The following is a 71,426-nucleotide window of genomic DNA, read 5'->3' as shown; positions in this document are numbered from 1 at the left end:
CTGGACGTTCAGCAGGTGATAAGCAGCCTGTGTTCATGTAGCTGGGCACATCCCAACAGCCTGCTTACGGACATTTTATTTGAAACGTCAGAAATACATGTAAGCGACCCCACATCTCCGCCTTAATGTGAGTCATAATTGCCTTTGTCTACATGACTTTGAAACTCGATTTTAGTGCTTAGAAATCCAGATATAAGCGGAAAAACCAAGCAGTGCTGGTAAGAACTGCAGGCGACGGGGCATCCAGGGCCAAAGTGAGAAGACCTAGGAGTGTGCAGAGTCTGGTAGTGCGGTCTGCAACGAAGTTCATTGCTGCTTTGAAAAAGAGGAAATGTTTGTTACGGGGTCCAGGCCTCAGAAAAGAAGTCTGGAAAATCCCAAGAGTTTTCCAATATCTATTCTGATGACTTTGACAGAAGGAAAATGAAGGGAGCCTCTTACCATTCTTGGTTCTGGTTTAGAGGAGGTAAGGAGCACCTGCAACAAACCATGGGTGAAACCACACGAATGACAGCTATTTCAGAGCTGGTGGAAAAGGACAGTGTTTCACCTGCACAAAAAGAGACAAAAGCTTTCTGTTCTGGTCAGGAGCCCCACCGGCACTAACAGCATGCTGACTACCGGCACTTGGGCTAACACAGCTTTCCACAGGGCTCCAACGGGCGGTGCTGAGCCTGCACACATTTCCTTCATCTTCTTTTCGTGTGTGGCAGTATGTAAATAAAGCATTTCCATTGCTAGGAAATAAAGGATTTACAAGCTCTGTTCATCTCTTGATACATCAATCGGTGCCACTTATACTCTCATTTTCTCACTTTCCTTGCTAACAAAATATATTCCTCAGCATTTTTCAGGCTAAATGCTGAGACATTTGATTTTTTCATCAGGCGAAACTACCACTGAAGGGAAAGTCACCATGACCCCATGGTGACACTTTGGCTGGACTTAAATCGCCCCAAATCTCCTTTTTGGAGAATGGGCATCCAGAAAATAGCAGTTGTGCCAGGATTAAGGTCAGGACACCAGGGGCTGGATCTGCAAGCCCAGGGCAGAAGATGCCGTGGCCAAGCCCATCTGCTCTTAAGCAAAGCAGAAACAGGTTGAACCCAAGCTACTGCCCAACAACATGTCCAGAAACCAGAGCATGATGTGGTTACCCACCCCACCCCGCTCCGTCACTTCTACACCCTGCGGTACAGATGTAAAATCTGCAAAATCTGGTGTCAGAGGGATTTCCTAACAGCCCGGAAGAGCCCATGTCGACACTGCAGACTTCAGGGCCAAGTACACAAAATGGCATTTATCTTGCCGGGACTAAAGGAGGAAGGAAGATACGGGTAATGGAGGGAGTGCCTGTGTTTAAGCTCGGTGGCACCACGGTCATGCTGCAGCACAGCCCTGGGCTAGGGCTGGCGGTGGCTCAGGCAGGCAACACAGCCGGTGGCTTCAGAAATGTCAGATGGCTTCAGGAGCTGGGAATGCCACTGCTAAAAAGGAAAGGGCCAAAACATGCAGCTACCTGCCAGCATTCACATAGTCCCCTCCATCCAGCGGGGATGCAGGAACCAGTACAGAAGTGCCCACACCAGTACAGTTCACGGTTCATTCTGCTCTGGGAAGCAAGGGGCTCAGGAGCAGGACGTGTGTTAATATTGCTGTGCTGGCAAAACCACAGCTTGGCAGGAAAACAATCCTTGCCTTCATAAAACCCCTCTGCGTGCCCAGTCCGGAGAGGGAAGCCCAGCCAGCTGGGAGGAGAGCTGCGGGCACAAAGCTCACACAAGAATTAGAAACACAACTGTTTCTGCTAAAGCAGAGCACGTCTGAGCTGCAGCAGAAGAACCAAGCCCAGTGCAGCGTGTTCCACGTGCGAGAAATAGCATCCATTGGAGGGAACCCTCGTGGCCAATTCGTGGTGCCCGTGACTTCACACTGCCTGACTCTGTCAGTCCCGATGGATCTTCTTGGACAAGCGCTGCCCAGCTGTGAATGAACAGCAGAGGATGCTAGGCGGTGGTAACACAATTTACGTCTGATCTTCTTCTGTCCAAATCAGGGTGAAACCAGAAAGAAGTCACTAATGTGGTCATTGAATAAATTCTTCCCTGTTCCCATAAGAGGTAAGTAAACTGAAGGAGTCGTGGAGGCTGTGAGACTTAGGCTGCAGGCTCACTTCCTGCAAGAGCCAGGAGTCCAAGTGCCAGAAATAAAATTTCAAAGTTCGTCTTTACCAGATTCAGAAGTTCACGCTAAATTCCACACTTTTAATCCAAACGACAGATATCTGTGTCAGCTCTCACTTGCTATATATACATTGCCATACTCACTCCTATGTTGTGTTTTGGTAGAGGTAAGAAAAGCCCTTATTTAATTCCAAAAAGGAAAAAGAAAACCAACCCACAGAGTTTTTTTCAGAACCCTGGGATAAAGCTAGCATGGGGACGGCTGGGCTTGAATTGTCAGTTCTTGTGTCAAATAAACGTTTCCCAGCGAGGGCAATGGCTGGACCCATAGCTAACAGCGGTGCCACCAGGGCGACGGGACCCGCGGGATGAGCCCCGGGTAGCTCCCCAATAACCCAGGAATAGCGCTGAATTTTCGGGACACACCACAGCGAACTCCACGGACGACTTGTATTTATTAAAAATGCTCCTTCCCGACACTAAGGGGAGCTCAAGGGCCGCCACCCGCTCGGCGGCCGTCGCACCGGAGCGGATCGATGGGATCCGATCGGAGGGTCCCAGTGATGGGGCCGAAGGGTCCCGGTGATGCCCCACCTGTGTCACGGAAAAGGACAAAACCGTGGCTGATTCTGCTCAATGGACCGATGGCACACGCAGCGAGAGCCGAAACCCAAGAGCAGGGCGCTCGGTCTAAGGGGGTGAGGCAGGTTGTGGTGGTTTCCCAGTTCTTCGGTGGGTCCAGCTGCAGTCAACCAATCCTCCCAGAAAGGGATTTTGAAAAATGAGAGTGGAAAATACCTTTGTGATTCACTCTCTTGTGCCTGATGGTTTGTGAGAGACTGCCAGGCGGTCAGGACAGTTTTACACACTTTTCACTCTTAATAGCTAGAAAAATAACTATTTTTAAGGCAACCCCCCAGATTTCGCCAGTATATCAGAGGTGTCCCCTCAGAGGGACAGAGGGACAGCTGTACAGCTCACCCCCAGCCCCACCGCTGTGAGGGCAGGACACAAGTCACAGCAGTGGCACTTGGAGCCTGACACCCAGCACCACGACCCAAGGGCAGCAGGTTTGGAGGGTACTTGTGCCCCACGCGTCCCCTTCTCCGGTCCAAGGGAAGCTCCACTGGGGCAGGAAGAGTGCCACGAGTCACCGCAGGAGAGTCGGTGAGCAACAAAAATGCCTCTTGCATCTACAAAAATGGGTAACCCTGAGATGTAGAGGCTGGCTTGCGTGCCCACACCACCTCTCTCCCCAAATACCCAGTCCGGTGCTCTTCGACCCCAGCTTTTAAGTCTCCCAACTAACTGTCCTGTGCTGCCCTAAAATAGCTATCTGTAATAGCTAATAAAGGATTGTACAGCTTTGCTTATCATTCACTCCCAGCACCAATTAAAAAGATTTAGTTTAGCAAAATGCAATTACACTCTCATGGATAAAAGGGATACAATTAATTAAAAAGGAATACTTTGCCTTAGGAATGCAGTTATTTCCAGATGTTCCCACCCCTGTCCCTGACCATTCCTCGTGACCTGAAGAGATTTGGGGTGGGGAGAATTGGGGGCAGTTCGTGTAGTTCATCTCCCCATTTTGCTGACTCAGATGTATTTCTGAGGGAACTTAGCAAGATCCTTGAGGACACAAATCTTCTCCAGAGGCCTAAAACGTAATTTCCAACGTATCTGACACTGTTCTCCCTGCTTTTCCAAGGAGGTGAACATTTCATAGAAGTTGTCTGGCACCAAGATGGGACTTCTCTCCTTTCGGGGGGAAAACTGGGCTTTCTGTCGACTGTGAAGGAACGGGGAGCAGCCAGAGACTGCGAGATACATGCTGTGGCTGTAAGGATGTACCAAAATCCTCAGGGAAGCAGCTGAAGTGAAGTTTTCCATCTGGTGTCCCTTGGGAAGGGAGGAGACACGTGTCACCCCTCCCAGGCTGTTGGTTCCCCAGCCTCGTGGTGAGGAGACACTTGGTCCCAGCCAACACCTCTTCCACGGACCGTCAGAGTTGGAAAACTCTGCAGCGAGGCGCAGATTTCCCAGCCCCAGATCATGGAGGATCCTGCTGAGACTGTGTGTTAATAAATAAAGAGCATTTATCTAATCATTGCCACGTCTCGGTATTGGCATTACTGTCAAACCCCAGAAAAACAACACGGCGCCAAAGGCTGCAGGGTGCCCGTGGAGGCTGATGAGAGGCTGGATGCAATTTTCATCGCCTCAACAGGAGCCACGCACAATTCGAAGCACCACCCCGGCACACAGAGGTGCTGAAGAGCAAAATGTTTACTAGCTAAAAGCCGGTTTGCCTGGTTTCCAAAGCCTGAAGTTTGTGTTGAATGCATTCATAGCACGCCTTAGCAAAATTATTGATGATTCCAGTTACAAATGTAAAAAAGGCAATTTCATTTGGCTCACAGCTAAGAATTTGTTCTGTCTGAGGGTTGTTGTTCTTTAAAGTACATTAAAGCCGTCACATTAAATGTCAACTGTAATAAAGGAATGACTTCTCTGCTCACATTACAGACAGGTAAAAATTTTAATATGCATGCTGGCCGTATCTAAAGATTAAACTCATCATGTAATATATGGGTCGCTAATTGTATTTTCACCCCTCTCTTCTGAAGTCTTCTGTTGTTCGCAGAGTGAGATCACATCACCACGAATCTGCTGATACATGTCTTAGCTTTTTCTGCTAAACAACACGATGGACGGCAGCGTCTGGCCTCAAAACCCTCAGATCTATTTTTCTGTTTCACTTGGTGTCAGAACCGGTCATGCTTTGCTCGGTTAACTCTCTTCCCACTGGCATGGTCCGGCAAAGGTCCAACCAACCGTCCAGTGCAGCGCACAAGCCCCAGCTACGAGTGTTTCTGATCGCAGCAAAGGGACCAGTTTGGCTCTCGCTGGCACCGGTACGAAGCTGGAGCATGCGCCGATGCAGGCGGCTGCTCTGCTGTGACACAGAGCTGAATTTAACCCAAAGGATTTAAACAAACTGTTAGTGGTAGCTCCAAATGATTATCCGTTTATTTCAGTATTTGTCTTTTTCAAAAGTGACCCAAAATCTATAAGTAATTAGTTATTGTACTGGCTACAGTATTGCAAAAGGCTTCCCTTCATTTTTTATTCAGACTCTGAGCTGTAACTCCAAAATCATTCTAGTCACAGCAGCCTTCAAAGGTCTAAATGGGGAGGAAGGGGGGCTAACGCCTTAATATCTTCAAGATTTGCAAGAATATTTGAGGATTTTCTAGGGATTCGGTGTGAGATGAAAAAAAAAGGGTTTGCAGGCAAATAGAGAACTTGTGCCTCCAGTTCAAAAGCGAAGACACATCCAAATGGAGAAAGATTTAAATGTTAAAGTGCTAAATAAACATTGCTATTCAACAGCGCTCTTTGTCTTTTGAGTCCTAGGTTAAAACTACTTCACAGGGACTATAAAAGCTCGTTACTCTCCTTTGCTGAAGCTAAATGAATTTTAACAGTACAAGTTCCAGAGTGAAGAAGAATTGCCACCGAAAACTCCTCCCAAGTCATCTAGGTGCCACAGAGGGGAAGGCAACAGAGGACTTTCGGAGTTGTTAAATAAGGATGCCACGTGAATAAGAAAGTAGTAAACAAACGGCATTTGTTCTGGGGCCACTTTGTGATGTTTTGTGTAAATCCCAACAAACGAGTGGCGCTGTGAAGGTGCGGGTTCCACGCCAGCAGGGTACCAGCAGCACAACAGAGCACGGCTCTGCAATGACCTTGTACCTCGCTGCCTTCGGAAATCGCACCAGAGTCAATGGATTCAGAGGGCTTTCAGGCTCAGGCCGTAAATCATTCACGATATGAATTACTGCCTTATTAGAGCAGCTTCATAACTGTAATTCCAGATAAATGCACAATTAGTCTGATCTCTTCTGATAACATGCCAACAGGAAAAAAAAAAAAACACTTCATCTCCTACTAAGCTGGGTAGTTATTCAAAGGAACTGCAGCAAAGTTTCACAGATGTTAAGGCCAGCAGGACCATTATAATAATCTCATCTGACCTTCTGCGTGGCGCAGGGCAGACAAACTCACCCAGGAGATTCTGCATCAGTCTGAAACTGTGGCTTGTTTTCCAGGATAGTGCCTCATCTTGAAGATTTCTGAAAGCAAAGATAGCATCGTGTTCCTGAAAATCCACCACGATCTTGCCACGTTAATTATCCTGCCAGCTTTCTCCTGGTAACTCCACTCTTAACCCATGCTGGGACATGGGGAGCCAGCTGAGGTCCTAGAGCCACCGAGTGCTGTTGCCTTAAATTTGTTCAGACCAAGTTCAAGAAAGAAAATAAGTTTTCCTTAACACAGTAAACTCCACCTGGAAGGGACAAGCCCACAACCAGGTTTTGGAAGAGCTACTGTACCGGGCAAGCAGCACACCTATAAAGAGATGCTAACGCCCTTGCTGGAGTTAAGGGAGAAGAGGAATGCGCTGCTTAGTGCCAAGATCAAACCAGAGGTGACCTTGGTGGTTTTACTCCTTTTCAGCATCTGAAAGGGAATTTCTGGAAGGTTTTTGCCGGGGTAGCTGGGGCTCACACAGGCACTGGGACTCTGCCATTGCTCTGATTGTGCAGTCACTCTGATTTTAAAGGAGATGCTTTGACTTCACAGAGTAGATGGAGAAGCTCGGTGGGGGTGGAAAGCTCTCAACACACTTCTGAGGCCCTCAAATCCTTTTTCTGGGTGGAAATGAGATCAAACTAAACTTAAGTGGCACTGTTTGCATGAGAAACTGTTAATCCTGATTACCCAGGGCTGCGAGATGAGGATCCCAGGGCTAAAAGAACAAGGGTGGTTTTTTCCACGGGTAAAGACTGTTGACTCAACTTGCACGGCTATAAAATTTCTCCAGTAACAAGCAGGGACAGAGTCCTACAGCAATGCTGGAGGGAAGGGAAATACCCTGTCTCTGAGAATCGAGTTATTTCAATCAGCCTGGAAGAGCTGCACAACACTGTAAACGGAGCTGGCTGCAGTTAAGGGATGGATGGGCGGAGGATGAACGCCCTTCGCTTTTCCTGTGTTTATACTCCAAAATGGCAAGATTAAGAGTGGGGAAGTCCCCTGCTCCTGGTTTATTTGCTTTAGAGGCCCTTTTGAGGACCCTGTACAAGCTGGCGTGGGGAGGGCAGAAGAAGGGAGAGAAGCACCTCTCTTTTCCAAGGGCTGTGGTGACCACGGTGCTCTGGGACAATCTGACTTTCCATGTCTTGGATTAGGAAATGCAGAAAAAACGTCACTTTTTCAACATTTTCCTTTTGTTGCTCTCCGATGCACGGTGCCACTTCCAATTACAGGCCAGCGTGTCAGCTGTGACCTGCTCCGGTGCGACGCGCTGTGACCCCGTGGGGCAGACACAGCGCACTGGGGATGTGAGGATAAAATGTACATCTTTGGTAAACATGTGGGGCCACGCTTGGTGAGGGGGCCCTGGCTGATGAGACTTCAGTAGAAGGCCTCCAAGCATCACCCAGCGCGGGAGAAGAAGCAGAGAGTTGTGACCTGGGTCACGTCTGCAGCTGGTATAAATCAACATTGCTCCGTTGATATCTGGGGAGCTAGACAAATTTGCTGCTACTACAAATTCAGCTCTTTTTTGGTTTATTTTTGTTTTGCCCAGCTCTTTTGAATGCTGCTTAGCTCCCATAAAAGCTGTTATAATAATATGTTATATGCGCTCCAGTGGTTAAGACATTTTATAAGTGCCAGTCCACTCTTTTTCTCCAGTATCTTCTATAACACACCTACAAAAACTGTTTCTGTGGACTGAGGCCACTTCTCCAACGGTGATGTGATTCCTATGCATGGGTTTGGGTGTAGGTGTACCCTAGCAATGGCCACAGACACACTGACAGCAACCAAAAGGTTCATGCAATGAGCTGCCGAGGCTCACACAGGGCAGCGATGAGAGGAACATGTCCAGCTGCTGCAGGTTTCCAGTCTCCAAAATATCCTAGAGGAGTTCGGTATATGCAATCCCCATTGTGTGCACTTTTGTGACCTCCCTTTGGCATGTCAGCACACGGTTACTCCTGGCCCACCAAACAGCAAAAAGCCTGTAAATACTCATAGAGGGAAGGCTGACCCCTTTCCTTTTACAGCAAAGCTTGGCATATAGACCAAAAGACAGCCTTTGCGTGGTACATCAGAAGATAGAAACTCACACTCTATATATGACTCAGGACAAATCAGACAAACAGTTGTGCAAAGGAAGAGGCTCTAGAACAAACATCCCTTGAGAGATTCACAAAGTTTCCTCATCTAGAGATGGATGACACCAGAAAATTAAGGGGTAAAATGGATTTTAGCATCCTCCCATGCTCATTAGACTAGGTGAGCATGTCTTTAGGCTACGTTTGCTTTATTTCAGAAAGTCCAGGTGAAAATCCCACCAGGATGTGCCTTTCCAACTAGCTCTATGCATGTAACAGGGAGAACAGCATAAAGGATAGGGGTGTTTTAGAGAAAAGTTCATCAACTTCGTACCCATGATCCTCATAGAGACACTTTTGTGGGTGTTCTGCCAAATGAGGCATCTTCTGGCTGGGATGAAAAGACACAAACAGCTTCTATGTTGAATTTCACCCAGTCCTAGAAATCTGAGATAAGCGGAAGAAAGAGGAATGACTGTAGGAAGGCCCCGTGAACACGATATCTGTGCTGGTCTGCAGGTGTTTCATGGGATCTGGATAATAAAATGACGACTGCAGTTTTATTAATCCAGGATGGATCTCTGCCAGACCCAGGATTGCTGTTGTTTCAGACACAGATTTCAGAGCACCTTCTGTAAACTCGAATTCCCCTTCCAGGATCCCAAGTGGGAGCTCCAAAAGCCTGGAGCAACTTTCCTTTGCTCCTAAACTAGAGCTGGGCTGTGCGCTGCCCCTCACCTCCCTCAACACCGGAGAAAGGGGGGAAAAATTAAAAGAAACTTTTAAAGAAACATCATCTTGTGCAGTCTCTCTGCAGGACACATGGGATAAGCTCTGAAGGTGGCAACACATGAGGCCATTGTGCGAGGGTGAGATGGAGCTCTGTCTTGGCTGATGAGGTGCACGTTTCCCCCACGTACCTGCAGAAGGGAGGCAATGCAGGGGTTGTTTGTTTTCTTCAAGGAACTCATTTAGCACTTCTGATGCCAGAAGAAGTGGCACTGAACTGGCTGGTTCCTTCCCTGACATTTACTCCGTCAAATTTGGAGCTTCCCTTAGAGGGTCTTTCTGGAGTTTAGCCCAGCAATGTGTCAGAGGCTAAGTGCCTCCCAGAGACAGTCTTTTCTGCTCCTTTGAGTCCCTCTCAGCAGTTACTTCACTCCTAAAAGAAATCCCATTCCAGTTCTTTACCTCCCCTCGCAAACACAGAGACCGCCCAGGGACACATGCCTCCCGTCCGTCACTCAGCGCAGCTCCCATCGGCTTTATCAGCTGCTTATAGCCCAGAAGCGGCAGCCACGGCTGGACATTGCCAAGGGACTTTCTGGAGTCTGTGTGACATTTATAAATCCTTCGCTACCTCCTTTTCCCAGCCAGTCGTAACCCTTTGGCATGATTTCCTGGTGTGGGGCTCATGGAGAAGCCCACCCAGTCCCCGTTTCCCAACCCGCTCCCCATATAGACCCATCCGAAAGCAGATCTGAACTCCCCAACCAGGTGCCTCCTAAATCCCGAGGGTGAAGATTCAGGGTGAGACAGGAGCTAACAAAAGGTGCAAGAAATAACGTCACCCTCTGGAAAACAGGTGGTACTACCCAAAGCAGAGAGGACTTGACTCAGGACTGAGAAAACCTCAAGGCAGATGGATTAACTAACAAGGCGTGGGATGCTTCAGGAGTCAGGAGTCACAACCTCGGGCACGTTTTTCCTGGTTTCCCAGGCATTTGAGGAGGGACTGACTGTTCCCGCTGTGTGCAAACCTGGGGGTCGGGTCTCTCGCCTTCCTCTCAGGCTGCCGGCAGCACACAGAGCCCATCCGCAAGCCCAGCAGCGGACTCACCCACCAGCTTTCTAACGCAGAAAACAGCAGGGATTCTCCCAAAATGGTTATTTAAGCAGGTTTTTTTAAATTGAGCTGCTCCAATTATTAGAAAGCGCAGTAATTTTCAGTCTCGTGGCACAGAGGCACTATAAAACTGCGATGAACACCACTTCTTCAACGCCTCGAGTTCCAGCTTTCTCCCACCTTGATACTCCTGCAGTTTAACCCTCGTTATTGCCGTTTATCTGTTCACCCCGTTACGATGGATGCAGTCCCAAGGCGTCCTTCGGCTCTGTGCTTTACAGCATCAAAGGATCCAAGCCCTTCTCTTCGTATCAGCGCATCTAGTGATGAAATGGGTTCTGACCCAGCACAGAGCAACACAGGGACAAAAAGTTAGAAAACTGCCCGAAAAGTGTGGAAGCATAAGCATAGAAGAGAGCTGCGTGGAGTTTTCATCCAAATTTCTTTAAAAAGACACATTTGGACGGGAGAAACTCCTACCGCAGCATAGAAGGGCTTATTCCCCAGCTTACTTCAAGTCCCACAGCTAAGCCTATCTAATAAGGTATTTGTGGATCCTTTCCCCTATCTTTAGGGTTTTTTTCCTCCTATTCATTTGTACATCTTCTGCTCGTTAGCTGTAAACTGCTCCAAGATGTACACATGATATGAATTTATAAACCAGATGATAGCTATCATTTTCACTCTAAGGAGGCAAACTCATGTACTGTTTCTAAGGCTTTAACTCTTCATCTTTGTTTTCAGAGCCGTATGTACTGCTCTATTGATATTTCTGACCTTTAGTTTCCAAATATTCAATCTCTTTCAAATGAGATCATGGTAGCTGGCAGTATCTGAAAACACTGATACTGCTAATCAGCAAGTCTTGCTGGATTGAAAAACACCACCTGGTCTGTCTTGCATGACAAAAGACTAATGCTAAGTTAGCCCCAGCCCACACGATCAAGTGTGGAACAGAGAGCAGGCCTTTAAGGTTCGTTAAGACAGAAAATATTTTAGTCACAGCTGAGAAAGGAAGAGATCAATGTCAGGTTTGCATAGGCTCAGGCAGCTCCTCAGCTGGTGTAAATAAACTCAGCTCTGTTGAGGTCAAAATGATTTACACCCACAGTTATTTTTCCTCCATAAGGTGAACATGTAAAACCCCTTATCGAGTCATTTTCAGCAAGCTTGAGCAGGTCAATTCTCACTCAAATCAAGAGGAATTAGCAGCCTGAGAGAGGACCGCCCAAGTTATTGCAGGCTATCGGTAGGTTTCAAGGGAAAAAGGGCTGTAAATCGAAGAACGCAAGTTCTTCCCCATTAAAGGCACGGGTTAAGTATATAGCTGAAAGGAGCTCAAGCCTTTCCTTTCTGCATTTGACACAGCAGCAGAGTGTTTGTTCTGGCAGCAGCGTTTCAGGTAGGCTGGGAAAAGTCAAGTATGTAAATACTCGGGCTGAAGCATCCCATCCGTCACTTTGAGGGTGGCTAAGAGGGTTACCTGGCAGGCGATAGGACCAGTACCTGGATGGAAAAGTGGAGAAGTACAAAGGTGAGGAGAACATCCAACTTTCAAAATGGACAGAGGAAAAGAAAATCCACACTGACTCCATAGGAAAGAGTAGAAATATAGGGAACCTTCAACAGACCATCAGAAATGTCCATTATATGAAAGCAACAGGATATTTTCAGGGAGTCTGGGGTCAGAAATTAGACTCTGGATTTCGGAAGTAATCATACCACAATCAAGTCAAATTTGAGAAAATGAAGAAAGCTCACACCAAGTCTAAAAAGTCTTGGCACTGCAGGTATGAGAACTGGAGCAGCAAGAGGCTCTTCTCTTCTATGGCAAGGTAAAAAAAAAATCAAAAACAAACCTTGAGACTGAGCCAAAGTGCTAGTTTCTCTGTTTTCTTGCCAAAACTAAAAGCAAAAATATTTCAGTTTTTAGGGGAAGTGAGTGTTAAAGATCTCAGAAAGTTTGCGTACCATTTAAGTCAATCCGCACTTTAGAGGTGGTCCCAACAGCACGGAGAGCGTCCTTGTGCACACCAGGCAAAGGTGGCCAAAAAGACAAGTTAAGCCCACCCAGCTCAGTGTTTATTCGTGCCACATTAACACCGATTTAATCCTGGTGTCCCTGTACCCACGCTGCCAGTAAGGACTTCTCAGCTACTTTCTAGAAACTTTGTCAGTGGCAGCCATCTGTCACTGGGAAAACACGAGAAGGGGGATTAGTAACAGACTGGCAGGGAATACTGGAAAACTGGCAATATATTTTACGGAGGACAGATGTAAACACAATGAGGATATTGTTTAGAAATTAAGGGAAGAGCAGGAAATTTCACAGCATTCTCCTGAGGTTGGGTTTTTTTTTTTCTTTGCCACACCAGTGGAAAAAAAAGCTGGCAAGCGAGAAGACTAATTATAGGGCATAAATCTACCATTTTGGGGAATCTCCCCTCGGGTCTGCTCCTCCTCCGTTACTGTTCAGTTGCCACCATTACTGCATGTGAGATGCATGTATCCGCTGCTGCTAAATGTCACAGATGCATCTCTATTATCCTTGGAAGCATAAACTACTTTTTCTAACAATCAATTGCCCAATTCAGAAACAACTCTAACAAGCTCATTCTGCCTTATTTGTTGGAATCCAGCACCATTTCTGCTGGGACTAAGATAAAAGGGAAAGCACGCAGAAACCGCTTAGAAAAGCTAAGTGGGGAACTTAATTACTTCAGTAATTTGGCTTCCCAAATTAAAGGAAAAAATGTTTCACAGATGAGAAGATTTTCAAAGTGTTTTAATCCCAGTGAGAGAGATTTCTGTTTAAAACGCTGATGGTCGAAACATCTCCAAGGCCGTGTTCATAGCAGAAGGGGAAAATATTCAGAAAACTGCCAAAAATGTCATCCAGGGAGGGAATCTCTCCCCGGATCTTGTCTGCACTAATAAGAGTTTGCTGGCATTTTTGAAGGCAGATGTATCTTCTGCCGGCAAAAGCCTTTCCTGTTCCCTCACTGAAGGAAGAACACACTCTTCGGCTGGCGTAAATCCGTATATTGCCGCTCCTGCTAACATCAAGATGTCATTAAAAATCGCAGCCCGAGAGGCATTAGTGTGGCAGGAGAAGTCTCCAGCACGGGGTAGGCTTTGGCTGGGGGCTGCTGCTCGGGAAGGGGTCCTTGTCACTGCTGAGGCAGACGTAGGGACCAGCGAGTCCCCCGGAGGTGGGGGGAAAGCATGAAGACTCATTAACCAGCCAAACCTGCAATTAGCAGGGTAATGTTAGGCGAGGAGCGTGATCCATAGAAGCGGTGGCTGGCTGAGATCGCTCCTGTCCTGCTCCACTCCCCCCTCTTTTCATCAGGTCTCCTGTGGCTTAGCCCGAAGCTAAACGAAGTGATGGAAATACTTCACCAATTTTGACAGAGTTTGGATCTGGCTTTTCATGACATTTTATCCTCTGGTATTGCTCCAAAAGGCCCTACACGATGACCATGCGACTGAGATTTTCAAGTCTACTCCCATCACTTTCAACAGAGACTTTTCTTCCACCTGCCGAGACAACCCTGAGCCACGCGCATTAATAATTAAATAAGAGCCGAGCACCAGGGGAGGGGAAGTGACAAAGCTGCCAAAATCCTTCCGAGATATTTTGACATTCCACAGCCTGAAAAGATTGTAAATGAGGGTCTGGCCCCTTGCTACACTCCCACTTTCTCCTGCGTATCTTTAAACATCACATGGATTACGCATCATCCATCCTGGAGATGCATTTTGATGTCACAACAATAGATCCGACGCCAGAGCACACAACACCGAGCTGCAGGCAACGTGATTAACAACCGCTTTTGCCACTGTACCTTCTGGGCTCCCATCATAGTAAAATTTGTCTCAATTAATCAAATCCAAGCGTTTTTTGCTGCAACATTCGTTTGTATTGAGAAGATCTCGAACGTTCATCCCGGATGCCGTGCGCGGCTGCTAACCTTTCGGTGGAGTCCTCTGGGAGCTGCTGCTCATTTGTATACAAAGCGCAGCGGATAAAAGGGCAACTAAACATAATTTACCTGGAAGTGAGGTTAAAAGTGGTTTACCAGCTTGATGGCGCTTGGCTTGCGAAACAAGACATTAATTAACACCTACCCATTGATTAATATTGATCAGCTTTTTTGCCTTCTGCAAGTTTTAAGTGGGCGATTTTTAAATTTGCTTTTAGCTATATTTTCCCCTTACCAAGAATATTTTGACATAACTTTGGCGAAACGTGAGCCTACTTCTGGTCTGGCTGCCTGATACGGAGAAGACCTGAACCTCCACTGAGGACTGCAAGCGCTGCTGCTCCGAGAGGTCCTCCTGCCCCAGGACATCCTGATCCAGCACCACTGACGCTAACAAGCCTTGTCACTGCCTCCAAAGAGCCTGCGTCCAAACCCGCACAGTCAAATCCTGCTGCCCACAAGGCTGGGACTTGCTGACGTGCCCTCCGTGCCTTGGGAGCCACGTGCCTAATTTCGCTGTAGGCGTGTTAGAGAAACCCAGCGGAAAGACCCAAATCCTTGGTCTCTTTGAAAGACGTTGTAGTGGGTTTGCAGTAGAATCCTCCTGGTGTAATTGCAGCTGTGACACATGGTGTTCGTATGCCCCGAGCACCCCGAGTGCCCCATTGATCCCACATACAGAAGTTGGGTTTTTTCACCCCAAATAAGAGCAAAGATCTGCCCCACGCTTTGCTGCTGTCCCTGGACATTTGTGACGTGGGTGAAAATGTCCCTATAGCCAGGGCACTCCTCATGGAACAGGAACACGGTCTCAATTCATCCTCTGAGAGTGCTGCTTTTACCACTTCTTGCCCACCCATGACACATTTAATTTGGCAACACTTTTGACGTTAAAGGCAGCTATTCGCCTACCTGAGATGGGAGGAAGCCTGGGTTCCCGCAGCTAACAGACATCGCAAGCGGTGAAACTGGCTTCCACATGAATCTTTAAAAAAAAAAAAAGAAGCATGAGACTCAAAATTCACCTATAGCCAGGACCTCTCAGGTCCCAGGAGAGCCCATTTCAAACAGGGATGTATTTCGGGGGCCGTGGTGGGGATGTTAGCACATAAGCCTGATCTTCCTCCAGAAATTGTCCTTCAGGCTGGCCAAAGCCCGTGGAAGTGACTTCTGCAGAAACCAGAGCAAGTGGGAAAAGCCTTCAGGGAGCAAAGGCAAAGCCTTAGAGCTGTATCTGCCTTGGCAAGCCTCGAAACAGAGCCTTTTCCTTGGATTTTTTTTTCAATAGCTCTTTTACTAGTGTTTATTAAAAAGTGACCACTTTTGAAACTTAAAAGATCTCTTTCCAAATGCCGTAATTTTTCTCATCCTCCAAAAATCTGTGTTTGCCTCTCAAATTGAATTTTCCATAAATAAAAGACCCTCTGCAACTTTGAAAACTACTTTGATTCAAAGTTTTAATAAAAAACGTTTGAGGCATCTTATTGTCCTTGCCTAGAGGGGAGAATGCTTGTTTGTTTGTTGGCAGGGTGGGAAATACTGACAGTAACGGCAGCTTCAGGAAAAATTAATTTTTGGGTAATGAGCATTTTTTTTTGTCTTGGCATTTTCCAAACGCTTGTATATAGGGGTCTCTACCTTCAACTATACAAACACTAAAGCAAGTGTTTGTTTAGATTTAAGCTATTAAAAGATTTCAATGCACTGAAGCATCAGCCTCTTCATTTTCTGTTCTCACCTCCCATTTCAAACCGGGACGACTTTGCACTCCGGCGCGATGCTTTTCATTTCGAAGTTGACCTGACTTTTACAGGACAGGTGAAACGATCCCAGCTGCAATGTGATTTGAATCAAACCAAACATTCTGAAAACATTTCAAATACTTCAAATCACTTTTTCTTTTTTTTTTTTTTCCTTTTGTAAAAGAAAAAAAATGCCCATTTCAATTTGATTAAAGCCAAATTTCCCCTTGGCTTGCTTAACTGACAAGAAAAAAAGTACTTTGCCTAAATCTGACTAGGAACAGAAGATGCGCAGAGCAGCTTGTTGGTGAAAGACCATTAGAGCATGCCCTGACTCCCTCCAGCGAGCCTGGCTAACCACTGCTGATGGGCACCATTTGGTGAGTTTGTTTTCATCTGGTTCATTGGGTAGTTGGGGTGTTTTTAAGAACAGATCAAAATAACACACCTTGCCCGTCACAGAACAGTAACCCAACGTAGCCTTGGCCTGTGTCCTACCCTCCAGCCTCCTAACCACCAAACGAGATCGAGCGCTCTAGGAGTCCGAAACCAGCCCTGGCCCAAGAAATACGCGGTGTACAGAGATCTCACTCCGGGCCACTTTGCAGAAGTGCATTTTGTTCTCTGTGCTCCAGACCCCCCTCAAAAGCACCTTTAAAATCATCCCTCCAAGTATCCTGCAGCTTAAACTTAAATGCTGGCCACAAAAGAGGCAGCTTCAGCCTTCAGGAGCTGCTTCAGGGCTGGAGCTGTCCCAGCATTCCCATTATCTGCCAAGGGCTTGGGATTTGTTCACATTTATGGCCATCCCCTAGGGAGAGCTGGTCTTCTAGTGCTCAGATGAGAGATGAGGAGTATCCCTAATCTGTACAGGTAAAGAGAAGGATGAAAATTGTTTAGATCTGTGGTTTAATGGGAAGAAGTCGTTTCCTTGCGATCGAAGCCTGGCCTCCCCAAAAGGGAGGGAAGGCTGAATTTGCTGCATCCCTTTCAGAGCGGCTCTGCGCATCAGGCTGCAGCCACTACTTGACTGACACAGATTTAGGAAACTCTGTGAGTGATGAGTCACATCCCTGTGGGAGCCTCCCTCTGCCCCAGCGTGGGCACGGGGCACCCAGTCTCTCCTCCAGATGGATGTACAGTCATACTCATCGCGTGATCAAACTCCAGCTATCCAAGGCTCATAACTCAGCCAAATCAGTCCCGGTTTTCAGGGGAGCGCCTGGCTGCACTCATCAAGGAGACCCATTCTCCTGCGAGCATTCATTTGCCTACTCCCAGCTGCTTTGTCCATACAGATGTTAAGAATGAAGTTGCGATGACCGCTTGCTACAGGAAAAAATACAATTTTTGCACTCTCGTATTGCAGACTGAGCAGGCCAGGTCTGCTAGCAACCCCACATTCTCCCCTAGCTATCTCACTCCCACCCATGTAAAAAAAATAAATGAAAAAGCGAGAGATCAGCTAGCCCTTTTGTCTAGAGAGAGGCCAAAGTTTGAAATCAATGCTCTGGAAGGCAAATGCAGAAAGCCTCTTTAATCACCAAGAGACCCAGACACCTCTTTAACTAGTCCTCAGCCAGGGCAGGGGGGCAAACGCCCTGTTGAACCCCGGTCCCAGGTGCCCTTGGAGGATACCTGCCAAGACCAAGCATCTTTGGCCCCCGCCAAAAAACTTACTTTTCTGTCACTTGTTTTTTACGAACTCCTACAAGCTGCCAAGAAAGAGATTTTCTTGCATGGAGAATCGACTAAGACAGTAGGAAGACAAGAAAAATGCCCCTTCTCCCCCCACTTTCTCATTCATCACTAAATTAATGAGAAGCCTTTGCAAAGGACACAGGCGACCCAGCCCACGCTGAACGCCGGGCTCCCCACTCCCACGTAACCCCACAGGTAAGCAGCATCACCAAGGGCTGGCTTTGTGACAAAAGGCGCCCACCATGGCCAGAGCTGCAAGTCTTTAAGAACTAGTCTTCAATTAAATTAAAAACATTTCTTGCAATAGTGTAATTCAGAGCCTGGGGCTTAAGGGAGGATTTCTGAATGCCAAATAATCCATTTATTAAAAATAAAAAAACCTCACCCTTACTTTATCACCTGCTATTCTGAGGTGAGAGACATACCAAACCTCTGCAGAATGCAACGGTATTGACTACAAATGGGATTACTCACAGGAGCTTTTCATTTATAAGTTTTCTGTAGAGCTTGAAGGTCACGCGTTAAAAAGGGCTACAACCTCCTTCAAAAACAGCGAGGGAGAATGCATTACCTTTGCTGCTGCTGCTGCTTATGCAAGGAAACAATAAATGTCTTTCTTAAATGGCATAAATTGAGCTGTGCTGATATTTCACGAAGACACAAATTGCTTATCTTATTTAAGCGTCAGGTTTTTTGCTCTGGGATGAGATCCATGCCACTCTGCCACGACAGACAAGATTAACTCAACAGCTCTGAAGTGGGAAGGGCCAGGTCAGAGCGCCCAGCACAGCTCGTCTGGCCAGTTAAAGGATATCCCGCAGGGGGAAGTCACTCTATCACACACATGCATTACTTTACCATTTATAGCCCAATGATCTGCTTCTCTGGAGGTTGAGCTTTAACATGGTCAAGCCAGAAGAACCTTTGGTCCCTTCAAGGGTCACTCTCGAGACCCCAAGGTTTGGAGAAGCCGCCACGTGTTTTCTGTGCCCAACCAAAGCGCGGCAAGGTGGGCAGCCATGTCTTCCTGCTGGCCCCAGATCCCCCAGGCCCTGCTTAAGGGCTGCAGGCAGCCTCATGGGGGTGACACAGGTCATAGAATGGCTTAGATTGGAAGGGATCTTAAAGATCATCTAGTTCCACCTCCCCTGCCATGAGCAGGGACACCTCCCACTAGACCAGGCTGCTCAAAGCCCCATCCAGCCTGGCCTTGAACACCTCCAGGGATGGGGCAGGCACAACTTCTCCAGGCAACCTGTGCCAGTGTCCCACCACCCTCAGAATAAAGAATTTCTTCCTGATATCTAATCTAAATCTACCCTCTTTCTGGTTAAAACCGTTACCCCTCGTCCTATCACTACACTCTCCGATAAAAAGTCCCTCACCTTCTTTCCCTTTTATGTACTCGAAGGGGCTTTAATGTCACCCTGGAGCCTTCTCTTCCCCAGGCTGAGCAACCCCAACTCTCAGCCTGTCCTCAAAGGAGAGGTGCTCCAGTCCCCTGATCATCTTTGTGGCCCCCCTCTGGACTCACTCCAACAGGGCCATGTCCTTCTCATGTCAGCTGTCTACCTTGTTCCTGCTGGCAACAGCTCCAAACTTCTCGCAGCCGCGCAAGTGCTGCAAAGCCAAGGCGACGTGCTTTCCCGGCTTCCTTCCCCAGCCCCGGGATGCACACCACGTGCCGGTGGACTCCCCGCTCTCAGCGGGGACACGGTGGAGCTCGTTTAGGAGCAAAATGAACTCACCTCGGTCTTGCCTCTGGTCTCCATAGTAATTAGTTGTGGCTCGGAGGACCTCTGTGCCAAAAATGACACATCTGAAGAGATCCTTTTATTTTGAATTAATTTTCAGATTTTTTAATTGTCTCCTTCAGCACATTTCAGTGACATCTATCTTTCAAAAATGTCTTAATTAGCTGCCAGATTTTCAGAACTTTGAAGGATAGCAGTGGAAGTGTCATGGGCAGATGTACAGACCCTTACCCCACCAGGCACCAGGGGGGTTGATGATTTTTTCTTTTTAAGAAAAGCAGTTGAATTATCTGGTCTTCAAAATGTCTGCTTCTACCAATTTTTGAAATCCTTGCTATCTAAAATTTTAGTAATGCAGCTCTAGCCCAATGTAGAAATTGTGTATATGAAGTACCTATGATTAAAAAACATGCCAATTCTGCGCCTGGAGAACATCACTGAGTATGTTTACTGCTTTCTACTTGCAGCAGGGGATGAATAACGTACCACGAGTACCCAGGCGACGGGATCGGAGGTCTGTGTGAAGACTGACTGCCCTGTAAAGAGAAAGAAAGAAAACAAATTACTGTCTCTGCTCTGTAAACCTGTCCCCTCCGTTTGATGGGGTTCCCTAAATTAATGGAGTGAGCGCTGGTCGGACCAATTCGCCCACCATGAGCAGAGCCACTAGTGGGGATCCCTGCAGGGACCTGGACCTGCTGTCTCCTCTGCTGGAAAGCACATTTCGGGAGGAGCTATTTGTCCTTCAAAAAGCCACGAATCACTCACACGGCTCCCCAAAAGCAACGGCTTGCAGGAACCGCCTGCAGTAGCTGATCCTGGTTACCCTGAAGGGCACCTTCTTCTTCCAATAGCCCAAAATAAAGAGTAGCAAAATCAGAGAGGATAAAAAGGGCTGAGTGTTAGGGCTGGAAGAGATTTACAGGACCAGAAGAGCCCAAGCCATGAGAGCGCTACTCCACGAGGTTGCATTAGTGAGCACAGACACACACACCAAGCAGTGCAGGAAATTATTTTCCAAAATAAGCACCCATTACATGTCCTCCTCTGTTGGGGCGAGATCCACCTTCCTCCTGGCCCCAGCAGGTTTTATAAGCCTGGACTGGTGAGTACTGCCACCTGCAATTCCGGTTTTACCCGTGTTAAGTACCTGCTAGCCTTACAACTCCCTGTCCCCACGGCATCCAGTTTGTCTCTCCTGGCTTGCTGAAACAGGACACAGAGGAAATTTTTCTCAGGACCAGCTGTAACTAACTTCTGTGATGTTCTTTTTTCATTACTTATGACATTTGGGCACATTAGCTTTGTTCTGGACTATTACATCTCCAGCTCCCAACTGTGGGAAAGGAAGGCTGGGTGGATGGAAAGCCTTCTTGAAAGATGACAGGCAAAACTGAATGGTTATGGGGCTATGCAGCAGCATAGCCAGGCTCTTCTCCTGCAACAGCTGGGCTGCTCATCTGGGCGATATCAAAGGAAAGTCCAAAAATGGCTTTGGGACAAGGACGTGCAGCCCATGGCGGTGCCACATATGTATTGAAGACCTCAGATAGGTGATCTGAAATAGCCAGGAACGATTCTCTTGAGCCCAGCCTCCAGGAAAACTCAACACTGGGAGAAAACTTGATCTTGGCTGGCCAAGCTAACCCTTGTTAGTCACGGGAAGGCTGATGGCTTCCCAGGAGTCCCCCAGACTTGACACCCGTGTGGTCCCGTAGAGCAGGCAGCTGTCCCTCGCGGCTCCAAGGCAAGGGTCATCTTTGTTTCTTGGCAACTTCATCAGGTATCACATAATGACATGTATTCTAAATACTAAACAAATCATGTCTTTCATAAGCGTTTATTGCTCATTAGTTTGGACACTGAGCTAATGAATGACTCATTTGTCTTCTAAATCCCTAATGACCATTAATTACAGAATTGAATTTATCCAGCCCGATTAGAAATGGAAGTAAGAAATCAACTGTCAACTGTTTACAGACATATACAAAAATGCACGGCTATTTTTAAGACTCCAGGATGCTTTGTCAGGGAATTGCAATCACTCACCAAAGTGCTGCGCTTTAATTTCCAGTTGGAAAGCTTCGGAGCATTTCTCCTGGCAATTGTTAAGTGGCTGAATGATTGCTCCCCATTGACAAATGAGGGGCTGGCAGGTCACAGGTGGTTATGTGCATTCATATAAAGTAGCACAACGCAAGTCAGCGCTGCTTAGAACGTGTGTGTCACCTCTTCATATTAACAAAGAAAAATACCACTAAAGGTTTCAAGTGTTTTGCTTATTAAGCAGTTGACTGATTGCTCCAGACTGGCAAGTGACACCATGCAAGGTACCAGGTGCTGCTGCTTTCTGGCATGCTAGAGCTGCTGAACTTCCTCTTGGACTAACAAATTAGTCAGTGGTACAGGAAGAAGATGAAGTTTTGGTGGATTAAAGTTTGGTGGATCAAATATTTTAAAGTATCTGTTGTGCGATGTGTTCTTGCCAACCCAGCACCCCTCCTTTTATAGATGGAGCAGCTCTTTCTATTCGCTCTGAGAACAACAAAACAAGAACTTGGCTGACCACTTGAGACACAAAAGTTTCCATGGAGGCAGACGGGGGCTTGGTGTAATCGGGTGCCAGGTGAGGATGCATTTTCTTGTATTTGCTTTGAGTCTGCTACGCAAAATATTCACCGGTGGCCCTTGTGCTTGTGTTCAACAGCGTGGTGAATAATCCTCTGGTCGCTCCATCCATCACCTTCAAGATATCACAACTTCTAGCTTTTCTCACTCACAGTCATTTCTTTTCCAAGAGGAAAAGTCCCAGTCTGTTTAGTGTTTGGCACATGGAAGGAAACCCTTGCATGCCCTTGATCATCCCTTACCCTTCTCTGTATCTCTTCTCATAGATGAATAATGCTGTTGGCTAAGTTATGATTAGTACAAGCTTGAAGCTGAGCTTGTAGTTAAGAATTTCTGGGTTTCGTGTGTGAGTTTTAATTTCTTCCAAAGTCACGCACACTCACAAAATTTCAGTGACACCAGGCTGGATAAGAAAAAGCGTTGGCTGAATCACCACGTGTCCAGCACACAGGCTACCAAAGCTCGGCTTTTGCAAGGACTTGGTTATCTGGGTCACTTGGGAACTAGCAAGATCTAATATTAGATGACGCGATAGCCAATACATGCCTTTGAACTCCACAATACTGATTTAATTTATACTCTGTATTTACCTATTCAAGTGTTGGCTGTACACATCTGCTGACGGGCAGAAATGAGACTTCATATTGCCAAAACAAAGCATTCAAAAATCACGTTAGACACCATCCTGCCTCCAGAAAACATGTACGGGGGGAATTTTCTTCTGGGAGGGATTTTTTTAATCTGTGATTTCTGAACCTGTGAGGTCTGCTGAGCTCTTGTTTCCAGGTTTTTGGGATTAGCTGCTCTCTTTGCTGGTGTCTCAGCACCCCATTGCGACTCAATCTACGATGAGGGTTTTGCTGCAGCATCTTCCTTCCTGCCACGTCCCTGGTGTCCGCCTCTGCCTTAAACACGCTGTCCCACAGCACACACAGATGGACACCACAGCTGTGGGCATTTTGTAGTGTCTGAGGTGGGATTTTCACCAAAAAATTTAAAAAAAAAACCACCCCAAAAATGCAAATGAAACTTATTTTGTAACCTCCGCTGTTTGTGCCACTGCCGAATGGAGCAACGCTCAAAATCTTTGATGGAGTGGAAAAAACATTTCCCAACTAGCTCTGCCTAATTACAGCCTCATTAAGGGGAGAACTGAGTGTACTGAGCCACCGGCAAAATTAGGCTGCCACAAGGAAAAAACTGGGAAAGGCCGGGGATTTCACGACCTGTACCACTGCCAGGCTGGAGCATCTATGGTAGCTCTTGTGAAGAACCAGTCCAGATATCATGAGTGTTTGTATACAAATATGCCTGACCGTGTATTTCTACTTTTTCAGGGATGTGACAACTGGCAGTAGGTGATGCCACTGCCATCCTTCCCCCATCCATTGCTCATCCCCAGTGAGCCGGCTCCAGCAGCTCCAAACGGACAAGCCGGGACAAAGCAACCGTCATGAAGATGGCCTAAGAAAAATAAATCAGAGTTTCAAAAAAACGCCATGGACTAGTAAGTTCCCTGGACTCATCGCTCTGAGTTTGCAGTTCCTTGGCGAGAGGCGCAAAATGAAGGTGGAAAACACAAGCTGGGGTGTATACAAAACACGCAGATGATTAAAAGCAGGCTGGGCTCGCCCGGCCCGCCCTGGCTGCCCACCTGCATGGTTGCCCTGGTACCCCAGCATCTCCCATGCTTCAGCAGCCACTGCAGCCGGAAGCCCCCTGAATTTTTTCAAAAAATTGGTGCATAAGCAGAAGGAAAGGTTTGGGGCATGGGTTTGGCTTTTAATTGATGAATTCACTTAATTAGTTGCCTTTCATTATTTTTATTTTTTTTTCACCCCAGCCATCTCCCATCCTCCCAGGCACGCACCAGCGCAACCCAAATTGCCGACAGAAGCAAGGCGGGAGCAAACCCCGGCGTCGGAGGCGGGTGGTTGGCAGCAGAGCTGGGGGGGAAGCGGCTGGGAACGGTCGGGCGCCCGCTCCGCGTTCATCACTGCTGGGAGGACAGCAAGGAGCCAGAAAGTTTCATCTTGTCCGAAAGAAAAGAGCAGAGTGATGAAAGACTGCTCAGACAGTGCTGCGAGGTGCCAACGGTAATAAATCAACCAGAAGGAAAGTCAAAACAAACAGGAGCGAAAAACCTATTTTTGTGCTGAATATCAAGCTTGCTTTGTTTAAATTTGGAAGCAAGTCTTTATTTTTATACAAAACGTTCGCAGTATAATTCCATTTTCTCTCCAGACTTTTTTGTTTAAACCAAGAATGATTTTTTTTAAATCAAGAATGGTCTTTCCACAAAGGACTTTGTAAATGGTACATCTACAGACATAATGTTTTAAATAGGATTACTTTTTGCCCAAATTGCTTTTTTAAGTAAAAACTCATGTTTATTTAAATGTGCAATTTGAAAAAACATTGACCAAAATCCTCTTAGCAGAAACCCTGGGCACAGTGTAATGAAGGGGATTTTTGTTCTTGATTACAATGAGGACCAAGATTAATCACAAGATGATTTTGAGAAACAGCTGGATTTTTGGCTAGAGGGGAGGGAGTTTAAAAATAAAGTTGGCATAAAGATTAAAAAAAAGACTTAGACATTATGTTTAGCTAATTAGCTAATTATCCTGTCCTAGCAGTTCTTCTGTCTGCACAAAATGAAAAAAATCTTAAACGAGCGTGGAACTCCTGCAGATTTCCAAGTCATGTTTTGGAAGCTGTTTTGCCCTCTGATTCCTTCCCTGAATCTCTGTTCTCTCCTCAGCCTGGCCAGTGATCGATTAAATCCCTTCTGTTCCTGCTGGGGGGTGAGACACGGGTATGGACCTGCCACGGTGGAGCTTCCCAAGCCTCAGAGCAAACCTGGCGGCTGTTGGAGGCCACACTTGCGCACAGAGGTTTCTCTTCTGCGCTCACACACTCTGAATTGCACCGGGGTAAATAAGGATTATTTTACCCCCTTTTCACCTCTTGGGAAACATGCAGACCACCCCTTTGCTCTTAGGGTGGAGGAGGGGTATTTTGGCATTTGTAATCAAAGCTGTAGTTTAATGTGTTAGGTTTTGCTCAGAAATGAGGAGCCTGCCGTGCCAGACCCTGAGCAAGCACAGACTAAAAAGGCTTTTCCAGCTCAAGACCAGAGACAGCTATAGACAACCAGGATGAGAGCAAGGGCTTAAGCACTCACCCCTGTGTGGACCTCGGGGCACCAACAAGTGACTATTTTGGGGTGAGACTACCTGAAGAAGGAACTGCTGAAGAGCACTAAGGTATGGGGAGGTTTACTCAGAGGAAGAGGTGACCACCGACAGAGAGACCTTCATGGTAGCTCTCCACAAGCCCATCAAGCCGCATTTGTCAGGCGAGGAGGAAAGGTGGGTGCAGGGAAGGCTGGAGGAAAGATGTAGCTCTGGAGGGTGATGGATAAGTAGTAGCTTGGAGCTGCTGTACAGAAATAGCGTGTAGGATGTAGGCATAGCCTGGATGCAAAGGGCTTGAGACGGTGACCAGACATCCACTAGGATATGACAAAAGGGCAAGCTGTGACTGTGATTTGGGAGGGCGATGTTGTTCTGTGAGTCACCAGCACGGGCTGAACTGAAGTTCGCAGATGAGAAAACCTAAAGAGAAGTAGAGGGAGAAGAGAAGGGGCCCAAGGACAAAGCCATGTGGAGCTCAGACATAAAGATGGAAAGACAGCCAGGATGGTCCAGAGGTGATGCTCACAGCCCGGTGTGCAACCACCCCTTCGCTGCCAGTTCTCGGAGAGCAGTGTCATTCCCTGGCAAAGGGATGGGAGGAGCGAGTGGATCTGCCCTGCCAGTGGGGCCCAGGTGGGAGAGGAGCCAGGGCTGCGGGGACACTAGACACTCGGCCCTTGACAAGGCTTGGAGGAGCTCAGCTGACCTGCTTGGATCTTAGCCTACCCATTGCAATATTTCAGAGAAAGGGAAAGATCCTCAGGGAAAGTCACAAAAAGACTCTGAGCGTGAGGCTTACAGACAGATTAAAGCTTAGAGTGAGTCCAATAAGCTCAGGCACACTATTACAGCCACTGCAATCATGTTCCCTTCAAAGACTGCTACCACCACCTGGGATTTTACCTACCCAGAGCATCATTTTAAACCTGGCCGCTGCATCAGCCCTGCTGGACCACAGCAGTGCTCAGGAGCTTTGCAGGGATCCATCCAGCTCCGCTGCACTCCTTGCAACAAGGCAGCCAGCCCCGCACGCACATCGGCTTGGACATCCATCAGGTCAGAGCAAAACGTATCCCCTCCGAAGTCCTCAGATCCACAGCAGCCCCCAGGCAAAGGCAGAGCAGCGTGCAATATCCCTGGAGCAGCAATTAAGTCCGTTTGATTTGATTTGTTTCAATATTGCCAACAGCAGGCTGGCCAGCCCTCCCTTCTTGCCTTCAGTGCCCCGGCAGCAGGTCGCTCTGCTCAACAGTGGGTGCCAGGACATCACCGTGCTGGGACGTGCGCTGAGCTGGCACAGAGGCCAGCCACCCCTCGAGCTAGCAGGATGACGAAGGGGCGGGAGGGTGCAGCGTGGACCTGCCAGGCAGCCCTTGTTCCAGCCGTGTCCTTGCAGAAGGCACAGTAATACGAGTTTTTCCTGGCATGATGCTTCATCAGTTGTCCCTAACATGCCTGTCCTCACATAACAACAGGGATAAACGTAGTGACCTGGTACTTCCACCACTGACACAGAAAGCATCCAAGAGAAGGGTGGCAGCTCCCTGCTCCGAAAGCTTTTTTATTTTTCCTGCCTTTCTCCCTACCGACTCCCACGTCCTCCTCTACCAGGACAGCTATTTTTGTCTGCAGTTGTACAGAGTGTCAGCAGGTGTCACCGCGTACTTCCTGGGTATAATTTAGGGATTTCAGAGCTTGCAGCCTTCCTCGGTGAGTACTGTGTCGTTTTGACAATGCTGTCCCCAAATTCCTGCACTGAGAGTTGCATGGATTAGTGTGCCGTGTCAAAATGAATTCTCATGCAAACACCTTCAACCCACAGCTATTAGATCAAGCTTGGCCTGCCTAGTAGAAGGGAGTTTGATGGCCATGATGTCTTGTTTGGCTGTAATAACTACTGGTAAAGTGATCTCATAGGAGTGAAATTAAGAGAGCAGAGCTACCTGCAGCAGTGTAGGATATTACCCCCAACAACCGTGTGCCTCTGCCAAAGGTGTGTCTGAATTGGGCAGCGAAAGTCCAAGTGTGCCCAAACAGCAGGGTTTGGCTCTTCTGAACATGTTGGTTAACGTGAAGCTAGTGAGGAGAGGCATCCCATCACCCAAGCTGCGGTGGCTGAAGCAGGACACGTCTCTGCCCACTGCCAGCAGGAAGGAGAGCAGCCTGGGCTACTGCACTGCTGAGCCTCTGGTCTTCTCATCAACCAGCACCCTGCTGGTTAACCACACCAATAAATCAGTACCTACTCATTTCATGAAGCCAGTTCCTCACGTCTAACCCACCATACTCATATGCAATGAATTGTTACAATTTCCTTAAAACCATCATGTGCTCTTGTGGCCAAGAAGGCCGATGGTCTCCTGGGGCGCATCACAAAGAGCACGGCCAGCAGGTCGAGGGAGGTCGTCCTCCCCCTCTACTCTGCCCTGGTGAGGCCGTGTCTAGAGTACTGTGCCCAGTTCTGGATTCTTCAGATCAAGAAAGCCAGGGAACTACTGGAGAGCCCCCAGCTGAGGGCTGCACCGATCATCAGGGGAAAGGAACACCTGTGTTATGAGGAAAGGCTGAGAGACCTGGGTCTGTTTAGCCTGGAGAAGAGAAGACTGAGAGGGGACCTCATCAATGCTTAGAAATATCTAAAGGGCGGGTGACTAGAGGATGGGGCCAGACTCTTCTCAGTGGTGCCCAGCGACAGGACAAGGGGCAACGGGCACAAGCTGGAACTCAGGAAATTCCATCTCAACATGAGGAAAAACTTCTTTACTTTGAGGGTGACAGAGCACTGGAACAGGCTGCCCAGAGAGGAGAGATGGTGGAGTCTCCTCCTCTGGAGATATTTAAAACCCACTTGGATGTGTTCCTGTGTAACCTGCTCTAGATGAACCTGCTTTGGCAGGGAAGTTGGACTAGATAATCTCTGAAGGTCCCTTTCAACTCCAACCATTCTGTGATTCTGTGATCATTCACTGGAATCCAGAACAAAACATCTCTTTTCCTTCCCTGCCAAGTTTCAGTCCTCAATGATATGAATGTAACCTCTTCAAACGTGTATTTTCCTGTAATGTTTCTTAGAAATGCTTTCCAGAATGGGTCTTCTTGCCCTGTTTTCTCGCTGCACTTCTGTTTTCAGCATCTCTGTTTAAAGTCTCAGAGGTTTGACTTGCGTGTGGCGTGCCATGCCCAGGAGCACTTCACTAATCGCTGTATTGCTGGCAGACCTGGTAGTACACTGCACAGTTTCAACATCGTTGGCTCAGGTGCAAACAGAATTTCACAAGAGTTTTATGAGTTTGACAGCACATCGCTGAAGTGGGGAGGAGACGGGCAATTCATGAGCTGCAGAAAGTCTCCAAGCCATGAGACATTGCTCTTTCCATGCTCGGTATGGAGAACTACATCAGCGTTCAATATGAAAGGCTGAACAGCCTTGTCTTGAGATGGTCCTCACCCCACTGTTGGTGTGTGACCCCAACTATTTGTTGATGAACTACTGAGTCTTCGCTAAAAATTATCCATGATGGATCCCCGAAACTTCCCAAACCTCCGCACGCTGCTGTCACATGTAAGCAGACTTGACTGTTATTGTAAGAAACAAGCTACTAATAACTAATAGGCAATTTATTTGATGCTGTCAGCTTCATGATTATCTGCCTCAGAGACATGGCCTAAGAAAATGCAAATAAAATGTATGGGCCAGATCCTCTTCTCTGCAAGTCTGCCTCATTAACTCCATTGATGCGAGGGAGATTTTCACAATCTGACACTTAATTCATGTGAAAGACCAATGTCAGCCGCCAGGAAAGAAGCACTTAATCGAAAACAGAAGGTGTACCATAAAACATTTGGTGTACAAGGTGGAAGTTGAGTGTAGAGGCAAAAGGGCCCAGGAATCATAAAGTATTAAGCTTAATTTCCCACCCGTCTTGAAGACTGACTCTCCCTTGAGTAGCACTTAGCATAAAAGCAAGTCTGTGTTAGAGCTCAGAGCTTGCGTGGCTTTTGGCACGTGTCACATTGGGGTTTTTTATCAAACACAAGTTGGGGAAAAGTCAGGCACTCAGACACACGACCTGCGCTTGCTCGGGTCTTCTGCGGCTGACGCTGGCCTGTTGGAGTGGGACAGGGCACAGTTTTACACTAAGGGTCACAAGACATTTTGTGTGCCTTGGATGGAGGTCCCTCAGAGCAGGAGGTCTGGTGGCCTGCTCTCACCCAAAGTCACCCAGTGACAAAACACAGTCAAAATTAGCAGCCACCCTTGGCAATAACAAGGTATCTAATAGGTCCAAGAGTAAGAAAAGGGATGGCACTCCTGAAATTCTGCTCAGCTCCTTTCCTCCCACTCGACACCTCCTTACGCAAGCTCTTTGTCCCCTGGGACCCTTCTCTGACCCTGGCCAGGACAAGGGCTGCTTTGCCGTCATTCACCTGCAGCTAATGGAGGAAGACGACCTTATGGACAACCCCGGAGTTCACTTCGTTTTTCTACACCCATCACCATTAGTTCATTACTTCATGCCCTGAAACATTCTGCTTGGAAGTCTCTTTTCAGAGGTCCGAGTAACTTTCACGGCGCTCTGTCAGAGCGCTGGCTTTCAGGGCGATTTTTTTGCCGAGCTTCCCTCATTCGCATTCCCGGTGACAAGGGCTGGCACACTGCGTAAAGACAATTTCATACCTGTTTATTATGGGGAAGGACACGTGCATCTGCAACTGATTTGACAGGAGACAGCGTGACAGCTGTTTTACAGGGTTCTCCATTGAAATAGCAAACGAGAGAGCTTGCTAGCGTGTATGGGACATATTTATATCCTAAACAAAAGGGCAATAACGTACATAGTGACAAGCCTTGTTTGTACACAGCTTTCAGCAAGTTTGTGCCAAGGGCTGGCTCCCAGCCAGGCTCACGGCTGGTACAATCTGGCACAGCCCCGACGACTCCCAGGCAGCTGCAGCAATTCACACCAAGGAAGAAATGAGGTATAATTTTCTCAGTTACACACCAGAATTACAAGAAAGGGGGAAAAAAAAAAAAAAACAACAAAAAAAAACGATCTGCAGGAAGGCTGGGAGCAAGCAGCATCTCAGCCCACCACGTGCCGGAGGGGGATAGGTCTGAGCTTGTTCGCAAGGCTGGGAAGGTGGATTTGCGTGTGTTGGGGGGGGGCTAGCAAAAAAGATACAACCATTTTATAAGTCATGAATAGCTGCCTGCATCCAGCACAGCAAATAGCACTTAATAGGTCAGCCCCCTTGTTTTTAACCTGTTTAAATGGGAGATGGGTGCGGAGGGAAAAGCTGCACCTCTGTGGATGCTTCCGCACGGGGAAATGGGGACAGGGCTCTCCTGGGGTCTCGAACCATTCTGCAAACAGTGATTTTCTCACCCTGGGAAAAGTGATATGAAGATCTCCTCCAGCCCTCACTTAGTCCCCAGCCATCTGTGTTAATGCTAGAGGATGCTTCAGGGAAGAGGCTGAAGCCAGTGGAGGCTGAAGCAGGACATTAGTGATCACACCACCAAGCTGAAACTGGCAAAGTTAACGACCTTTGCCATGACATTAGTGGCTTTTTTTTTTTAACAGTAGCACACTGTCAGGAGCACAGTGAGCGTTCATGCCATTTCCAGGTGCTAGTTCAACATGCTCTGTAGAGGTCTCCACCTTAAGTCTATTTTAAATTGATTTTTATAGCTCAATGACCAAATTAAAAAAATGATGTGGTCATTTAGTCCTGCCACCTAAGGAAAACGTTGCTTCTCCATGGTAACTCCATAGCACCTTGCACCACTGGGCTGTTGTCTTGACTTAGACGTTTGCACACTGATTCAGCAAGAAGAGCAAGAAGCAGTGAAGTCACTGCCGTTGTTTATTAAAGCAGTAACAATTAACACCAGCAGTAACAAATGATACTGTGCCTGTGCATCTCCTTATGGTATAATTACACCCCGTCGCACCCAGCCCTGCCCACAACCACTATGGAGTATAAGGGATTTGTTGCATTTTCAGCAAAAAATTCCTTGTATCAGTTCCTCATGTACAGCCAAAAAGCTGCCCAACGGATGACCCTGTCAGAAGGCTGGGAATTACAGAGTGGCCCAACCGTGTAACTTTGCTTTCACCCTGGCAAAAAAAAACATGCATAACACAGGAAAACACGTAAGACATAAATCTTAGCAAGGAGCTCCTGTAGATCTACATTCATGCCTATATCACAAGTTTTATGATGATCTTCTTGAAGGTGGCTTGTTGTGTCAAAGACAGGTATGTTAAGAGAAAGGTCTGTGTTTTTTTGTTTTAGTCTCCATTAAGGCAGGAACAGACATCTCATTAGCTTTAATTTTAGTTTTCTAATACTAAAACCAAGTTTCTTGTCAGGAAATTGAGATAATTTTGCCTCCAGCTATTAAAAGGAACAATATGGGTATCATACGCTAAAAAAACCAGGAACAATGGCAAAACAAGAGGCCAGTGTAAGCAAATGGATGAGGCAACAAAAACTGAACAAGACATTTTCAAACATTTAATGATTACATGTCAAAGCACAATTTAAATGTCACAGCGCCTTATGTGTTCATGAGGAGGAAAACCAAAATGACTGAGAACTCCTGGCTAAAATAGTCTTGTTCCTGGCACTGATTGATATTCCTGAATGGAGGACTTGATGGATTATGATTTTTGCAAGAGAATCATTACACGCCAGGTGCACATATAAAGAAGTACAGCTTGTTGACACCTCTGTGCAAAATAAAGCCATTCTAGGAATTTTGATTCATTATATCTCTATTAGGAATCAATCCACCTGACCTAAATTTTGCATCATAAATCAGATTAAGAAACCCGGCTGGATCTCAGCAAAGGCTGTACGTCCTTGGTTTAAAATCACTCCACTACATCCAACACACCATTATTATTCTAAATGCAATAATCTATACCGTATAATTTAGGTCAACTTGATTTCAGAGTAGGCAAGAGCATTTCTACCCACTCACCTGCATAGGAATTTAATCATTCCAGGGACATTATTTGTCTTTTTTGTATATGGGTTGTTTGGGGTTTTTTATTTTCACATTCACGGCACAAGATGTGAGGGAGGAAAAAAAAAACCCAACAACATGCATAAAATACTGCAGGAAGGTCATAAAACAACTTGGGGGATCCTGAAAGTAGAGCCATATCATTTTCTTACATGGGTAATTACAGTAAATGGGATTTGCACAGCTAAGTAGAGAGGCATCGATTTTTGCCGGCTGGCCACAGCGCTTAACAGAAGCCAGGTGGGTTTGTGATGCTGCCTAAAAGGCTTTGACAACTGAAAATCTCCCCCCCAAAAAGTATATGGGAGCATATAGGTCTGGCTGAAAGTCAAAGGGATTTGCATCCTAGTCTGAGGTGCTTTTGAAACTATCCCTGTTGGTATCAACCTGGCATTTGAAGTGAGTTTTAAAAGGAAAGATGGCAGCATTTTCTGCATAAAATTAGACAAGTTCATTAACCGTGAGGATTTTTTGTTTAACTTTAAGGAGCTGCGTCGCTTGCTCTTCTTTGAGCTGCACAAGCAAACCCAGGGGTACGGCACCGGTCTTTGACGATGAAAGAGCTACGAGCAGAAGCAAAATGGGCTTTTGAAAGCTTCAAGCCCATGACAGCTGCGAGAGCGCAATAATTCAGGAAATGTCTTGGGTAAAATCAGCTCGAATGACTGGATGCTTTGTTTTATCATTATGAACATAAAGGAGTTTCTTTTAGTTATCAGCCGCAAATCTCAAGGGGCTCCCCGCAAGATTTGATAATAACACGCCTTGAATAGAAATGGCTGCAAGTGGCAGCAGAGTAGCAATAGAAAAGGGACATTTTACCCACAAGTGTCAGTTCTGTCACTAAAACAGCTTGACATCTACACCCTGCTCCCAGCACTGCCTCTAACCCCAGCAGGGCAAATCCCCCTCCACCCTTCAATGTGCTCACCCGTTAAACAGGGATGTCAACGCTGGATATTTACCTTCCTATGGAAAGTTCCTGGGAACCCTTCAAGTAAGGCGATCTATTGGTACAGCCCCACTTTTTTTGGTGGTCATTTGTACCCGTCCATGGGGGGTGAGGAATAAAACGTGCTGCCAGGGTTGGATAGTTCGGCAGACACTTTGCCAAGGGGTAGGCACCAAGGCATGGGGGCTCAGCCCTGCAGAGCACCCCCCCGCCTGGGGGAGACTGTCCCCATCCCAACGCCGTGCCGCCATCAGGCAGAGTCGAAGCAACAAGTGTTTTTCTAATAGCATTTCTACGCTGAGTTTGCAGGGATCCATTTCCAGACGAGGTGGCCCTTTTCCTGGTGAAGGATGGAACCTTTATTTTGTTTTGACCCATCGGCCTTTTTGTGCCTTTAAAGAGTTTCCCCATGATGGACGTGACCGAGGTGGTCCCAGACTCTGAGCCTGGGGCAGGACCAGTCTCCAACCTCGCGGATGGATAACACCCTGACCCTACCCGTTTCCCGGCAGAACGCCCCCCAGCAGCAAGAGAGCTCAGCGCGAGCCCGGGAGAGCATCGTGCAGCACTGGGGGAGATGCCAAACACGGCGATTATCAGCTGTGCTAGCTGGTGCCATTTACACCTGCAGTGGCAACAGGCTTTAAAGGGAACATAAATGTTCTTGGCTCCTTCCTCAACCGTTCTTTTACCCAGCCCAGTGGAGTGAAGGGACTAAGTAAACACTAAAGATCTTACCTGCTCTGTATTCTGCAAAATAAGACCCTACCAACTTTCTTTTTATCTTTTTAACACAGGACGATAAATTCTCTTAAGACTTTTCTGACTTTTTCCAAGTCTTCATACATACTTCCTTAACAAAAAAATAAGTTAAGTCTTTATTCCAGAACATTTGGACAAATGAAAAGACCAGACAACAGGTCGTCCACGTCCCTTAAGTATACATGTATTCGCTGGCTATCTGTGAGGAAGCCAACAAAAGCTTTAAAAAGCTATAAAAAGTAACAATAACACTTTTGCAGTGGGGAGGCTTGTGACAAACATTGTGTTAAGGTGGTTACGTACGTTTCTTCAGTAATCACCCCTGCAATTTAGAAGCATTTTTGATCTAAATCATTAATGCTGGAGAACAACTGCCAGTGTCACACTCCCTAGGGGACTTCAAAACACCTTGGCCAAAAAGCTTCTCTCCTGAACTCTGTTGCACTGTTGCCGCTTCCCAGAGCACCGGGTTTAAGTTTTTAATCCATTCCCAAACTGCCCCAAGTACTGGCAGCACCGAATTGCTGCGACGGGTGGTCTGAGGATGCTCTGGCAGCACCATGCTGGCATCGCTTAATTCCCCTATCAAACACCGCCAAGTCCCACTGCGCCATGTCCCCATTGCTGGCCACACCAGTGTTATTTCCACAGAAAATAAAGACTTTGTGGTAGACACGATCTAAAATAATACACTCTTGGCTTTTTAAAGGGAAAGAAACAAACCATTCAAATGTGGAATTATTTCTTCCTCGGAATATTTCAAAGTCATGTCAGTCTATCTATTACCCAAGACAAATTCCTTTGACAGCACTATCTACTCTTGACATCTGAGTTGTCTCTCTAGCCTATTATATTTTAGCACAGGCATAAAATATTGTTCAGACAGCGTGGTTAGTCTAAAAGAGTAAATCTAACTGCTTTGAAATGGCCTATTAGGAGATGAACTCTCAGTTTAGCTGCAGGCAGAGAATTAATCCAGTGCTTTTCTTAGTTCTTCAATGGCAATCTTTTCTTCCCCGCTAACTAAATGCTCTTTATTCGGAGGGATGTAAAAAGGGAGTAATCTTCAGAAGGAGAGGGGGCAAATTAAACAGAAATCAGAGGGGGAAACGTTATTAAGAAATTCTGACACATGACATCGTTAGAGGACATGTGTCTGGGCTCTCCTTTCGTGGCAGAAATGGAGATGGGGTTAAATTTTGACTTCAGTCCTGAGAACAATTATACAGACAACTTACTCAGCCTCTTGCACGCCTTAAAATGCAACACCTGCCTCTGCTCTCTGGCTTGGCATGTTGTAAATACTCGGTTAGAAAAAGGGGCACCCTGGGTGACCCCTCCCTAGGGCGCAGCCGCTCCCGAGTCCCGAAGCTGGGATCACTGCAGGTCCCAGCCCCTCTGCCACCGGCGCAGGCTCCGGATGGTTCAGCACGGGAAGATGCTGCTGCTCAGCTCCCAGGGGCTTCTGACCATCCTACAGCTCGACGTTCAGCCATGGGACTGGCGTGAGCTCCTGCTTGGCCACAACACCCTCTCATGCATGTGTAGATATGTGGTTTTTAATAAACAAATGGTCTCAGCTGCTTCAGAGGAATTAATTTAAATTCCCCCCTGGAGCCACTCCTCTCTTTAGCACCTGCCTTTTCAGTGCTTGCCTTTACACTACAAGTTTAACGTTTGTCTATTTAACGTCTGCTATTCGGCAGTCACTTCTCTTGCCGCTGATGCATCACTTGGCAGCTTCTGCAGGAGAGGACCTGAAATTAGAGCCACACACACATTTACAAGGCCCAATTAAACACCTTCCAGTAACTTGCCGCCCGTCGAGTGTGTGATGGGGGTTTTGCACAGGTGTCTCTAAGCGAGCAGCAGGTCTCCACTCTTATCCCAGAGATGTCACAACAAAGCAGATCTCCCACCAAGCCCAGGCGATGTGCATCGTGGGCACAGCAGCGGCAGCGGTGGCACCCTGGGGAGATGGACAGCAGCAGGGTGGACTGAGACACGGGATCGTGGCTGGGGACCTTACCAAGAGCCACCCCAAAGTGCAGCGTTAGTGTTGGCCAGAAGCACCCCATGATGCTGAATAGGTGCCAAGCTGGAGGTGACAACCCCAGCCAGCAGCACCCCATGTCCCTGTCCCCACAAGGCTGTACCTGGAGGCTGTGTCCAAGCTCCTGGCAGCGCCAAGTGCCCAGGGACCCTCCAGCCCAGGGTCTTCTGCTGCTCCCCAGGAGGATGTGCGCTGCAGCAGCAGCAGGACCAAGCTGCTGTAGCTGAAGGCAGGCATTGCCACCCTGTGGAGAGAGAAGGGGAGCGGTGAGCTCGGATGGGGAAGGCTCTTGGCACTGCCACGGTCTTGGCACCCCACTGCTGGAGCCCTGAGATGCTCCAAAATGCCAGCACAGAGGAGGCCCACAGGCCTCCATCACAGGAGGGTCGAGGTTCTGCTTGGCAGGTCTCTCCCCACAGAGCTGCTCCCACTGAAACGTGCCCAGCAGCCGGCTAATCCTTGAGCTCGGTCAGCCTCTGCACCCCCTGGTTCAGACCACGTCAAAGGGATGCCCACCAAGGTTCCTGAGGTTCCCCAGAAAGCTGAGGAAGATGCAGGGTAAAGCACAGTGTCCCAGCAGCTCCCCAGGGGAGGAGCATCCCATGTTTCCCTTGGCGGCTGCCCCGGGACGTGTCCATCCGATTACTCCAGAGGTTGGCAGGACCTGTGATACATCTGAAAAACCAAACCACAGATCAAAAGCCTGAGAAACAGCCATCTACCAGCAGCACCAGAGCTTGCTGAAGCAGTGTCCAGAGCCTCTATATATCCCCTGTGATAAATCCTAGCACGATTTACCATGTGGCAAATCCACCTTCATCCCCCTCGTCCCTGGATGGTGGTGAAGTTTAAACTTTTCTTTGCTTCCCACACCACGAGGTCACTTCTTGCTAAAACACATTTATCGTCGTGACGGCTTCGCTTTGTGTAATTATCTGCTTATCAGCCACCAGCCTACTCTTACTAACGTGCTTGCCTCTCTTCTTTTTTATTCATCGTGCCTGATTAGTCTTGAAGATAGATGATATTGGGTTAAACGAGCTTCCTGGGCTAATCAATCAGCTCCGGAGACGGCACCTCGCATTGCTCGATGAAACTCCCTGGTTGCCCTATCTGAGCAGGGTGACTACCTCCCCCTTCCCCCAGGACTGCAGCAAAAGGATCCAGGAGGCATTTGTTTTGCTTTTTGTAATTGAAAGGTGAAAACTCCCCTAATTAATGATCCAACTACAGGGTCTCATTGTGTCATTACTCCTTATTGATGAAAAAGGAACAACTATTGGATAAATTAAGGTGGGCACGTTAGGACCATCACAGTGCTCCTAAATTGCATGTGTTGTCTCGTGAAGGACTGAGCATGGACTCATTAAGAGTGGCTTGATGACAGAAAAGGACACCTGGGATTACTGTCCCCTGCTACTACATGTGTCTGAATTACACACTCCATTGGTAAGGCAGGAGGTCTTTGTGTCCTTCTTCATGTACACTCGGGAGCTGTTCCAGAAGCTCTTTTTCTGGTAGGTAGACATTTTTTGATCCTCCATTCCTCATGGTTATAGTTATATGAAGTTATATCTATCTTTTTTCCTACCCAGGATTGTCCTCTAACTCAAACCGTTCCTTCTCCACCCCCGTGTCTTTGCCAGAGAGAGCACTCAAAGACAAGCGCTCCTGTCCCTGCTCACCAAGCACTCAGCCTCCTCTGCAGGATAAGCTCTCCCCTCTGCTCTGCTTCTATCAGTCTTTCTCTGTAGCTGTTCCAGGATGAATTCATCTTTCTTGAGGATGTGTGACCCAAATAGGCAGTATCCCAGGCAAGGACTCGTGCAGACCTTGTGTGCTGGTAATGATATCGCGCTTTCCTGTGTCTGGGGGAAGTCCGTCCCGTCCTAAGGTTACAGTCAACTGTTTGATACCTGGAGCAAAGGGGGTGGTTGCCTGCACTAGCTCCTAGCCCCCAGCATGTACCACAAGCTTCCAAGGCTGTCTTGAGTGCCCAAATGCAGGACTTCGCACTTCTTAACAACATTGCATTCCATTTCTGCTGGTTCTTGAACAAAAATACTGTGATTCTGCTCTCCACTGACCAAATCTCCTGAATATGTCTGAGTGACTAATGCAATAAATACTGTCTTGCCTTTTGGGCCATTAAGGAAATGTCATCAAAAACAATCTGTCCTGTGACCTACCTTTAAGAAAAATCTTTATTAAGCTCCTCATGTGCTGTTGTCTGCCTGTAGACTAATTCCCGATCTATTTTTCATCTGTTGAGAACGAACTTTTCTAGTTCCACCAAGAACTTCTTGCAAAGCACTTTCTCAAGAGTACATTTCCAGGGAGAACATTTACTGCACTTGTGCTGAGGGTGTTAGCTTAGCCAAGGAGAGAGAAGTCAGGTTAATCTGGCATGAACTTTCCAGCACCACCTCGCAGGATTTTGCCTTGCCAACCTTCCTTTTAAACTGTTTGGGACTCGGATCCTTTGTCTACAGAAATCAAAGCTCCCTTTTCTACTGTTTCAACAGTCTGTGGATCAAACCTTCCTTCTGGCAGCAGCCTCTGAAGTGTCAAACAACTTGCCATGTTCAAATCTTTCCCAGATCTCTACCCTGTGTGGCGCCACCTCCCACCCCAGCCTTGTTCTCCCGCTAAAGATGGGGAGGACGCTCAACCAGTCTGAGGATAAGAGGAAGAGACAGGGAAATAACACCAGCCTTTCAAAAAATTGTATTTGAAGGGAAACTTTCTCCAGTTGCATGAAATCCGCCTTCCTGCAGAAAACTGGAGAGTTTAAAGACTTACGCAGACCTTCCCACTAGAGATCAATCCACCTGTCCCTGCTCAGTGCATATGCTGGGCAAACACCTCTGTAGGCGAGATCTACTACTGGCTGCTCGTACCATAGTGAGAAAAAAAGCAGACGAGAGGTATCACTGGAGCACAAACAATAACCATGAAGGTGTCTTCAGGGTACACGAGCTGTATACGCGCACACACAGCTATTTAAGCGTTTTATAAAATGTCTCACCTTCTGAACCACTCCAAACCAGCCACGGGGATTCTGCAAGCCAAGCAATCGTAGGGGAGGGAGACCCAGGGAAGACTGGCATGTTTATATAGGCAATAAATCCTACTTCATGAAGAAACATGTTGAGGTAAAATTGCCAGCGGCTGTTTTAATAAGTATTTATGATACATAAAGGGATTTGATTCATAAACGCAGTAATTATGTCTTTACTACAAAGCAGTACAAATATAAAACCTCCTACCTATGCCATTGAAACTGTAATTGCATCTCATTAAAGAACATAAGCAAATAAAGATTAAAAACTTGAGGGGGGGTGGGGAGGGAAGAAGTGCTACCCAAAATCTTGGTGGTTAAACATTATGGGCTTTATGTTGTGCCATTCAATCAGCCTAAATACCTCATAAAATGTAGTGAAGCCCTGAAGATCTGGGTGGTGTTCCTGCAACCCAGAAGGTAGCTTTGCTCACCAAGGACTGAAGTTTCCAACCTGTCCACTTAAAAGGCATAAAAAAAATAACTTGGCTTCAACCTCAGGCAAGTGGGAATTCCACCAGTGCCTTCCACACAGCCGCGATTGCACCACTCCAGCAATGTCAGAGCCACAAACGAAGGTTAAAGCCTTCCCAGTCCAAACACAGCTGAGTTATAGGCTGAAAGAAACATTTAAATTCCTATTTAAGCACACAAATCTAAAGACAAAGACATCTTCTGTGCTGTGGGAATGGAGAGGTGTAAGATCACTGTATTACCCTACTGCAGACACCAGGTGGGTAAAGGGTAATTTAATATCACATAGAAAAATAACAGCACTGGGGTTCAGGCACTGGTCACAGAGGTGCAAAAGTCTAGTGGAATCCCCAAAGGTTTCATCCCCCTCCAGACTAAGACTGCATGGCCTTTACCTGAGCTCCTCACTGGGTCTTCCTTCAGCATCTCCAGAGCTTCAGCCTTTCCCCCTCTGCTACACTCACTTAATTGGCGTGATTTTGGGGTGTGTGCTCTCCCTCCTCCCAGCTGCACCTCGTTCCTGGCTAATTTGAGTCTCTGAAGGCATCAGGCTCCACTCAGTGTTCAAGACAAGCTCCTTGTGGTCTCATTACAAGTATCATCACCTCAAGTCACTTCAGCCCCGATGCCTGCCCACCTTGGTGGTCAGCCTTGCCACCAGAGCACCTCCACAACATGCTGGAGCAATGCAGGAGTTATTGATGCAACTTTCCTACCAAACATTTTTTGGTCTAATCACTTTCTTAAACTACGCAAACACAATCTCTGCACCACGATCAATTATTTAACAGAAAATGATGCATTGAGTTAGAAACTAAATACCATTTAATATGCTCCAGGAATTCTAATTGAGAGATTTCACTGTATTGCTAATGAAAACTTCAACTTTGCAGTGTTTTTAAATCTTCTTTGAATATAGATAAGCCAATATCTATATACTTTCTTTTAACGTCTGGAATTATTTTGCCATTTTAATGTAATCAGTCTTTCTATTTTGAAGAGGGTGCCCTTGTAGGTTATTTGTTTTCCTTCTGTTTTGCAAATTGTTCCCTTTTCAAGATTGTTTGTTTAGTGTCAAGAGGTTATTAAACAAACCAAGCACAGTCCTTAAACTAATCAGCTAGAAGTGACAATAGAGATCAGGAATAATTCAATATTAAAGAGGTTACTTTTAAAATTGATCTGAAAATGTAACGAATGTATTGGGGGGGGTGGAAGGGGAAGCACACACACATCTCTTATTAAAGCTGAAAAGATGAGGTGGAGGGACAAAATGCCTGAAGAGCACAAGCCAGGAGCCCCCACTGATGGGAAGAGCTGAGCTCCATCATGCCATGGCTGATTTCCACATTCATACATGCTCTCCCCGCCTGAATGACTCAAGCAAAAACCCCAGGGGCCTTGCAAACAGGCGAGGGCTGCCTTTCCACCAAATTTGCCTTCAGTCATTACCATTCTTTGGGATCTTTCTCCAAGGACTTCATCTGCTACCGTGGCCCAGGGTGAACCCCAACTCACGAGCTCCACACTACAACTGGTCTTTCTGTGCAGTGAAGGCTGAGGGGACTGTAGGTCTGTCTCCCTCCAACAGGCTGCTCATTAGCTAATTAACACAAATCACTGGGTCTCTGCCCATGCAACTTTTCACACACTTTTCTCAATGCCTCCTTTGAAGGACTGGTGAGGGTGTTGCCTCAGGCATGTTCCCCCTGGTTTACTCATTTTCTCATTTCTCCTTCCGCTTGCTCACAGCTGGTCAAAGCACAGAAGGGGAAGGAGAAGAAAACTATCCACTAAGGGACTTTCTGAATGACTTTTAGTCTTAGTCATTTCAGCTGAATGTTAATCCTTATGTAGCAAGGACCATACCTCTTCCAAGGGCCCAGCAAACTCCTGATGTTGTAAGTAGTGTTTTCTATCCCAAGGGCTTTACATCCCCTCCACTGACTTCTGCTCAGGGAAGATGCTGCAGGCATGGGACCTGTGTTGGCCAAATGTCCTCTCACAAAAGCATGTCCTCTCAGACCAGCAGCAGGCCACCATGGCTGCCAACCTGGCCTGAAAAGCACCTGGGGATTAAGCTTGGAAAACCACAAGCAGGAGCTGGGTTTGTCAGCAGTTATGGCTGGAGCCAGGCTGTCATTGACTACTTTCACACCTCGTGGCTGGTAGGTCATCCCAGACCTTTCCTAATGGAACACCTCTGTCATCTCATTTGGTACATCATCAGAAGGTCACTACCCTCATGGTTCCAAAGGGGAGTTCCTCCTCCTGGCTGTGTCCCCATCGTGCAGAGCACGGCCTGTCCTTGTGCAAGAGGACACAGCAAGCAGTTTGTGAAGTACCTAGGAGCTACCTGCCCAACACTGCCCGTACCAAGAGCCTTTGTGCCCACCAACCCGCTGTGAACAACCCTCGCCTTGCCCGACGTTCAGTTTAATCAGCTTAGTGCTCCTGATTAAGGCAGAGCAGAGAGCTCTGGGGTCCCTGGTTTCAAACACAGCTCGCAGAAAAGCTGACATGTCGAATTAACATAAATTCACCCTCCCATCGTCATTTTGGGTGAAAGATCCTCCAGCCAGGCTATTTATACTGGAGACCCGCAGCGCAGAGCATGGCAAGAGTCCTCTGGTGCCGCTCGCTCCCGGTGCCAATTGTTCGGGAAGTGTCACCGAGATCGTCGCTCCACTCGTGTTGTGACTGACTTTGGGGAAATTGATTTAAAGGGAGCAGCTGGTAACAGTCCTGCGTTTTGGAGGCGGCAGCGCCATGCCTTACAGTGTGTTTCCGTCTCCCGTAAAGATGCAACAAGCAGCGGTGGAAAGTCCCTGTGTGTGGGACTGACTTTTTGCACCTTTAATAAAGAGTAAACACCAAAATTCTCACCTCTGTAGTTCAGGAGATGCCTAAAGATCCCCCTCTGCCCCCTCCGCAGGCCAGTGAGAGAGGCACAGCAAAGAGCCTCCAGCAAAGCTGCTGCTGCAGGAACCGCTGGCTGGGCACTTTCGTGATGCCGTAAGCGGGGTTGGGGGATTTGGGGATATTGTTGTTCTTCTCGATGCCACTTGAAATCAGATTTAAGCTGAAACGAACAAAATAAGCCATTCGTAGGTGGAGATTTAGTAAATTTACTGGTCTCGTCATAACTTAAGACTTCCCTGTTTATTTAAAGCAGCTGAGGGGAAGGAAGGAAGGGTGGAAGGGCAAAACCTGGCAAGAAAGATGCTGTTGTAAGCCTGGGTGGTGAGTGCTGCTGTCTTTATCACAGAGGGGGGCTCTTAAAAGCAGAAATGATATAACCACTGAGCCAACCATCAACTAAGTGCCACTTTCCTTTTTTAAGCTATTCTGGTTACAGTTGTCTTCAGAAAAGGGAAATAAAATATGCATTAAGAAAGACCCGCAATCACAAATGAGGAATAGGACACTGCAAAGAGGACAAACACCACAATCTAAGTCACTTTCTTTGTTACAATCCTGGGATAAACAAAGCTGCTTGATAAATATTGATATTGTTTGTACATCATGCCTTTGGAAATGAATAACAGAGCGATGCTTTAGCCCCTTTCCCTCTCTGGAGAGACACTAAGCTCAACACGTGTGTGTATATGCACCCCACACTCATTTTCAGAGAAATCTGGAAAACAAGTCCACAGCACTATTAAAATATCCCTAATGGGTTTTGGAAGTGCTTGGCCAACACCACCCTTTACTCAGCTGTCTGCATAATGCCTAGGAAAATCAAGCTTTCCCAGCACAGAGTAATCACGGCAACTCTCATGCTGGGACCAATTGTTTGCCCAAGGAGTAAACACGGGGTGGCTCCGAGGGTCCCCTTGGATAGTCCCCTTTGGCCAGACAGGTCTGGTCCTGCTCAGGGTGCCCTGCTGTATCTCTAAAGGCTCCTTGGTACACCTGAAACCAGTTTGGTTTCCATCCCAAACAGGTCTTTACTCTCCTTGGGACATCTCCAGAAAAGCCTGCCAAGCTGGGTCTTGGCTTCGTGTTTCAAGCTAGTACCACAGGTCCAAGCATCCCTTTTTCTTCTATGTCTTCTACCTCTGTCCTGTGTAAAAGCTCATCCATCGCTATGGACTCAGCTTCCCTTCAAACCACTGTCCTCCCAAAAGAGCTCTGCGCCCAACAAGCCGGCCCCCCACGCTGTCTCTAAAAAAGGACGCGGTGACATTCCCACAGCGGTGTTTGGTCTCACTCGTTCCAGCTGAAGCTTTTTAAACATGTGTCGATGTTTATGTAAATATCGAAGCAAAGCTCCAAGGCGGGGAGGCTGAGCGCATCCCCCGCAGCCACAGGGCTGGGAAGCAATGAGCTCCCGCCACCCGGCATCCTAACACAGCATCACTTAATTCACAGCACGACCAGGAACACACAGAAACCACCACAGGGGTGGCAAAGGCAGAGTTAAATTGCCCCCGGGCTCCTCTCCTGTTAACATCAGGAGCCGTCAAGCCAGTCCTAACCCTGGCATCTCCAGCACAGCCGTCAGGAGCTGCGGGTTTTTTTCCCATCTTGTCTCCACGGGCAAGGACGATGATCCTCCAGCACCAAGGGTACATCAAGTGGCTGACTGGTGGCTGGACTCTGCATCTTCCCCCATCCTACCTTCGGCAGAGCCACCGCTGTAGAAACCTGCAAAACAAGAGGCCGGCCTCTTGTTTTGCAGGTTTCTACAGCGGTGGCTCTGCCGAAGGTAGGATGGGGGAAACTGCTCATTCCTTCAAGGATTTAAAAATTACGGCCATAATCCTGCCAAAGTCTGTTGTCCCAAATTGCGATGACGTGCTGGATTCGGTGAGGTTCCAGCCGGTTGGTCCCAATGCAGCACCCCGGTAATGCACAGCGGATGGTCGCCGACAGGGTTGGTGTCCTCCTCGCTGGAGTGGATGAGGAGGCTTCAGTGAGTTTGGAGTAGGCTGCCAGCACTCCCACAAGTTGTTCAGATATTTTAAGTCTCACCGGGAGCTTATGGAGCTGGAGCTGAGCTTTGCTCTCCTTGGTTTGGGCTCGAGATTGAATTCCAGAGCCTTGTGCATGTTCCCATCCGATACTCTCCTTGGAAATGCTTGGGCAGTTCCCCATGATTGAGCTGGAGCAATTTAACAGCTTGCCAGGCTGGGCTCGAGGGTGTCTGCCCCTTCAGCTGGAATTTTCCTCTTCACACCTGATGGGTGGTAACCACGTGCAAATCCTGTCATTGCTGTAAAAATTCAAATGGTTTGGCTACAGTGGGCTTCAGTGGCTTAGGCCTTAAGGAAACCACCTTCCTGGAGGTTCAAGCTAATGCATTTGTCTTCTCAATTCAATAAACCCGGCCGTGAGGGGTCCCAGATGAAGGGACAGTTTCTTCCTAGATGTCCTAGTTTCACCTGGGACAGAGTTGATTTTCTTTCTAGTGGTTGTCGCGTTTCAGATTTGGTATGGAAGGTGTGTCAGTAATACATAATGTTTTAGCTGTTGCCAGGAGATGTTTATAGTTTTCTAGGGCTTTTTTTCAGCTTCCCATAGAAGCGGAGAAGAAGCCTAGACAGAAAAATGGAAAGGCCAATGGAATATTCCATACCATAGATGTCATTCTCGGTGTATAAATGGGGTTGGCCGGGGGGTGGGGACTCGCAGTCACTGCTTGGGACTGTGCCAATTCACTGGGCGCTGAGAGTGACTTGTTTCATCATTGTTGTTGTTGTTGTTGTTATTATTATTATTGTTATTTTCCTTTTCTGATATTGTTCTATTAAACTGTCTTTATCTCATCCCATGAGGCTTCATTTTCCCTCTCCCTTCTTTTTCTCCCTCTTCTCCCTACCCTTCTTGTTGGGGGGAAGGGGGAGTGAGCGAGCAGCTGCGTGGTCCTAGCTGCCAGCTGGGGTTAACCACGACACTAGACCACCCTGGTTCAGTCGCTCGCAATCACAGGGCCATGCCCTGACCTCCATCAGGTGGTTGCACCTCAACCATCAGCTCCAGCATCCGCCCCACGACGGGCTCAGCAACAGTAGCTTCATGTTTCGGGCTTTGCCTGGCTGCTCTTCGCCAAGCACTGACCCTTGTCAGTGGAGAAATGTGGGTGGTGAGGGAAGGCGCCCAGGACCACAGCCCCAGCTGCCCTCTGACACCCTGCTCTGATGGAGGGAGAGCAAGGGGGTGACATACACCCACCAGGATGGGGAAGGAGAGCAGAAAACGTCAGCTTGAAACACGCTGACAGCCTTGCACAGACCTGGTGTGCATCTGGGCCCACAACCAAGGCACCCTCCACGGTCGTCGGGCAAATGACAGTGCTGGGAAGTGGGAGTGTTAGTCAGGAATTCTGTGTTAAACCATGAATAAACCCAGTGGCACTCACCCACCCCTGCCAAGGCTTTCGCTGGAGACACTGGCCGTCCCTCTCCCCTCCCCACCCGAGCACGACCAAAGACTAACTTGTGAAGCTACTTTGTTCTCCCTCCGTATCTTTTTTTAGTACGTGCCACATCTGTTTGTTTTCTCTGCTAGTCAGATGATGACATGAACCACTAAAAACTATCTTCTAAATAGGCACGTCTTGTTTAAACTACCTGGAGGTGTTTAATTATGGCTTAGCTCTAGCACACGCTGCCACTGTCGCTGCATCTTATTTTATATAATTGCCTGGATGAACCCCAGGGCCCCACGCCCTCTCCTGCTCTACACCACTGGGATTACACGGGGATGTATATAGAGGATATTTCCAGTGCTGCAGGCCTCCCCCTGCTCTCTCTAGCAAAATGCACTGCTTAGTATCATTTATTCTGCGTATTTTTTACCATCACCTTACCAGCTTCTCTGGTAGCAGAGAGGCAATTTGCATTTATCAGCCTCCCTCGAAAAGAAGGCAAAAATTAACATTCAGGTGCAGGTATTACAAGAGGCAGAAGATAACATAAGGCGATCCGCTCTCACGCTGATGGCCGTGCATCATCCCTCCCCAAGTTTTTGCCTGCAAAGCCTCGGCAGAGGCAGCGTGCAGATTTCCTCTGGAACAGCAGCTGGGGGCGAAACCATCGAGCCCAGCCGGTGTGTGCACAAACCACTCCGCTGGCTGTCCGCGTGAGCAGGTAATGCTTGACGCATCCTTCTTCCCCAGCCGTGCTCCTCAGCGCTCCTTACACACAGAGCATTATTTGCTTTAGACTCTGAATTTTTGCAGGTCACAGACCCGCTCTAATCTCTCCAGATCACGCTGATTCGCCTCAATCTTGATGTGTTTGTTATCCGTCTAATTTTGGGGTGAGATCAAGGATGAAATTACACCTGAGAGATACCCACCATGAAGGATAAGCACTGAATATACGGGGGTGTTTTTTTCTGGTTTAGTTTAGTTGGACAAAGCCAACTAAATATTTTTAAATATTTTTAAAAAGCTTTACCCTGAGGATTGCTATTAGCAGATGTTTCCCCACCCTGCATCAAAATTTGAGAATCAGAAGGTGAAAAGAACAGCGTCAAATCCTTCTCTTTTCTCTCCCTCCCTGCTCCATGCCATGAGGAACAGGCAAATATGGGTTTGAATTAAAATCATTGTAATCATCAGACCATGCGGGCCCTTTTTGAAGTAGGTGGGAGTCCTGCCAGGGCTTCGCCCACTCGGTTCGAAGCGCAGCCTCCCCTCCTCACCCTCTGGCCACAGGGACTCCCATTTCCCCCACGGGCTAAAATAAAACCGTCCCGTGGAGATCACACCCCGGCGGCCGCTCCCGGGCGGCCCAGACTGCACCCAGAAATGCAAATTCGCAGCGTGGTTATTTGGGGCTGAAGACGCTTTCGCTTCCCTGTTCCAGCCATGCTCTTTTTCTAGGCGCTGTGGTGCTCGTAAGGGCAGGGCTCGGCTGCTGGCACCAAAGCACGGGCGCAGCAGAGGGATCCCCAAGACAGAGCAAGGAGACTTGTGGTGCTCTCCGGATCCATGCTTACAGACTCCCTTTTCTCCGTGGGAGTTGAAGGGGGAGGGCATGAGAAAGCTGGGGAAGCCCGGAGACAGGTGGCCATGTCCCACCGTACAGAGGGAGGGAGCCACCAAGGAAGCAATGGGGCGGCAGCTGGAATGGCGAGAAAGAGGAATTGCCGTGCACAGCCGTTGTCAAATCTGGGGAGCTCATCACTGCTGGACGGCGGTGCGGGCACCAACGCCGCGCATGGTTTGTGAAGCAGATGAACGCATGGAGGAAATGGAATACAAAGTCAGCACCTCAGGCTCAGAAAGCCTGAGCCAGGTCCCAGCAGGCTGGGAGCAGGTTTGGGAAGGGATCCCGAAAGCATGCTCACTCTCCGGGGCTCCCAGAGGCTTTGTTGTGAGTGTCAGAGACCCAAACTCTGCTGTCCAAGACATGCTAGCAGTGCGACCCTGCCCAATGCCATAACTTCTACAACTTCTGTATGTTAACCCTAGATCGTGGCCCCACCATACGCCACGCAGGCAGTAAACACAAAATCATCCCTGGCTGCTGGGAGCAGAGGACATGGGATGGAGGGATGGAGACAGAGGCCAAGCAGCATGGGAATGCAGCAGAAAGCCTGTGGTCAGGCTGATGGCAGAGAGCTGGGCACCCCAACTCCAGCCACCTTTTCATGGACACCAGGGCACAGAGGACAAAGACAGTGTATGATGGAGGAGGTGAGATGAGTGACCTAGCCAAAGAAAGGGAGATGTTTCTTCCTAGAGGCACATATGGATCATGTTTTATTTTGGTTATAGAGGTGGGAGGTCCAAATAGCTCCGTGAGTTATGAATAGCTCTGCAGTGATGCACGCTGTTATCACGGAGTTAAAAGTGGTCCCTGTCAGCCAGGAGCAGGAGACAACATCCCAGCGAGAGGCTTCCAGGGGAGGCTGGAGGAGGAACCCTCCGGCAGGCAGAACGTCAGGAAAAAGAAACATTTTTTTTTTTTTATTAAATTTAAGCCCAGAGTCAATCTGGGAGACATATGTAATAAATACATTAACCAGCCATATAGCGAGCCCAGCAATGGTCTGCTAGTTCTGCAGTACCTCTACCGGCTTTATCTGACAGGAATTTCTAATGCAATTGAATCTGATTTCACTTCCCAATGATCTCATTTCGGTCACTGTCACACGTCCCACCGCCGCCCCACGGCGTGAAGCTGGTGATGCTGGAATGTCAAGCCCGTGGTGGCTGATGGCGCTACATCCTCCTCGGAGAGGCTGAGCCCGGCCGGGCACGGGGCTCTGCTCCGTGGGGCTGCGAGTCCTGGAGGTGGCTGATGCATCGCAGGAGTCACCGTTTGTGACTCCTAATGAAGTGTGAGTCAGCACCGCCACGGTAAACTCTGTCCTGCGGAGGCTTAAATATAGAAACTCCGGCCCAGGATGGAAACAAGGATAGTCAGAGTGTTGTAAATGAAGTAAATGCAAACTCAAGCTGAGACTTGAGAAGCGTGAAAATTTTTATGGTGGAATTTTTCTTTTCTTCTGAACAAAATTGACGTTTTTCCCTTTCGTGATCTCAGCTGGTAGGCAGAAAACCAAAAAGATCCACAAGCAGAGTACCCTAACTCTGCCATGTTCTCCCCTTTCTTTTTACATTTTGAAGCTTTTTTTTTCAATGAACACTCTATTTTCTACCCGCAGAACTGGGACACCTGGAAGAGCACTTGGACTTGAAGAGGAAACCTCAGAACACACACCCCCCCCAAATCTACAGGAACAGGGAAACTAAGTGACAGGGATCCAGTGAGACAGAGCTTTGAGATTAACCTTTACGTCACTCACACACATCCACTACATGGGGAGAAGGCTTGGGGTTCTGTTGGTTGTTTTTTAACAGCTAACCTGCAGGTTATACAGATTAAAAATACAGTAAAAACTTCTGAGGCATCCTCACTCGGGGGGGGATACTACGGTGAAAGCAGTGAGTGCTCAGCCCCCCTGGGGCTCAGCTCCACGGTGCCGTGCTCTGGTGCACCAGGCACATAAGGGCAGGGCCCCTGGAGCTCAGTCAGAGGTATATACGTTTCTCATATCCCTGAACTTCAAAGGGATCTTGCGTGCTAGATGCCTTTGGAAAGCTGAACAGCAGATTCCAGGTTTCCATCTTCTTACCGTAGATGCAAAAATAATGTGCTCAGACAGATTTGTGGAGGTAACGCCAAAAGGGCACCCAGTGCGGTGATAGCACCTTGGCATGGTCACTCAGCAGGACTTGGGGTGATCCCGGGCAGCACGAGCTGCGGCAGTCTGGAGCTATGAAAACAGCGGATGATCCAGGGCTTAGCTCCAGGGGCTCGCTCCTGGCATAAGCCCTTCCACCACCACCCTGCCCACCCGCCCTCACCCCCAAGGCCCTGCACCTCAGAGCCTGTAAGGGATGCTGCTATTTGCTGCTTGTCCCCGCTGCGACACCGAAGCAGGCGGCCAAGCGGGGTGGCTCCTTGCCCTCCACCTCTCCATCGCCTGCTAAACCCCCATGGTCCCGGTCCCAGTCCCGGTCTCTGCCCCGCTGCAGCAGTGCCTCCGCCAGCAGCCCAGTCCAGCCCAGTCCAGTCCAGCCCAGCCCAGCCCAGTCCAGCCCAGCACACACCAGTCCAGCCCAGCACAGCCCAGTCCAGCCCAGCACAGCCCAGTCCAGCCCAGCCCGGCAGCGCTGCCATTCCCGGCCGTCGCACGCCCCCTCTTGGGGAGCCACCCTTAAGGCCAGCCCCATCCGCAACACATTGCCCGCAAAAAAAAAAACCCTGTCCGGGTCGGGGCCAAGCTGGGAAGACCCTAGCAGGAAAATCTAGCCCTTCCGAAATGGATTTAAGAGAGATGTAGTCACTGCGGTGTGCAGTGACAGCGTTCCCCGGGACGCAGAAAGGCACCAAGGTTCATTTTCAGAGGGCTGTATTACCGGCGTAACTCTGCAGACACACTGAGAAAGAAAGGGTGATGGGAAATCAATAGTGCATATGATCTTGAGGAGTCATCTGGCTTGGCTCCTCATCCCAACACAGCTATGCTACAGCCAAGTCTGATGGATGTCTAACGCACTCTTAGACACCTTCTGTGCTGGAGACCCACAGCCTTCCCAAGCAACCTGCTCCCACGCCTCACCATCTGAAAGCTGCTCTTTCTGTCTGACCTTGCTACTGCATCTCAAGGCCCTCACTCTTTCCTATCCAAAATGAGCACAAAGGACACATTTCCCTTCCTCCCTCACCCTTAAGGACCATCCGCTTGTGCCCCCTACACCCCCTTCTTCAGGCTGAGCAGACCAATCCATCCGTCTTTCTTCTCAGGTTGCATTTTCCAGGTTGCCAGACTGGAAATACGGTTGTATCCTGGACCATCTGCAGACATCTCACAGCTTTCTGGCTGCATGGTGCACACGAGTGGAGCCTGCTCCAGGTGAGATCTTCCCAGCAGCCAGGAGAATGGGATTACTTCACTCCCTTGGAAGCTCTCCTCTAGCTTGTGCATCTCAACATGTGCACATCTCAATCTGTACGCTGGCCTTTTCCACAGCATACATGGTCACCTCACGTTTAGTCAGTGGTCCTCCATATCTTCCCCGAGAAGTGGCTCCCTGGCCACTGTTCCCAACCATCCCCTCTGCTCCTCTGGCTTCCCAGCACACATCCATGCCATGCACTGCCTCCAGGTAGAGGTAACTTGCACCTCTTGGATTCTCTCCTGGTTTTTTACATCCCTTTCCTCTGTTTTGGCAAGGTCGTTCTGAATTTAATCCTCTTCTCTGCCTTCGTGTCATCTGCGGATTTAACAGACAGGTCTTCTACTTAATCAGTCCCAGCACTAACGATGGCACTGAATAGGGCAGAGCACAGGACACACACTGGCACCATCCCACACAACACGGATTCTCCTGGCAATGCATCATCCATAACTGGGCTCATGGTACTTTACCCAATGGGCTTTGAAATCGCTGTATACGACCAATATTTGTAATATTCCCACAGCTGTTTTGAATGCAATTTGCTTGCTACAGCTGCAGATCATTTTCTTATTTATCAGCAATAAAAGAGAGAAAGGAAGAAGACAACTTCACATCTGTTAAATCCGCGGTTTTCTCTGCATTACCTGATGCCGACTCTGCCCAAGGAATTGCCACCAAAAGAGAAGCCCGTGGGAAAACACATGGGAAATCAGCAGGCCACTCTGCCCCTAGAAGACTTGTATTTGTGCCACGTGGAATCAGCAGATCTAAAATGTTTGCAGGCAGTGACTGACCTCAGTTTGCAGACAGGGACAATCACCCGGTCGTACCCCAAAACGCTCTGTGAACCACAAGCCTTATTCCTCCCACTCCATTCCCTCCCACCATCAGTCTGTGACAGCTAAGACAAATTTTTAAAGTCTCAGCTCTGCCATTGTCCATCCTTCCATTTGACAGCACGGCTCATGGATTTTTCAGGCCAGAGGGGACTGTTAATATTCACCTCGTTTGACCTTCTTAAGCAATCCAGGCTCCCATATTTCACTCAGAGATTTCCAGGAGCGAATCAAGTGATAAACACTTACAGATACTTCAAAATTTAGCTATTGCAATGAAACCCTGCCTACCTGACGGGTTTGCTTTTCTATTGCTTGGAGAAAGTAGTTTGAGGAATCTAACATGAGAAGCAAGCTCCATTTTTCAATTTGAAGTCTGCTGGAATACAGAGGCTTCCGGTGGCTATGAGCTGGCATGAATTCATTCTCCAGGCACCTTGCTTCCATGAAACAAACTGCTTCCCATTTAAGACCCATCTAAGAAAGTAAAACTTGTCAGTCCTATTAGCCAACTAATAGAAAAGAAAAAGTAAAAGGACAGCTTGCGGTTAGTTGCAGGTAGTTAGCGCCCTAACTCAAAAGAAAATTAGCTTGGATGAGCTATCGAGAATTCTGCTTCATTGTTGTGCCTGAAATCAAAGATGCTACCTCTGAAACCAGAGACAGCACCTTGTACATTGTTCATCTTCCATTCTCTGAAACCATCATACAGCCTCTGCCCACATGGGCATCACACTGGTCTACAATTGTGCTTTTTTTTTTTTTCTTTGGAAGGATGGTAGTGGGAAACGGAAGAGGAAATCTGAATTGCAGTTCTCAGAAAACACCAACCACAAATTAATTCAACAGCTACGTATTTGATTTGTGCGCTTCTGAAGTAAAAGCACATCCATCCCATGCTGCTCCACAGGCTTCAAAGCCTGTACCTATCAATACAGAGGCTTATTGACTGTGCCAAGACCAAACCGAATAACTTCATGAGAACTGAGAACAGTAACAAAAAACACCGCCACCACAAAATCTCAACCAAAGATTAAACCTGACCTTGATCCTGCCCTGCTAAAGCCACTGAGCACCTGCACACCAGCTTTGGTGGGGATCAGACCAGCCCCATAGAGAACATCTAGTCCACCAGCCACATGCATTTTCTTGAGCCCTTCCACCTAGAGAGCAGAGCTGTCACAGACCTGGGCAGGCTAACGAGCCCAGGTGCAAGGAGAAATAGCCAACAAAATCTCATGTAGATGGCCTTCTCAATTTTAAGTATTTTGAGACTAAGAGCCAATTACGCCTTCCAACATCCCCCTGATTTTGCTGCCTTAGGGAAAGATGTTGGAAAAGATTTGAGCAGAACTTATTTTGATGCTGCAAAAGGCAATTTTAGGCAGACAGTCACCGCAGGGTTCAGCGGTCATGGACTCTTCGCCTTACGTTGCCGAAACAATGTTCCCCTGGAAGAAAGGAAACATTACATCTCTGAGCAGCCGTCCTGTCCCATCTCCCTCCTCATAGCTTTGAACAAACTTTGTTTGAGGAAAGATTATTTAGGTCACCCAATCAGAAGTGAATTAAAGCTAAGACTGTTTTAAAGACCTGCCTTGCTTTGATCCTAATACATATTTCCTTTACAATCAGTTTCTCTTTGCATCATTTTGAGCCTTTTTTTTTTTAGGATCCGCTGGAACACCTTTCCTCTTTCCCAATGTAATTCTGAAAGCAATATAAAGTGCAAATAGCCATTGAGACACAGCGTATGCTCAACAGAAACACATTTGGTCTTCCTACCCCCCCACTGCCAGCCAAGGCTTTGGTAGAACCTGGTGCAGCACCGTGACTCAACCAGCCTGTAATGGTTTAACTGGGATCACAGCAGCATTCTTAAGATGCACAGCGGCGTCTTTTTGAGACTTCACAGAGCACACCATCAATATGTAACAACACTGTGCATCCTGAATTATGGTGTTGCTGGAATCAATGGGATTTTGCATATTAATTGCAAACACACCCAAAATGACAAAGGAATTTATTGGCTTAATTATTATTTCAGCTCCAATAACGTTCAAGCCTCATTCTTAGTGATAAATAGCGACAGTGTTGCTCTTGGAGGATGCTTTGCCTTTTGAGAGGGGATGCTGAAGTTCAGGATCCAAGCTCTCCCAGGTCCAGCGATGCACTCGGCAGGGTCTTGGAGGAGTTGAGCTTCAGAGGTATTTGCCACCTCTCTTTCCTAAGCAGGTTGCTAGATGCTGGCAAAAGGAGCTACTCCACCTTCGGCAGATGCTAACGGTGTTTTCCCTGAAAAGTGTTTATATGGTGACACTTACTGGGCAGGACACAAAATAGAGCTGGACTGTTTCCATCTCTAGGGTACGAAGACTGACATTCATTATAATAGGTCCCCAAACACGACATAACAGGCACCAGTTGCCACACTGGCAATCCGAGGGTAGCTATATGTAGTGTACTTAAGGATTGATTTCTGACTCCACGGGTGCTGAGAAAAACTAAATTTGAGAAGAATTAGATCCGCGTACCTGGAAGCAGACTTTGGCCCTTGGGCTCCCAGCTCCCAGGAAGGACAGCTCCATGAAAAATGAGGTGCCAGGAGAAGGAGAAGCAAACGTCAAGAATTCAACTATATACCAAAACAAAACAGAGAGAAACCCACCTGGATCTGATCTCCATCACCTCCTGCATTCACATGCTGCAGCACAGCACGGCTGACGCGAAGTTTCAGGAACAGCATTACAATAATGAGGGAAGAGCAAGACACTATCTGAAAAGCAGCTTCCTCCCCAAGGAGTTAAAACATTTTCTGCATTATCATACCATCAAAATTGCATCTTAAAACTCAGATCGGACAAAGAATCACTGTTCATAAAGCCTATGCAGAGGATAGCTCACATCTTCAAACAACTTATTCTCCTGGGCATGTTTCCCCCCCCCATTCTCAGCAGCAGATCTCTCCTCTTTGGGATGGGCATCACATCACAACATTTAAGCAATAAGCAATTTGTTGACAAAGAGAAATGGCACCAAGAAAACATTTCAGCTGCATTCAAGACTGGGATTGGATTTTTTTGTTTGTTTGTTTGTTTGTTTTTCTAGACATGAACTGGCAGCTGCAAGCGAAAAGAAGAGCCAGCATCATGTGAATGTCCCCTCTCTGGGAAGAGAACAGCCAAAGGCTGCAGGCAAGATATGCTCTCCATGTCACCCTGCTCGTAGCGCACTGGAGGAAATAATCCTGCATTAATAGGGCAACAGATCACAGGGATCAAACAGGCCTTTTCTGTTTCTACCCCAGCTCATGCCAAAAAAACCCAAAAGGGGAGCAAATGCAACAGAGAGAGGGATACGCCATCAGCCCCCTGAGAAGAAAATGTACTCCCGTTTATTAGAATATAGCGCTGTGCCACACTCTGGGCACATGGTTAATTCAGGCTATTTTATAATTGGAAGAACCCGAAGAAGATGGGCATTTATAGCTTTGTCTGCAAGGACACAGGGCCATAACTCACAGCTCCTCCAGAACTATGCCCTGCAAAACCTGGAGAGCGAGGTCCCGCAGAGCGCTCTGCGGCGGGGCCAGGATGCAGCAGTGGCTCGGCACCTTTCAGGCTGTGACCTGAAACCACCAGCTCTCAGGGCTTCAGCCTGGAACACAGAGGGAGAGGAGGGGAATTCCAGTGTACATTCAAGCCTAGGACATCAAATCACACCACAGCCTCAGCTTCTCCCCTACCGAGATAAAGCCTCGGTCCCACAGGCTATTTCCAGGGGACCAGCATTGCCCTCTACTGGTCTCTTCGTAACGCATCGTCAAGGCCAGTAACAAACTGGTCCTAAACCAAGAAGAATCAGGAGCTCAGATCCCTGCTTTAAACCCCCACGCAGCCTTCAAAACTGAAGCTTGCTCAAGGGCAAGTGGTGGGCTCAAGTCTGACTATTTAGTCAAGCATCTCCCCCACTTCTGCTGTGGCACCTGCTGTGTGACCAAGGGCTTAACTTCTGAAGTGCCACGGGCTTGGTCTAGAGAAACAGGCCCCTGTTTCCATGTTAGACACAGCTTATCATCAAGCTGAACCTCCCTCTGCCGTTAGACGTGAAGCCAGCTGAGAGCAGGCTCTCACCTGTAAGTGCCAGGGTGTCCACACGGTAACAGTTTACCTCTCTCATCTGTAATTAATCTTCCAAGTCTCTGTACAATGCAGACATTGGCAGTAAAAAGGACCAAACTCTTTGGAGTCTCAAAGTCAGCGAACACGGCTAGTCTTTATTTTATTCTGACAGGCTCCTTTATCCCAGAGACAATACTAAGACCCAGGACGTTAGCAGGATTTTTCCCAGAGTTTAGTTCTGTCACGATAAGGAAAATAAAAATGGCATATTACCAAAGAAAAAAGGTATTTAACACAAACAGATTTAAAATACACATATATGCCATTTTGCCTCTGTCCTCCACAGACCCCTTTAATATAACTAGTCTGTGGCATAAACAGAAAAAGATCACTTGAGCATCCACCAAACCCATCCTCTCTCCCTTGAGTTCACAGATCAAATCTGTCCAGTCACACTAAGCCACCGAAGGAGCCAAGCAAGGAGATAAGCAAGCATTAAATCACTGAGAAAAACGCCCAGAGTGAGTTTCAAAAGCAGTAAGCCCAAGACCAAAGCGTGGCTCAACGCACATGTGTAAAGCCATGAGGCACAAAAAGCAGCACTTTGCTTTTCTAACCGCAAAAGGGAAAGAGAAAAACCCAGACGTGGGGCTGTCCTGCCCCCGCTGCGGGCCAGTGTGGCCCCATCAGCCCAGACATCACTCCACAAAGGGATGAGCACCCAGGAGAAAATCTGCAAGCCCAGATCCTGGAAAACACAGAGGCACCAGCTTTTGCAGAGGACATCAGACACCCAGCTGCTCTGGCAGCACGGGGTAGCCTCAGAAAACTCTTTCCATACACTGTCTGGTGAAAACTTTGCCCCAGCAGCTAACCAGCTTCACTCAAGCCAAAGCAGGATTTCCCCACGCATCTCCCCAGAGACTTGCCAGGAGCTCCCCAAGCCAATGAAGGTCAAAACAGAAGAAAAGAAGTGCCCAGCCGTGAGCCCATTGGCTTGCGGGAGAGCAGAGTAACCTGAACACCTTCCTCCAGGGAACGCCGCAGACGAGGGGTGGCTGGCACCCCTCTCGGGGCTCTCAGCAGCATCCCCATTGCCCCTTCCATGGTGTTTTGTGTGTTTGGTTGTCTCCCTGCTCCCCCCTTTTCCAGGGATCCCTTCCATAGCCAGTGCTACCCAGGCACAGTACAGGGAGCTCAGACCAGGGTCAAGGATTCACATCAGCAGCACAAAGATCAGGGATTTGTTGGTGCAATATCTAAGTTGCCTTGAGAGCATGAACACCTGTCTATTCTTTTTATCTTAACTTTTTTGTTATCGTTTTAACTTGAGCATGCAGCTGGGCACAAAACAGAAGTACCCTTCGTCTAAAACTCCGACTTCCCGCTCCTCTCAGGGAGGTTTCCCTATTTGCATCACATCCCATCACCCCACCACAATTCTTAAAAGCATTTGCTTTACGCATCGGGTAAAATAACACCTCTCAGGGGTCAGACCTCCAGAGCAGACAGTTGTTTGAGATGCCAGTATCATTCAGGAAAGGTGGTTCCAGAGAAAGCTGAAGCCAGCCCCCGAGTACACATGAACTCTCCTCCCCTGATCCACACCAGGGGACCAGGGGACCCCCTGCTATGAACAGCCCCTTCTCTTTGTGCCACGAAACATACAGAACCCACGGAGCTCATCTAAGGGGAGGAGGTCCCAGTCGAAGCCCAGAGGGTTAGGAGCCCAGCGCAGGCTGCTCGCTGTCGCCCTGCGCGTGTGGCCCTGCTGTCACCCACAGCCACCCGCAGCGCAGGGACAGCCGTCCCCATCCACAGCGCTGTCTCTGCTCTTCTGGAGACCTGCAGCACCGCGCACTGAAGTTTTTCACCTCCCAACTGCTTTTCCCCGTGTTACTTCAGGACAAAACCAACCCACGCGCTGAGCCACTACCGCGGTGGCTGGGATGGAGGAGCCTGCCCAAGCGCCACCGCCGCAGACGCTGGGCGAGAGCCATCAGCCCCCCTCAGAGGCAATCTCCGAGGTCCCTGCGATGAGGAGAGGAAACAAAAAAGCCTGCGAGCAGCCGAGGGAGGCGTTCATTCTATCGATTGTGTAAACTGTCAGTGGAGTGGCAATGAGCATTTTTTTTTGTTGTTTCTATCCCAGGGAATAATCCAGCCTGATAATTAGTACATAAGAGATAAGTGGAAAATGAGACATCTAGCGAGGGTGGTTCAAGCCTCCTCATGACATTGATAATGTGCAGATACATAGATCACTGTCGGGGCAAACCGCCACCGTGAGCCTGTGTCTTCCCATTGCCTCATCAATCCATCATCCGCTTAGCTACTGACACCTTGGCAGGCACACACCACCAGCCCTGCATTTGAATTGCAAGGAGCAGGCTCCACCAGGGAATACAGATTTAAAAATCTAAGATTCAAATTTGTTTAAGTATTGTGAACAGCAATTCCCTTGCAAGGCATCTTCATTGCCCTTTTGCCAAGGGGGAACAGTTGGGTCTTTGTTAGAAGTACAAATTGCTTCTTAATGCAAAGGATAAAGCAGAGCCCAGGCACCTCCTTAGAATTCCTCCTGGCTCCTGCTAATGCTGCTGCATGTCAATTTTAATTTTTTGAAATTTAAACCGAGGGCTTTGTGTCTAAGCTCCATTTCGTGGGAGGGGAGGGGAGGAATAGTCAGAAAGGATTACGGATCCGAAGGGAATTGAGGATCCATAGCAATTATACTTCATTTGGGTCCCAGACACTGGTTTTAATCATATTCTAAATAGTACAAATCGACAAGACATTAGAGATTGATAAGTGCCTAACACATGTACCTGGTTATGAACTCTGCTTCCCTCAGCTGGGGGATGTTTGAGGATGGGACGAAGGGAGGAATTGCTTTCTCTCTCTGCCCCTCCTCTTCCAGCCAACAAGAAGACAATACCCACTGAGGACTAGGTAGGAGACAGAAGAGACTGTAAGAACTCGGTCATCACTGGGATACCCCAAAGTAGGGCTGGAACAAGTTCATCAAGGCTGTGGTTCCGGCCAGGGCCAAAGCTCCAGCCTTGGCAGAGCAGTCGGAGTCCGGCTCCTGCCTCTCTTACCTGTGAAACTGCACTAACGCTGCAGAGGGCAGTAAGCCGGTAGGGAGGCAAGACCTTCAGGAGGGGAAAAGTCAAATGACAAGACAATAAAACAAAAAGAAAAGCTTTCGTAAATCAACTTAGCTTTTTTAGCTTCAGCAGAGCAACCCAAATTTACCCAAACTGAGGAGGTTACCTGCTGGGGTGACAATGAAAGATGCATCTCCTCCACCAAAGGCTCAGAACCGCATGCACTAGTGACACACCTGTGCACTTTTAAAAGGACACAGAGTGGATGAGATTTACCGAGGACCAGCAAGAGAAAACCTTTGCAAACGGTCTGAATCCATCGGTCTTCGGTGAGCTTTCTCTCCCAGCCCATCCTGGGGACTGTGCAGACCCACCTACGGTCAGGTGTGGTTTCCAACCCACATACACACCGCAAGTGTGTGCACTTAGACAGAATCTCTCCCCCGCTGCCTTCCTACGTTTGTCAAGCGTGTTACAGAAGCACGGCTTTCCATAATCGCTGATTAAACCGCTTTTCTTGTACTTCACTAACCTCTGGATCAAGCTCATACCCAGTAAATCTGTTTAGGAGATCAGCTCCACACCCCCACTTCCACCTCTTGATGACTGTGTGCCGCCTTTTTAAAAAACTGCATAAAGGTGAAGCTTTTTTTCCTCTCCCTCTGCTTCTTCCCAGCCCCCTGGAACCATAACCAAGACCCAGCCAGGGTGCCCCATCCTAACTTGAAATGTTGCTGCAAATATAAAGGTCTGAAGTGACACCACCCTCCTTTGCCTCCCATCCTCCCGTGGCACCACCACAGCGCTCCTTTGCAGCACTGGAAGAGACAGACAGCAAGAAGGCATCGTCTAAAAACATAATTTAATGTGGTATTTTGGTGACTGTGGTCAACGACTGAATTCTTTTGCAGACAGGAACAGGTTTGACGTTAATGACACCATCATTCACACGAGCATTGCGTTGCACAGAAAAGAAAAGTTTACACTTGAAACAAAGCAGCAGAGGAAAAACCAGTTATGGTCCAGTCCCACTTCATGAATAGTTGATCTGAAAATTCATCCTCATAATTAATACTCATAGACAAAAAAATGTGACCGTTTCAAATTCTGTGTGTGGCACAGTCCGAACTCAGGGCTCTCTTGTACCCCCCAAGGAACCACTCGAGAGTTTCAAGCTGCCGAGTTGCTGCCGAGTTCCTCGTGTGACACACAAAACACCGAGGCTGACAAAGGGAGGGGGGCGTTCAGAGCAAATGGGGGAGAGTAAGGAAGGGGATCGCTTTGTTTCACTTCTATTTCGTTTCCACAGGGTAAAAAAAGAAACCATACAAACTGATAATGAAGCTAAAGTGACCTGCAGAGACAGCGGACACCAGCAGGAACAGCGGCACAACAGGGTATGGAAATGCCAACCAGCCCCACGCGCACTGGTGGCAGGGCCAGTTGTGTCACGTCGCTTGTTTTGTGTTAATCGGGGTATAAAAGAAAGCCAGAGAAAGTGCTGTACTTATTGTTGTTGCCTCCATGTGCTTTGCCGCCGTCCAGCTTGACGTACACCTCGTCGCCGGAGTCCAGGTGCAGCACCACGCTGTTGCTGGCATAGTCGTAGTTCTGGTCCGCGTCCTGGGCGATGGCACTGGCCCGCACCTGCCAACACAGCCACGGGGTACATCAGCCCCCCGAAACCCTCTTTGGAGGGCTTCGAAGCTCCTCTTCCCCAGCCCCTCCCTCAGCTCCCCGAGCCTCTCTTCCCCAGCCCCTCCATCAGCCCCCCTCAACCCCTCTCCCCCAGCACATCAGCCCCCCTGAGCTCCTCTACTCCAGCCCCCCCATCAGCCTCCCCCAAGCCTCTCTACCCCAGCCCCTCCATCAGCCCTCCAACCCCTCTCCCCCAGCCCCTCCATCAGCTCCCCGAGCCCCTCTTCCCCAGCCCCTCCATGAGACCCCTCCGAGCGCCTCTTCCCCAGCCCCGTGCCCTCCCTCCCGCCCCCCTCCTCCCTTCCCCTTCCCCCCAGCCCCGCAGGAAAGTTTGGAAGCCGGGAGTTGGGAGTTTGTCGCGGCTCCGAAGCTGCTCCCCGCGGTGCACGCCCGCCCCGACGGCGGGGAGGATGCTCCGGCTTCTCCTCACCCCGGGAGCGGCGGCGGCCGGTGCCCGCGGGCGGCGGCGGGACCGGGGGATGATGGGGGGTGACCCGGGGCGGGGAGGGCGAGGCGGGGGGGCGGGGGGGGGGCGGAAAGCGGCGGGGACCCACCTGCCCGTTCTTGCAGAGGTCGGCCCACATGCTGGTGCCGTCGCCGCCGCGCATGAGGATGTGGTAGGTGAAGAAGTAGATGCCGCGCACCTGGCAGGTGAACTTGCCGCTGGCCGGGTCGTAGTGGTTGCCCAGGTTGGTCACCACGTCGTCGAACTTGAGGACCTCGTAGCCCTCGTGGGGGCTCTTCAGCCCCACGTAGAAGGCGATGCGCGGCCCGCTGAAGGCGGCGCTCAGCCCGCCCGCCGCCTCGCCGCCCGCCGCCGCCCCGCCGCCGCTCCCGCCGCCGCCCGCGCCCGCCAGCGCCAGCCCGGGCAGCCCCGGCTTCCCCGCGTCGCCCCGCTCCCCCGGCGGGCCCCGCGGACCCGGCGGACCCGGCTCCCCGGGGGGTCCGCGGGGACCCGGCTTGCCCGGCCGGCCCGGTTCCCCCTTGGGTCCCTGGACGAAGGGCGGCGGGGGGTTGGCGCCCAGGTCCTGCAGGGCCTCCACGGCGGCGGTGCTGCCGGGGCCGGGCGGGCGGCCGCCGCTGTACGGGTCGCAGATCATGCGGCAGGTGCCCATCATCTCGTAGTGGGCGCCGCTCTCGGCGGGCGCCTGCAGCAGCAGCAGGGGCACGGCGACGAGCAGGGCGACGGCCATGGCCAGGGCGAGCCCGGCGGCGGCCAGCAGCCGCCTCCTCCGCTGCCAGAGCCGGCCGGCGACGGCGAGCAGGTCCTCCTTGCCGTGCGAGGCAATGGTGGCGCGGGGGGCCGGCCGCTCCCTGCGGGGGACGGCAAGAAAAGGCGGTGAGCCCCCCGCCGCCGGCGCCTCCCCGCCCGGCCCCCGCCTCAGCTCGTCCGCCGCCCGGCCGCTCGCCCCGCCATGCCGCCGCCGAGCGCAGCCGCCGCCGCCGCCGTCCCGCTCCGCTCCGAGGGGACGCGGCGACCCGTCCCCCCGGCGGGGCTGGGCCGGAGCGGAGGCGTCTCCGAGCCGAGCGGGAGCCCGGTTCTGCACCTCGCCCGCCCCCCCGGAGGGGGGGGACACAGGGAATCGCCCGCCCCCGTCGCCGCCCCGACGTGGGGGCCGCGGAGCCGAGCGGGGCGTTGCGGGGCGGGCGGACCCACCTGCGGGGCCGGGCGTGGGGCGCGGGGGTCCGGGGCGGAGCCGCCCGGAGAGCCGGGGAGGGGGCGGTTCGGGGCTCCGCCGCCGCTGCGGCCCGCGGTCTGCCCGTCTGCCGCCGTCGGCCCGCCCGGAGTGCCGGTGGCGGCGCGGCCCCCCGGGCGGGGCGGGCGGAGGGGAGGGGAGAGGCGGCGGGGCATCCCGCACCCCCCCCCCGGGCTCTCCGTCCCCCCGACGGCTGGCACTGGTCGGGGGGAGACCAGACCGGCACGGCTGGAGTCCCTACGGGTACCGCCCAAACTGCGCCCCGCTGACACCGGGACGGTCGGGGACGCATCGCATTGCCCCCCGAAACTGCCTCCTCCCTCCATCGCTCCTCACCATCCCTCCATCTCAGCATCCCTCCATCCTTCCATCCCTCCACTCCTCCATCACTCACTGCCCGCGGCGGGGCTGCCCCTGCGCGACTGCCTGGGCCGCGACGGGAGCCTCCGGTCCCGCCGGAGCCTCACCGCTTCCTGCGGGAGAGGGTCGGGGAAAACCCGGCGTAGGCAGCAGGTTGCCCCGGAGTGTCCCCCTTGGCTTCCTCAGCATCCTCCCGTCCAGCCTCGGCCGTCCAAAGACGAGCGGGACAACATCGCGGGTGGATCTTGCTCCGCAAGCCATCCGAGTGTCATTAAAGTTCGCTACACCCGTCCCGATTTCCCGACCTCGGGCAGGGTTTGCCAGGTGGAAGGGGAGTCCTGGGAAAAAATACCTTCAGGAGAGTTTAGGTTGGGTTAAAGCAGAGTTATCTGTAGGTTTCCCCGTGTAATGATGGGTCCAAATCAAGCGGGTTTTCCCTCAATCGAGAAATTGTGATTAATCGCCTTTGATTCCCTGAGTAAACGGTGGTAGTACAGCGGGAGCTCTCGCATCGTTAACTGCCTACAGGGATCTCCCCTCTGGGGAATAAATTGTGATTTTACCCATGCGTCTCATAGCCGTGGGTTAAGCACCCGTCCCGGAAAGAAAGAAGAGAGCGGTACAGTGATATTTCCTAAGGGCAACATTTCGGTGTCCCCCGCTCCCTTGGTACATAAGAAGGGTGAATTTCCAGCGGGTTCCGCGGGGTTGAAGGCGGTGTGTTTGGTCTTAAAACAGGCAAAGCTGTAGGTCGCAGGCAGCGAGCCGCTCAGCCTGATCCAGCGGCTTGTTGAAGCCCGTGGCCTGGAGGCATCTTATGCAAACGGTGACACACATGCTTGTTCCAAAATCTGTAGAAACGTCCTAAAAGGACTTGGGACTCTTTCGTTAGCTTTCATTGAAATTTAAGGAGAGGACATCAAGGCTCTCCCATCTGCAATGCATGTACTTCAGGACCAGATCTCATCTCAGTCACACCCCTGCGTGCATCCAACATTTTTTGCTGGAGTTATTCAGGCTTTGCTCTGCTGCTGCTGAGGTCAGGATTCATCCCTTGCCCTCCAAGTCTCTCTGTTTTTTTTTATTTTTTTTTCCACATCTATGTATTTGAAGCTGGAAGGGAAATAAATCTTGTAAATGAAACCCTTTCCCTGAGAATTGTATAGATAGTCATATTAGAGTAACCAGGTCCATTACTAAGCACAATGCAGCTAAATGTTTTAAGAGACAAGATTATGACAAAGGTATAAATCCTATTCCTCTCCTCTGAATTACCAGCTGTATCCCACAGTGTTATTAAAAGCCCCCACACTTGTATAAAGCCTTGTAAAATGATTTCTAATAGTTGTTTCGGGTACAGCCCTAGTATAATTTTCCATATATTAACTGTGCTAAATACAAATAAATTCACAAACAAATTACACTGCTTTGCTGATCATCCCTACTTAAGCTTCTGTTAATTTCCCTTTTGTTCTGGCATTTCTCACTAGCTCGGCTCTCCCCCTGTACGTGAATCCTTGCTATTCCCCTAGAGCTCTGCAAACCCCCCCTAAAGTGGCTTTTTAATCTCCTGTTTTCCAAAAGCAGCAGCCACACTGTAGCTTCTCTAACCCTTTTCTGAATAATTAAGTTCCTGTATCATTTGGGCTCTGTTGCAACTTCCCTATTTGCATTAACTCACTTTTATAATGAGGTGACCGGTGCTGGGAACTATATTGCAAATGGAAGCTCACCAGCCCCTTCTGCAAAGCCAGAATAATTTTCTGCGACGTGATCTGTTATTCCCACGGATCAACAAGGACAGGCAACAAAGAAGAAACGTATTCTAACTTTCAGCAGGACAAAATTAGCACCGTTCTTAATAAGGACAGTTGAGCACTTGAACAAACAGGCAGAGAAGATTACAGACATATCAGTAGCTAGGTTTGGTGTCAAATTCTAGCAATTTTGTTTGGGAATAATTTAATTATTCCTCTGTGATGCAGCGAATGGACCGATCACCTCGTTAATCCCTCCGTCAGATTGCTTTAAGGTAAACACAGTGTGACTTTAATGTGTAACTCCAGTAGGATCGGCGTTCCTGGAGACCTGTAGCTATGGACTGACTGATGTAACGCATCTTGTGCCCCAAGAAGAAGCACCGTGATGGATGAGGCAGCTGGTACCACCCACTGATCCTGCGCTAGTACGTATTTAGGAATATAGTCGCAAAAAGGTACATGGTAACACTCAGCTTACGATTTTGACACAGCCTGCTGTTAGGTGCTTGCTTTCCGTACACAGTGGGATGCACCACAGACGTACAAGGAGCAGGAAATTACCAGATCAGCTAATCAGGCAATGTGTGGAGTAACACCTGCCCTGCAAGGAGTTACCTTTCTTCACCTGAGCTGACAAGTACCAAAGTCCCTCTCAGAGATAGGCATTTCGCATCTTTCAAAATGAGAGTTGGGGTGGTTCTCCGTTGCAGGCTACTCAGGGCTGCCCAGAGAGAGAGGGAAAGGTGCCCAGAGAGAGAGGGAAATGTACCCACAGAGCATCACTGGTGAAACACAAAGGGTGTCCAGACCTCAGCATTATATGGCGGCCGAGCAGGAGCTTTGGTGATCACTGTTGTTGGCCGAAGCAATAGTTAAGCACCTAAAAGCTTGTGTGGATCTAACTCAAAATTCCAGTTTCAGATGTGGTGTAAGGACTCAGGAACCTGACTGCTCAGGGAAGCATTTGACAGGTCAGGCACAATTCCCAAATTTAGACAGTCAAGAATCCAGACACTTCGCACTGAAGCTCCAAAATTCCAGGGGTACATGAAATTCCATCAGTTACCCCCTCCTTAATTTCTGCTTCAAGGCACAGCCTCCCAGCTCAGGGTGCTAGTAACTATCAAAAGATGTTTCTGTTTCATCAGATTCATCAGATCCATCTGTGCCTTCAGATCCATCTGCTCCTTCAGATCCATCTCCCGCAGGCATTTCCAGAGAGTGTCTGCTGGATCTGGCCTCTCACTACTATCGCATGCACTTGCCACTACATACAGAGGAACAGTGAGGACACCAACCTGGGATGTTTCACCCTTTACCAGATTTGGAGCAGGTTTTTAAAACTCTCTTTCCAGTCTTCCAGGAGAACAGTCTCCGCCTTCCAGCTGCAGGGTGTTGTGAGTTGGATCTTCTTCAGCTTGTTCTCCAGGATTTATTCTGCTGTAAAAATAGCTAAATACTCAGAGGGGCGGAGGAAGGAAGAATAATCCCACGGGCTGGTTAGGGCTCCCTCCCAGGAGACACGAAGAAAGCAAGCCAATGACTGAAGGAGCTCCAGGCTGAGCTTTCAAACCAGCCTGTCCCCAAGGCTGAGCCACCTTACGCAGCATGGCTAGGGTCTGTCCATCCAGCAGGCAAACACAGGACACTCCTCGAGTTTGGCCATTTGTTTTTCACAGGGAGGTTGTCAGCAGAGAGCGAAGGAGATGATCTGGGTTCAGCTCAGTTTGCTGCCTGAGAAATCCCAACCTGTGTTCCCTAGGAGGCTGCCACCATCCTCCCGGGTGCAAGCTACCCAGGGGAGATGGGGAGAGCAGGGAGGAGAGCACCGCACGCCCTTATGTTGAATCTTCTCCTCTTTGCATAAAAACAATTAAAGATTCATTGAGCTGGGAGGAGAGGAAGACCAAAGGTGAGTACAATTTTTAGTTTAGTGGTGAGGGCACCTACCCTATCTGGAGTTTCACTATTCCTCCAAGAGCTGTTTGTGAATTCCAGCCAGGAAGGTGAGGTACAAGTGCAATGAGAAAGAGAGTGGGTGGCTCTGACATGCACAGTTCCCCTTCCTGAAGGATCATCCCAACTTCTGACCTAAAGACTCTTCTGCACTGGCTCACTTTTCGCTCAGAAGGCTGGCTTCCCTCCCCCACCCCCTTCCCAGCTACACATCATCAGCGCAAACTTAGTTCATGAACTGAATGTGGTTTTCTTCACAGCCAACAAGAGCTGGACCATCCCCTGACCAAATCCGCGACCCTGGCAGGACCCGGCAGGACTCAGACCCACTGAGGTGGTGGGGTTTCTGGGCACATGTGCAAGTTGACCATTGTACATTTGAGGTTCTTGGAGACTGAAGGTAAGTACCTTCCCAGTTAGGTGCCTTTAGGGTTGGACAGGAGCTGAGGGAACATTTTTACTTCAAATTTACGTGCTTGAATTCTGCTTTAATCCCTTCTTTCGTTTTCTTTTTGGATTAGGTCCTTAACTTAAACATGTAAGAAAAGCCGTGCCAGCCCAGACCTCTTATTTATCAAAAATGTCACGATCAAAGTAAGCCTATGGTGATACTTCCCTGGTATTTTCTCTCAACCTCCAGCAATCCATGGCTTAAGGACTTCCTGAGCCATAGTAAAATACTTCTAAGGAGCTGAAATCAAGATTGGTGTGAGTGAAGGCACAGACCTTGTGCCAGTACCCTCACCCATCCCAGTGAGCAGCTTTGTTTCGCTATCTTTTGTCATGACTGATGGAAGTTATGGATAACTTTGCCCTCTGATCCTCTGAAGTGCTTCATTCATCGCCTTTCTGACATCATGAGACTCACAGATATTTCTCATTGCCAAAATTAACTATGTGGAACTCCGTGTATTCAATACCTAGTAAAACTTAATATATATAGTCCTTACACTAAAATGTTCACATTTCTTGCCGAAAGCAAATTTGAATCTGTTAATGTTCAGAATGCGGATAATATTATTTCCATTCACAAAACATAAAAGATAATGATACTGATTATTTTTGCTTAACGGAGGGAAAAGTTTAGACATGGTTAGGCTCGTTCTATTAACGGCCGTCATTCCCCACAATGTGCGCTTTTTTTTGACTTAAGCTGAGATTTCCACCTCTGTGTCTTAACAGCACAATGCTGAATTTACTTCTGCTTGATGGACCTGGTGGCTACACGGGGTCCTGCACAGCAGAAAAAAACATTTTATTACATAAAACAAGGACAGGAGCTGGCTCTTGTCCTACTGTCTGTAAGGCAGAGTTGCGATAGCCCACAGAACGCCATGCTGCCGTAGGAATACGTAACATTTGGTCCCTATAGCCAGAATCAGGCCCCCTGTACTGACACGGTATTTCCTGCAGCTCCTGCACAGGGAGAAGTTTGCAAGTCCAAGCCGGCACAACTGTATGTGTTGGTCACTGTGAGCTGCTGCTGTTTGCACTTTACCATACTCACTGGCTGTACATGGAAGACAACATCTGCTGGCTCTCTCTTTGGCAAGGGGGTGTTTCGGCAAATAAGTTTAGCTGTTTATGAGAGAGCAGTTCACAAACACCAGCCCTGCCTTCAGGGCGCTGCTTGGAGAAATACCAAAAGGCGTGGAGAGGGTCAGTGAAAGCCAAATGCCTTCACATCCCCCAAACAGATGCCGTTCACCAAACTCAGGAGAACTCAACCTATATTTTCTGGAAAAGATCAATGAGAGCGACTGAACCTTGCTTCCCACTTTTGACCCAGTGGGACATTTGCCCGTGGGTCACACCCTGAAGTTAATTCATCAAACTTTAGATAAACTGTGTGGGAACAGAAAAACCTCACGCAATGACTGAAGCTGGTGCTGAAGATGCCTGCTCCAAACGTCGATGGCTGCTCAGGTCCCCAAGAAACCTTTAGGAACCATAAGGGAACAGCAGCTGATACCTGGCCCCAGCATGATGGAGGGAATGTTACAGGAGCTCCAGGCTCTGTGGGAGCTCCTCGTTCCCAGAGCAGGTCTTCAGCTGGAGCTAAAGTAGGTTTAGAGACAAACAAAACTGTCCTTAATAAAAGGCAGGATCTGAGCAACGTCACCTATCAAACAATCAGGTTGGAGTGACATCTTGCTTAAAACCAGTAAATTAAAATGAAGCAAGAGGCCAAGTTCACTTGCCCTTAACCAGCTGAAGGCTGGAATTTGGGTCACAGCGAGAGCAAATTCAACCCTCCTTTCCTAATTCTGCGCTTCTCAGTATGTGTTTACAAACCGCTTGAGGAGAAACAGGTTGGCCCTAGATTTGTCTTGTTCAATTTGTCTCCTTAGATAACTAATGCTTTTCCAGTCTGACTGCTGGAATAGCTCTGCAATATCTATACAACCAAGCATCTGGGTTTTTTTTAATTGAGCTTCTGTACAAAATACAAATAATGAAATAATAATTAAGCACATTTGTGGTAACCATAAGAGTAACACAAATTTGGAGGTCTGAATTCAGGTGCCTTCTGAATACAATGTGTGTGCACTTGGCCAAGCCGCTCAGCAGCAATGTGTGTGTGTGTTTATAAAACCAAACCCCTAGCAGGATCTCCAGCTGAAAATCACCCATCTCCCTCGGAAATGCCTGGCAGGACTCAACTCTCCATGACTTGAGAAGAGGGAAGGGGGAGGCCAGAAGGTCAGAGCGCTAAAATCAGTCCATTTATGCAGATCCCTTGTCTTAATTTAGCAAAATTTCCACACCCAACCATGAGGCTGATTCCTTTTATTCTCTCAAGGGAAAAATTGCTGCGGGGAATTGATGCACATGGGCAGCTGGCTTCACCAGGATGAAGGCACACATTAAAAATGCTTTTGAAGTGCATTTGGGCTTCCCTCTGGGAGTTTACTCAACCTGCAGTCAGGTACCAGAGAGAATTTTTCCCCTGAAGGCAAAGACAAGAATAAAATTAGTAAGAAGTGATAGCCAAACCCACAGGTGGGACAGATGGCGTGGAATGGACATCTGTTGGAATAACATTCGGTTACCACGATAAACTTTTACCCCAGAATTAAATGTGTTCCTCTGTTAATCATGTAGCATGAAGAGGAAGATGTGAGGACTGGGGACCCCAAGCTAAGGATGTCAGGAATTGGCTTTACACCTCCGTCGGGTGTAGGAAAACACACAGCCAGCAGGGTGTAAGAGCCGGAGGAAGGCATATGGACGAGGTGGGGCAGATGGTCCGGCTCTGTGATGCTCTGCTGTGGTTTACCGGTGCCCAGTGGAGAGGAGTCGTTCCGCCGAGCAGAGGCAGCTGTAAGGTCTGTGCAGAGACAAAGCGCTTTGTTATGTTCCGACAAATAGCCCCAGATGGAGAGTTTTGACTGCCACTTCTGGAGTGTGGGTAATTTGGGGTGTTGCTGGAGAGGAGACAGAGAGCTGGAGAAAAAGGTCAAGGAGAATCAGTCCCGGCGCAGTGGTATGGATCAGCCGGACAAGGTCACGTACCTCTGGCATACTCAGGGAATTAATAACCAGACTAACCGTGACAATTGTTTTGGAAAAAGCCTGGTTAAGCAGAGAGAAAGAGTAACTGTGAGAGAAAATCGTGGATTTCTGTTAAAATGAAGCTTTAAATAAGGACCAAACCAAAGTAGGCAAGATGGCTTGGTGAGATTAAAAAGAAATATGTTTGATTAAAACATGGTGAAATTGTCCCAAAATATGTAGCCATCTATGATGAGTCTTGAACATAAATTAAAAGCATGACAATGGGCTTTATTTAGAAACATCCTGACCTTTCTCGTATGACTCTTGTCCTGCCTTCTCGTTACTTGTCATTCTCAGTCACTGTATCTTGCTTAAACGAAAAGTGTAAGCTCTCCAGGGCATGGGACTGCATCTCTTTTTTTTTTTTTTTTCATCCGCTCTGTACAACAACGCATACAGCAGGGAGACTCTTAAAGCTGTTAAATAAAACAGAAATAAAACATTTGATCTCCAATTTTGGAACTTTCCTGAATTTATTTGCAATAATAAAAAAAAAAAAAAAGTCTAGTGTGGATCTTAGTAAGAAGTCGTTTGCTCACAAAAGTAAAAGTTAGGCTAAATAATAACCACAGAAAAGCAGTGCCCTCCGTGGTAATGATGTGTATTAAATCACAGGACGGCTCCTGGGGGAGAGCAGTGGAAGCCCATTGCTTGGGATTTTGAGAGCGAGGTTGGGCAAAGCCAGAGACCGCACTGCAGGGCTCGGTGCCCCGCTGGCAGGAAGACGGATGAGAAGCCCTAACAGTCTTCTCTATTTTGTTCTTCTATGATCCTTATAAGAGAGATTGATGCTGACAGCATCCAGGTGGTGCGTCCATGACTCAGCTGTCACGTCACTGCTTACGGCTTAAAGCCAGTGAGTCAAGGAATGAAAAACAGGTGGGAGGAGGAGGAGAGCCCTCCCGAAGTGCTCACCTCCAGCCATCTCTCGCTAAGCGAGCGGGGCCAATTGCAGACCACAGGGACACGGAAGAAGGAGAGGCAATGACAGAAGGAACGGCTGGTCACCTTCCTCCAAGGGCAGCAGGGTTGCAAGCCATTCTCCACGCCTTACACGGTGTGGAAGAAAAGCCTGGTGTGAGTTAATGGACTTCTGCGAGCCAGAAGTGTCCACACTATGCGGTAGGTCTGAGGCCCGCTGACTCTTGTAACTATGCTCCGTAGGTGAAACTGTAGATGAAGTAAATATTAAATCCACCTAGTTTAGTTCATGCTAGACGGAAATGGTAACATCACAGATGTCTGGCCGCATATTTTCATCAATACAAAGTTTACTATAAGGGATCTGATTTCAAGTGACACTAAATTCTGTTCTGAGAATGAGTCCTCAATG

General features: G+C 48.7%; 1 protein-coding gene and 1 long non-coding RNA gene across 2 annotated transcripts; both read right to left on the bottom strand.

Annotated features, from left to right (window-relative positions):
• Positions 1–34,253: 34,253 nt before the first annotated feature.
• On the bottom strand, positions 34,254–40,001 carry LOC141746696 (uncharacterized). The gene is made up of 3 exons (XR_012588462.1): positions 39,968–40,001; positions 36,141–36,281; positions 34,254–35,953 (listed from the first exon to the last, which is right to left on the bottom strand). It is a non-coding gene; the product is annotated as an uncharacterized LOC141746696 (long non-coding RNA).
• A 19,975-nt stretch (positions 40,002–59,976) lies between these two features.
• Positions 59,977–62,246, bottom strand: C1QL2 (complement C1q like 2). The gene is made up of 2 exons (XM_074594980.1): positions 61,317–62,246; positions 59,977–60,711 (listed from the first exon to the last, which is right to left on the bottom strand). Exons 1-2 carry the CDS (start codon positions 61,953–61,955, stop codon positions 60,532–60,534), a joined length of 819 nt encoding a protein of 272 aa, XP_074451081.1. The 5' UTR covers positions 61,956–62,246; the 3' UTR covers positions 59,977–60,531.
• Between the last annotated feature and the right edge of the window lie 9,180 nt (positions 62,247–71,426).

This window comes from Larus michahellis, chromosome 7, assembly GCF_964199755.1.
Source record: "Larus michahellis chromosome 7, bLarMic1.1, whole genome shotgun sequence".
Classification (NCBI taxonomy): domain Eukaryota; kingdom Metazoa; phylum Chordata; class Aves; order Charadriiformes; family Laridae; genus Larus; species Larus michahellis.
This window is presented reverse-complemented; position numbering and strand designations above follow the sequence as displayed.

Coding starts and splice junctions, on each gene's coding strand:
- C1QL2 (XM_074594980.1), bottom strand. CDS start 61,955: ATGGCCGTCGCCCTGCTCGTCGCCGTGCCCCTGCTGCTGCTGCAGGCG. Junction 60,712..61,316: donor ACCTCTGCAAGAACGGGCAG/GTGGGTCCCCGC, acceptor CTGTGTTGGCAG/GTGCGGGCCAGTGCCATCGC.